Source organism: Rosa rugosa, chromosome 2 (genome assembly GCF_958449725.1).
Source record: "Rosa rugosa chromosome 2, drRosRugo1.1, whole genome shotgun sequence".
Classification (NCBI taxonomy): Eukaryota; Viridiplantae; Streptophyta; class Magnoliopsida; order Rosales; family Rosaceae; genus Rosa; species Rosa rugosa.
In genome coordinates this window covers 47,923,878-47,993,821 of record NC_084821.1, presented here as the reverse complement: position 1 = coordinate 47,993,821, position 69,944 = coordinate 47,923,878, and the positions used below count along the sequence as shown (strand labels likewise).

Here is a 69,944-nt window from a genome sequence, read left to right as displayed (position 1 = left end):
GGCTTGATAACGCTGGAGAGTTTACATCAAAAGCATTTGATGAATATTGCATGTCTATTGGGATCGATGTAGAGCATCTTGTACCCCATGTGCATACACAAAATGGTCTCGCAGAAGCCACCATCAAAAGGCTACAGATGGTGGCAAGGGCATTGGTTATTCGCACCAACCTGCCTATATCTGCATGGGGTTATGCAATATTGCACGCAGCTTTACTTACTCGTTTCAGACCCACTGCTAGCCAACCATTTTCTACGTACCAGTTGGTAACTGGATATGAGCCTGACATTTAATACTTACGCATATTTGGTTACGCAGTATATGTGCCTATTGCGCTCCCACAGCGCACCAAAATGGGTCCTCAGAGACGATTAAGTATTTATGTTGGATACGAATCCCCAACAATTATCCGCTATTTGGGAACCCTTGAGAGGCGATCTCTTTACCGCTAGATTTGCGGATTGTCACTTTGATGAGACAGTCTTCCCGTCGTTAGGGGGAGACAGGAAAAAGGATTTTCCAAGGGAACGACAGGAATTGTCGTGGTTTGTCCCCACTCTGTCTCATTTTGATCCCCGCACTTCACAAAGTGAAAGTGAAGTGAAAAGAATAATCGATCTTCAGAACGTAGCAGATTCGATGCCTGATGCGTTTACTGATATCGTAAAAGTGACGAGATCACATATACCAGCTGCAAATGTGCCTGCAAGGTTAGAAGTCCCCAACAAGGGGCACGGTGCCGCAGATAGAGGCACTGCAACCACACTTAGTGGAGGTGTGGTTGAGGCCGTGGCTCCCCAAGGAAGAGGGGGAGGCCACTTGGTTCGATTGACACTCACCCAAGGAAAAAGAGGGCGAGTAAGGCACAAACCAATCATCAATGTATAGAATCCCTCTCATGAGATTGTCTCTGATTATAGTTATGTCCATGAATCAATACTGGAGGACGCTCCGATGTTTAAAATGATTCCAGAGAACAAATAAATCTCAAAGGATTATGAAAGTGCGTATGAGTTGATAGAAAGATCTTCCATACACATTGATGATATATACTGTCGCTCAAGGAATCATAGAGAACAATGATATCGAACCACGCTCTGTTGCAAAATGTCAACAAAGAGCAGATTGGCCTAAATGGAAAAATGCAATCCAGGCAGAATTAGATTCTCTGATAAAGAGACAGGTATTTGGTCCGGTAGTGCTAACCCCACCAAGTGTAAAGCCTGTAGGACATAAATGGGTCTTTTTCAGAAAGCGTAATGAGAAGAATGAAGTCCTGTGGTACAAGGCTCGCCTTGTGGCGCAAGGTTTCTCACAACGCCCTGGAATGGACTACGAGGAGACATACTCTCCCGTAATGGATGTGATAACGTTCCGCTACTTAGTTAGCTTAGTAATTTCCTAAGGACTGGAAATGTAGCTCATGGATGTGGTTACTACATATCTCTATGGGGATCTAGATTCAGAGATATATATGAAAGTGCCTGATGGCCTTACATTACCCAAGTCAAGTGACTCTAAACCACGGAGTGCGTTTGCAATTAAGTTGAAACGTTCACTTTACGGAATGAAACAATCCGGGCGGATGTGGTATACCCGTCTAAGTGACTACTTGATTGGGAAGGGATATAAGAACGATGAAGTACGCCCCTGCGTATTCATAAAGAAAACAAGTTCCGGATTTGCAATTGTAGCTATATATGTCGATGATATGAACATAATAGGTACTCTTGATGAAATAAGAGAAACCGCGAGCCACTTGAAATCCGAATTTGAGATGAAGGATCTTGGGAAAACTCGATTCTATCTAGGCCTTGAACTAGAACACCGAGTTTGTGGAATACTAATCCACCGGTCTGCGTATGTCCAAAAGTCAGGCGATATAACATGGACAAAGCGCATCCTGCTAGCACACCCATGATCGGTCGAAGCTTGGATGCAAGGAAAGATCCATTTCGTCCAAAGGAAGATGACGAAGAGGTGTTGGGAGCTGAAATTCCCTATCTAAGTGCAATAGGCGCATTATTGTACTTAGCCCAATATACTCGACCAGACATTACATTCTCAGTGAACTTGTTAGCTAGATTTAGCTCAGCGCCAACGCAGCGTCACTGGAATGGTATCAAGAACATTTTTCGATACCTAAAAGAAACCATTGACTTGGGACTGTTCTTTCCCTACAGATAGACAAGAGGGACCGCAGATGGAACTGCAATCCCTAAAGGAAATGTTGATGGCGAAAGCACCACTCCCTACACCGAAACGCCAAATGACGTTTTGGTTGGTTTTGCTGATACTGGGTATCTCTCTGACCCACGTAAAGGTCGTTCCCAAACTGGTTATGTATTTACCAGTGGGAACACGACGATATCTTGGAGATCAACCAAGCAAACCCTTGTGGATACCTCCTCGAACCACTCAGAGATCATCACTCTACATGAGGCGGTTCGTGAGTGTGTACGGTTAAGAGCTATCATCACACATATTCGAGGGACTAGTGGTTTGAGTTCTACCACTGAAGAGCCTACTTGCATTAATAAAGATAATGCAGCTTGCATTGAACAAATGAAGCTAGGGAATATCAAGGGTGATAATACAAAACACATATCACCAAAGTTTTTCTACAATCAACAACAACAGGCCCTCCTCAAGATTCAAGTGAATCAAGTAAGATCTGAGGAGAATATGGTAGATTTGTTCACCAAATCATTGCCTAAGGCCATATTTGAGAAACATGTGAAAAGCATAGGAATGCGAAGACTTTCCAAGCTCCCCTGATTAATGTAAGTATCAGGGGGAGGTGTAGACGTCAGGGGGAGTCTAACACACACATGTCATCCTCAAATGTAAAAGGTGCGTTGTGCTCTTTTCCTTCGACCAAGGCGTATTTTTTGTCCCACAGGATTTTTATTGTTACTTGGCAAGGTTTTTAGTGAGGCAACAACTCATGCACCATTTTGCTTTGACTTGGCACAAGGGGGAGTGTTAAAGGAAAAACATATTGTGTGCCTTCATCAAAGCAACTGACGGAGAGGGAATCAAGGAATCAGTGATTACCATCAATCAGCACAATTACGGATCAATCAACATTTAGTATCATTAATGTAATCGATATTTCCGTTGTAATTCTATCCCTATATAAATGGACTATGAAATGAAATGAGTAGACCAATTCCAATTGTCATTTCACTTTAACATATGTATGGCTCTAGTATTTTATTTTTTGGCAATAAGTATTTGGGAGGGGGGGGAGGCAGGTCCCCGACCCAGGAACTTTATGATCTACCATTTACCCCGATTACCAGAGGTAGGCCTTGGCAGGAGCCTAACAAAAAAAGAAATAAGACAAAATAGCCAAACTACCCTCCGACTTTTCTATTTTTGTCAAACTAACCCCTAACTTGTTAATTTCATATATTGCATCCTATCTTTTTCAATTTTTATCAATTTAACCCCTCCCTGTCAATTTCAATTTTCAAATAATTCGATCCAAATTTTTTTGTCATGTTTACGTTATGTGCCTAGCACGTGGGTGCATTTTTATAGTTAACACCTCCATACTTACACACATGTCCAAATAACTAAATTAGGGTGAAAAGAACGAAATTGGGGTAAATTGATAAAGATCTAGTATATGAGTTGAGTTTAGCAACAAATTTGGATAAAATTACCCAAATTGATAACAGGGGTAAATCGACAGAAATTTAAAAAGTTATGTTGCAATTCATTGAAATTTAAAAATTAGAGAGTATATTACCAAACATACAAAAAGTTAGGGGCGGCCTCATGTGGCTCTTTTGCTAAAAAGAAAATGTTACATCCGCTATAGGATTAATTTCTCTTTTTATTCGATGGAACAAAAATAATTATATAGAAAAACCCTCAGTACAGCCACAGGTCAACTAGTCTAGATGAAAAGCATTTGAAGCAAAAGAGGATTTTTCCAAATGAACTCATCTACTAGTCAATTTTTCCAACATTTTTTTTTAATCACTTTTCCTTTTACTTGTGTAAGTCAGTTGTCAAATGTGAAAAATTTGTTGCATGAAGTGAAGGATGATTTCTCACCAGTTTATTGTGTGTGTTTATATCAAGAATTTTAAAAGCGTTTGGGAGGTTCACGTCAGATAAAAATTTAGGCAAGGCAGTCAGATTTTACCATGAAGAAAGGCGACTTACACTCAGTACATGGACAATCGGTTTATGAGTTTTGATTATATTTTATTTTTTAATTCGCTTATAATAATAACATAATAAAATGAAATTATTTTAGTAATAACTTTTCTAGTTGCACCCTTAAAGTGTGTGTCATTGTAATTTTACTCATTTTATTTACAATAAAATTGATGTTTCTGACGAAGAAAATTATAAAACTTCTGCTTTAAAGTTTATACATATGCCTCAATGCCTCGGGGAATAATCTTCATGGGTCTAGCAGTACTTAAAACGCCTCTATCACCTTAGGCTCACCTTTGTGAAATTTGGTTCAGATCCAGACCCTATAATCATTTGTCAAGATTAATGAAATAATGATGGTAAAAATCTCCATCAAGGCGAGTCTCCATTGGATCCCTGATCCTAATGGGGTAGGAATTTGGGAATAATTGGGGAATGGGCCCGATCCTCATTTTTTTTTTTTTTTTTTTTTTGAAATCGGGGATGATATTGTGATCCTCATCCCCTAACCCTCCCCAACAATAATTTCTTTTCTTTCTATTTTAATTAAAGAATATATATTTTTGTGCCTATATTTTCTTTAGTGGTTTAATTTTATATTAAAACATATAATTTGTAAGATTGAGATCCATTTTAGTATGTATTAAACCCTAAGCGCCGTCAGCAACTCTCTATAGGACGCCTCAAAGCTGTGAGTTTTTCGGCAACAAATATTCTTCATCATACTGCAGGGCCACGTCTTTGTGTGGAATTGCAGAGGTATAGTTGATATTGAAACCCAGAGGGCTTTCATCGACTTGGTGCAAGGATGAAGGCCAAGTCTTATTTTCCTTACTGAAACCCTAGCAAAGAAAAATCTCATTGACTCGCTTCGAGGCAGATTGGGATTTAAGAGCAGTATTTGTGTTAAGCATGAGGATGGCTCTCAAGGATTGGCTTTGCTATGGAATGAGGACACCCATATTGACCTGTGTACCTATTCTCCACACCATATAGATGCCACAATTGGAAAACCAAGTTTTGATCTATGGCGTGTTACAGGAATATAAGGGGTAATTTCCAGAGAAGGTAGGAATAGAACCTGGGCTTTAATAAAAACCTTAGCTGCACAACCATGCTCCCTCCTATGGCTAACGGCGGGTGATTTTAACGAAGTGATGAATCAGGCAGATAAGTCGAGAGGACCCCCTAGAGCTGCTGTTGCAATGGCTAGGTTTCAAAGGACTATGTCAGTATGTGGTTTTATTGACATGGAATTCGTAGGTAGCCGGTTTACTTGGTCTAATCGATATACCAAAGAACGACTAGACCAGGGCTTTCAGAACACACAATGGAGAAGTAAATTCCCTTTCAGCCGGGTTATCACTCTGAGCCCTAATGAATCGGACCATTGCCCGCCCTTGATCGAAGTAAGCGGGGCGAATGCAGTAGAAGATGTAAACGTTTTCGTTTTGAGGAAATCTAGCATGGTTAGGAGGAGTGCACAAACATCATCCAACAAGAATGGTCTCATCCTATAACTGGTAATGTGTTGAGGCAGTTAGGGCATAAGATTAAATGTGCTGGAAACAGGCTCATGACTTGGCACCTTACTGAGTTTGATAAACAGAAAGTGGAGATGAGAATCATACAAGAGAAGATCAACGACATCATGAAACAACCCTTCTCTCCTCAACAGTATGAAGAGCAACTAACACTGCATGTCAGCCAATTGCTTACACAACAAGAGAAATATTGGAGGCAGCGTTCTCAGACATTATGGCTTCGTGATGGGGACAGGAATTCTGCATTCTTTCATCGAAGTTCAAACAATAGGAAAAGTCGAAACACTATAAAAGGACTAAGAGATGAAGATGGTGAATGGCAAGCGGCACCAACTGAAATCCAGCATCTCCTTATGAATTACTTCAAGGATGTTTTTTCCACTAATAACATTGACTTTGAGGCCGTTAGACTTGTTCTTGAAGCTACACCAAGAAAAGTGATATAGCTAATGAATAATGAACTCATGAAGTCATATACAGATGAAGAAATGAAGGCTGCACTCTTCCAAATGCATCCGTCTAAAAGCCCTGGCCCTAATGGTATGTCTCCTTTTTTCTTCCAAAAGTATTGGAGTGTTGTAAGTAATGATGTATTTTTGGCAGTACGCAATTTACTTGAGAAGGGAGAAATTTGGCCGGAGTCAAACTTTACTCATCTCTGCTTAATACCAAAAATCAAGGACCCCAAAGATGCAAGTCATTTCAGACCTTTTGCTTTATGCAATGTCATTTGCAGAATCAGTTCCAAAGTGGTTGCCAACAGATTAAAAATGTGGCTCCCAGATATCATATCCCCCTTGCAAAGTGCTTATGTCCCAAGTAGGTTAATATTAGATAACATTATAGTAGCAACAGAAACAGCACACTTCATGCACCAATTGAGGCAGCAGGAAACGGGTTTCTTTTCCTTGAAATTGAATATTAGTAAGGCTTATGATAAATTAGAATGGTGCTTTCTGCATGCTATGTTATCCAAGCTTGGTTTTGCCCCTCCCTGGATCCAAATGATTATGACTTGTGTGAAGTTTGTAAGATACTCTATTTTGATTTATGGAGAGCCTACTTCCCAAATTGTCCCTACAAGAGGCATCAGACAATGTGACCTTTATCACCTTATCTTTTTATATTGTGTGCTGAAGGCCTATCTGCTTTGATCAATAAAGCTGTTGATGACAATGTTATAGCGGGTTTAAAGATGAGCCCTCAAGCTCCCACTCTTCATCACTTATTCTTTGCGGCTGATAGTTTTTTGTTTGGAAATGCTAATGTGGAAGAATATTATCAGTACAGAATGTTACTTGATGTTTATGAGCATGCATCAGGGCAAAAAGTGAATTTTCAAAAGAGTAGTGTGGTATTTAGCAACAATGTACCACAAGATGTGCAGCTGCACCTTGCATCCATTTTGGAAGTCAAGTGTGTTAAGGAGAATGATACGTATTTAGGGCTGCCCTAGTAGGAAATTAAAAAAATGGCTATTTTTGCTTATATAAAAGAGAAGCTCTCCGAGAAGTTGATCAATTGGAAGTCCAAATTTCTCAGCTCGGCAGGTAAAAATTTTTAATGAAGGCTGTTACGCAAACTATGCCCTTATAGGCTATGAATTGCTACCTCTTACCAAAAGGATTGTGTGATGACATTCATCAATTATGTCCATCTTTCTTATGGGGAGATACAACGGAAAGGAAAAAAATCCATTGGCGAAGTTGGGAAAGACTATGCCTTACTAAACATGAGGGTGTCATGGGTTTTAAAAACATCTATGCTTACAATTTAGCAATGCTTGCCAAGTAAGGTTGGAGACTTGTTACAAATTCAGATTCACTCATTGCTAAAATCTACAAAGCTAGATATCACCCTCATTACTCCTTTTGGGAAGCTAAACTTGGAGACTCACCATTCTGCTCTTGGAGAAGCATATTACAAGGCAAGCATGTTTTGAAAGCTGGAGTACAATGGTGTGTTGGTAATGGCAAGAAAGTGGAACACATGGCATGACATGTGGATTCTGGATTGCCAGCAGATTCTGATTCACAAGCCTTCAAATTGTGAGCTAGAACTTGTAGAGGAACTCATTGATAAACGACATAGAGAGTGGAAAGCTTTTGTAATCCATGACATCTTTCCTCTAGAAGTGGCTCAAAAAATTTTGAGCTTGCCTCTTAGCAGAAGACCAATAGAAGATATACTCTCTTGGATTTTAGAGAAAAAAGGTTTTCACTCGATGAAATCGGCATATTGGATTTCTCGAGCAAGTGTGCTTGGCAATACACTTGCGTCTACATCTAATGGAGATCTTTTCCAAGACTTGTGGAAGAAATTGTGGAAAGCAAAGGACCCTGGGAAGGTGCAGATCTCCCTATGGAGAGCAAGCAATGATTTGTTGCCTACTAAAATGAAGCTACTAACCAAAGGTTTTCAAGGAGACATATTATGCTCTCATCGTTTTGAAGATCCTACACATGTTCTTTGTAAGTGTCCTGTTAATGCCTCTATTCTATCATCTCCTCCTTTTAATCTCAATAGAAGTTTGTTACCTAATATTCATTTCAAAGAGTAGATGCTTGATCATGCTATGCATCTCAAACAAGAGATTTTTGACCAACTCTTAATGGTGTTGTGGGCACTTTGGAAGAATACAAATAACTTGTTGTGGAATGGCACTAGTCAAACTGCCAATGACGTCGTCTTAAGCTTGTTAGCATTGCTCGATGAGTTTAGACAAGCTAAGCAAGTAAACAAGCTACGTACTGTGCATGAAAAGCAAAGATGGAAACCGGCCTCTGATGGTAAATGTAAGTTGAATACTGACGGAAGTTTCTTACCAAACTAGATGAATGTGGACTGGGTGGTGTACTTAGAGATGCCTCAGGCCAGTTCCATGTAACTTTTGCCGTCCTTGCATGCAACGGCGCTTCTGCCAAAGAAGGACTAAAAAATTTCCATTCAATGCTGGTTAGTAATGCTGTAATTGAGACAGACTGCCTTGAAGCCACATATGACTTAGCCAATGTCAATCATGAACTTGTTGATGCTGGAGGATTGATAGATGATATTAAGGTAGCTATGCATACTTTACAGAATGTTACATGTTGTTATGCTCCAAGAACATGTAATGGAGTGACACATAAACTAGCTTGTATGGCCTTTGAGGCCACTGATAGTTGCTCTTGGCTTGCTAATACCCCTGATTGCATCAGTGATGTGATGCAATTCGATTGTAATCACTTTGCTTGAGAGCTATTGTTAACAATGAAAAAAAAAAGTGGAAATTATATACATATATCTATATATGTTTTTGTGTGTGTGTGTACGGAGAGGATCAGAAGCAGACGTCCGCAATTGATGCAAAAGTGCGAAAGCAGCTCAGGGAGGCTCGAGGCAGCATGGATGGTGGCTCTGGTTCTGTCCTCGTAGACCGAGGATATCTCGTACGGCGTCACCATCAAGGTGAAGACCAACATGATAGAAGTCGAAGGTTTGCACCGGAAGTTCAACAGAAAATCCAAGCAAACCAATCTCGACTTCGAACTAGTCACTGAGGAGTCCACCGGCAAGAAGAATTTCAAGATGGAGGCCTGGTTTAGCACTGGCAAGGCCAGCGCCACCATCCGCGCTGCCCCGAGCCGTTCTGAGCAGCATCGGCACTTTTGCATCTTTGCTGACGTCCGCCTCTACACACACACACACAGATATATATATATATATATATATATATATATATATATATATATATATATATATATATAGGGAGCATCAAGAGAGGACTTCCTTAAACTCTTAAAGTAAGGATGTTCTTATTTTTAGGATATATTTTAATAATCACAACCACTCATTCTTTAGTTACCTACACACATATAAATCCTACAAAAAATTAGCCAAATCGGAAAACGTTTAACCATTGGATTAGCACAATGTTTGTTTTAATTTTACCTAACTGATTACAATTGTTTACACAATTTTGAATGACCAAATAATTATGGATTTGGTTGCTTTTTTGTAGAAATTATTCTTGCATAGGAATCTAAAGGACCAACGGTTGAGATCAATGATTTAGGTCACATACTTGTGTAAAATAACAAAAATCCTCAAATTCTTAAAGTAAGGACGTCCTCTCTAGAACGGGCCTATATATATATATATATATATATATTGTGTGTGTGTGTGTGTGTGTGTGTGTGTGTGTGTGTGTGTGTGTGTGGACCCGCTTAATGAAATGATGGGATAAGACCCAACTAGTGTGGTGAGAAGAAGAATTATGAGTGAACAACTTCAAGTGGTCTTCTTTTAGGAAAGTTCTGTCATGCCTTAAGATATCAGTACCTTAAAATTCATAATTGCATCTGAGACGTCCATTTTACACGGGAAAATTCAACGGTTGTAAAAAGACCAAAGCAATAGATTGGCTACCTGCTATGTAGGTAATATTACTGTTAATAACTAATGTAAGTATATTGGACTATCCCTATTCAACACATGACTTTCCCAAAGCCACAAGGTATCTCTCCTACTTGTTCGTGGCTTAAAGAAAATTAAAGAAGTCTGCAAGATCGGATCATCAAGAGGAATCAAGGAGGATCACTCTCACTGATCTTGAGTATAAGTGGTATTCATTTCATATCATGCTAGATGATTTAAATTGATATGCATGTCGGTTAAATTGATTTGGCATACATATTTGCATTAAAGATTTTTGACATGCATGGTAGATAAATAGGAAGTGTTGATTTCAGTTTTAACATCTTTCCATATTTATCTTATTTGATAATTAAGAAAAGATTTGATTGAGGGGGAGTTTTCCTCCCTTATAAAAGGTTTCGAAACTGAAGTTAGATGTAGGGTTTTTTTATGCATTTTGTTCAAATCAGTTTCTGAAAACTCTCTACTTGTTTCATGTATTCTACTGCATAATCTCTCCCTTTCATAATTCACTCTCATGATCAGTGGGACGTTGAGATCAAGGAAGATTGGTTGATTGGCTCTTATTGATAGAGTGATGATTAAGTAAAAAGTTAGATCAGTTATAAATCAAGTTAGCATTTGTTGCTAAGTGAATGTGTTTGTTATGAACAACACTACTTGTATACTGTAAACGTACTCATTTGATTCATATTGGATTGATTTCTCGTGTTGGCTACGTTAAAAGCCACGCAGTGAAGTTTCCATAGTGGAGAGGTTTACACTGCGTCAGCAAAAGCTTGTGTTCTTTTTTCTTGAGGTGTTTGATTATCAAGTCTTGTTATTTATTCAAGTCATTGAGTTATTGTTCCATCTGGTGTTTTCAATTGGCATCAGAGCGGGTTCTAGAACTTTCTAGTGATCTCAGGAAAGATGGAACATTCACGTGATAGGGCTGCTGGTGGATCTATAAATTGTCCTCCATGGTTCGATGGTGGATGTGAAAAATATACTCAGTGGAAGATATACATGAAATCATATCTCTATGCTCAAGATGAACATGTGTGGAATATTGTAGAAAATGGCTGGACTGTACCTATGGTAAAAGCAAAAGGAGAAAGCTCTTCCACTGCCAATCCCAAACCAAGGAAGGACTGGACTGAGGAAGAAGTTCGTGATCTGCAAGCAGACTTCAAGGCTAAGAATAGCATTTTCACAGCTCTATCTGAACAGGAAAAACTGAGGATCAGTCATTGTGATATTGCCAAGCAGGCATGGGACCTTCTACAGACTACATATGAAGGAAATAAAAAGGTACGTGCACAGGAAAGATGGAACATTCACGTGATAGGGCTGCTGGTGGATCTATAAATAGTCCTCCATGGTTCGATGGTCGATGTGAAAAATATACTCAGTGGAAGATATACATGAAATCATATCTCTATGCTCAAGATGAACATGTGTGGAATATTGTAGAAAATGGCTGGACTGTACCTATGGTAAAAACAAAAGGAGAGAGCTCTTCCACTGCCAATCCCAAACCAAGGAAGGACTGGACTGAGGAAGAAGTTCGTGATCTGCAAGCAGACTTCAAGGCTAAGAATAGCATTTTCACAGCTCTATCTGAACGGGAAAAACTGAGGATCAGTCATTGTGATATTGCCAAGCAGGCATGGGACCTTCTACAGACTACATATGAAGGAAATAAAAAGGTACGTGCACAGAAATTAAAAGCACTGATCTTTGAGTTCGAAACTATGACTATGGGAGATGATGAAACCGTTGATAACTTCCATGGTAGAATTCTTAAAATTTCCGGTCAGTGTCGTAGTCTGGGAGCACCTTTTGATGAAGATAAGATTGTCAAAAAAATTCTCAGGGCCTTGCCAGAAAAGTTTCATTCAAAAGTCACTAGTATAGAGGACTCATTTGATATTGATAAGTATCCACTCCATGAGCTCATCGGCAATCTCAAAACTTATGAGATGAGGTTAAAACCTGAGAAGAAAAATAAGGGTGTAGCCTTCAAGGCAGTGAAAGGAGTAGTAGAAGAAGAAGAAGAAGAAGAAACACTAGATCTTGCTCTACTGACAAAGGAATTCAAAAGATTTATCAAAAGCAAGAACTCCTCTAGAAATCCCAATGCTCCTAGGAAAAACACTTATGGAAGAAGCAGTAGCAGCAGTGACTACAACAGCAAAAGTGGAAAAGGAAGCTTCAAGGGAACCCACTCAGGAAAACCTAAATGTTATGAGTGTGGTGGCTATGGTCATATCTCTACTGACTGTGGAAATAGGAAGCATGGAAACAGCAACAACAAGTCTCATCTTTCAACTTGGAGTGATGATGAGTCTCAAGAAGTTGAAAATCTGGCTCTTGTATCATCACTTCTACCTGATTCAGATAGTGACGAGGCCTTCTCTGATGATGAAACAAATGTCCGCTGCAGACAACTCTACAAAGCTTCAAAGGCAACTCTGCTTAGAAACTTGAATTTGGAAAAAGAAGTAGAATTTCTGAGAACTGAAAAAGAAAAAGTGGAGCATCTATTGGAATCCTCACAATCTGCATGGAAACCAGAGAAAAGCAAACATGTGAGTGATCTACAAGATGACCAAGAGTTATTGACATGGAAGACTGAAAAAGATGAGTATCTCAACAGGATCAAATTGCTGGAACTGGATGTTAAAGGACAACAAGCATTGAACTTGGAATTGTTGGCTAAAAATGAGTCTCTGCAAGATGAGTTAAAATTGACTCAAGAAAGATTCACCAAGTTTGATGTCAGCTCTAGCTCCATGTCAAAATTGCTCGGATCAGGAAAAGCTCCTCATGACACTTGTGGGTTAGGATACACTGGAGAGAATTCCAAAAGTACTAAATTCGTAAGAGCATCAAGACCATCTGGAGAAATGGAAGAAGTCTCCACTGATGATCATGTCAAGATTGTGAAGGAAGGCCAACCAAACCCAAACCTTCAGGTAAAAATTGACCAAAAGTTCCACACTGGTCAAAACAAGTACGCAAACTCTAGAACCTTTATTCCTACTTGTCATCACTGTGGTAAGATAGGCCATATCAGACCTAGGTGTAATGAAAGGCTTTCAAACTCACAGTTTTCTCAAGAAAAATGTACGGTTGAATCCCTACAGTTTGAGCTTAAAGAACAAAAAGAACTCATTAACAGACTAGCTGAAATTGTATCTAAGAAGAACCTTCAAACTGAAAGAAGAAAAGAGGTCTAGACCAAGAAAAATGAAAGTAAATGTCTTCAGTCTTATGAAACTAATGATACATGTCTTTTCGCATGTGCAAGCAAAGCTCAACAAAGCTCTCACATTGAGGCAACTTGTTTGGTAGCCTTGACTGCATTAGCAGACAAGCGACGAGATTTCTGGTATGTTGACAGTGGTTGCTCTAGACATATGACTGGAGACAAAACCTGGTTTACGTCCTTTAAGGATGAAAACACAACTGGATCAGTCACGTTTGGAGATAGAAGGAATGCAAATATTCTGGCTCGAGGCACTGTAAACACTCCAGGTATACCTGATCTTAAAAATGTTTTATTCGTTGAAGACTTAACTGCAAATCTGATTAGCGTCAGTCATTTGGCTGATGACTATGAAGACGTGTGGTTTAACAAACAGAGATGTTTGGTCTTAAATCAGAAAGGAGAAGGTATCATGGGAGGTAAGAGATCTGTTGATAACTGTTATCATATTCAAGCTAATGAATCTTCCAGCATGCAGTCTTGTTTGTCTGTAAAATCCACAGAGGAGACCTTTGAACTTTGGCACAGGAAGATGGGACATGTAAACTATCAGGACTTGCTGAAATTATCTTCCAAGCAATGTGTCAGAGGCTTGCCCAATTTAAAGGGCAAAACTGACAAGATATGAGGGAACTGCAAAATTGGAAAGCAAACAAAGGCACCTCACAGGGTGATGAATTATGCAACAACCACAAAGGTATTGGAGCTATTGCACATGGATCTCATGGGACCAGCTCAATCTGAAAGTATTGGAGGTAAGAGCTATATGCTAGTAGTGGTAGATGATTTCTCAAGATACACTTGGGTAAATTTCTTAAAAGACAAGACTGAAACGTTTGAGTCTTTTAAAAACTTGAGTCAAAAATTGATCATTGAGAAGCAGTCATCTAATACCAGCATAGTAAGAGTAAGGTCAGATAATGGTACTGAATTTAAAAATGCCACTTTTTCTAACTATTTTCATGAGCTTGGTGTGTCACATGAATTCTCAGCTCCAATCACTCCACAGCAAAATGGCATTGTGGAAAGGAAAAATAGGGTATTGCTGGACATGGCTCGAGTGATGTTACATGCTGCATGTCTAAGCACAAACTTTTGGGCTGAGGCTATCAGCACTGCGTGCTATACAATAAATAGAGTCTTTTTTAGACCAGGTACTGATCAAACAGCTTATGAGCTGTGGAAAGGTAAGAAGCCAAATGTGGGATACTTTCATGTTTTTGGAAGTCCTTGCTACATTTTACGAGATAGAGAGCATCTTGGTAAATTTGATGCTAGAAGTGATGATGGTGTGTTCTTGGGATATGCTCTGAACAGTAGAGCTTATAGGGTTTACAATAAAAGAACTCGAATTGTTATGGAATCCATTAATGTCTCTATTGATGATCAATGTGTAAAACAGGAAGAACCATTTGCAGATCCATCTCCCTCCTCTGTCACACAACCACTGAACACAGAAGCTCCAACTGAGGAAGAGGAAGAGGAAATCCCTGACAGCATTTTTGAACCGGCTCCCACTCAGAGGAGGAGGTTCAAACAAGTTCAAAAAGACCACTCCAATCAAGATATCATCAGAAAGATAACAGATGGACCGACAACAAGGAGAAATGTTGCAGCATAGGTAAGTCCCTCTGAGGTAAGTCAAGAGAATGTGTTACTGTGTTTTGTTACCAAAAATCTGCTAAGCATGAATGTTATATCCCATTTTGGTTTTGTGTCCATCGTTGAACCAAAAAATATTAAGGAAGCCTTGTTGGATGATAACTGGATTAGTGCTATGCAGGATGAGCTGAATCAGTTTACTAGGAATGATGTGTGGTACTTGGTACCTCGACCTAGTAAGTGCAATGTTATAGGAACCAAGTGGATTTTCAGAAACAAAAGTGATGAAAAAGGGAATGTGATTAGAAATAAAGCTAGACTAGTTGCTCAGGGATATTCTCATGTTGAAGGTCTTGACTTTGACGAGACATTTGCTCCTATAGCTAGATTAGAATCAGTTAGGTTACTCCTTTCTGTAGCATGTCATCTCAGGTTCAAATTATTTCAAATGGACGTCAAAACTGCCTTTCTGAATGGGATTCTTCAAGAAGAAGTTTATGTGGAACAGCCTCCAGGTTTCAAAGATCCACATAACTTAGATCATGTCTACCTGCTCAAGAAAGCCATGTATGGACTAAAGCAGGCTCCTCGAGCCTGGTATGAGAGGCTTTCTACTCTTCTTGTGGGAAAAGGGTATACTAGAGGGTCCATTGATAAAACATTGTTTGTCAAACGAACTAAAAATGAAATTATCATTGCCCAAGTGTATGTTGACGATATTGTTTTTGGTTCCACATCCAAATATCTTGTCAAAGAGTTTCAATCCGTCATGGAAAGTGAATTTGAAATGAGCATGTGTGGTGAACTAACTTTTTTTTCTTGGATTGCAAGTAAGGCAGATGGATACAGGTTTGTTTCTCTCTCAAACCAAATACGCTGAGAATCTGATCAAGAAATTTGGTCTTGAATCCAAGAAGACAGTGAACAATCCCATGAGTACCACTACTAAGCTGAGCGAAGACCAGGATGGGAAATCAGTTGATCCCACACTCTTTTGTAGTATGATCGGCAGCTTGCTCTATTTCACGGCTAGTAGACCTGACATTTCCTACAATGTGGGAGTGTGTGCTCGATTTCAATCAAATCCCAAAGAATCACACTTGGAAGCTGTCAAAAGAATCATCCGATATATTTTAGGTACAGTTCACTGTGGTATTTTCTATACCTTTGACACTATATGGAAATTGCAGGATATTCTGATGCTGACTGGGGCGGAAATTTAAAGGACAGAAAGAGTACCTCTGAGGGATGCTTCTTCATTGGCAACAATCTGGTTGCTTGGCACAGCAAGAAACAAAACTGCATCTCTCTATCTACTGCAGAAGCTGAATATGTTGCAGCTGGAAGTTGCTGCACACAAATGCTTTGGATGAAGAAAATGCTTCATGATTATGGCATCTCTCAAGGTAAGTTGTCTATCTTCTGTGGCAATACTAGTGCCATCAACATCACAAAAAATCCAGTTCAACATTCTCGAACAAAGCACATTGACCTTCAATATCACTTTATTAGGGATTTGGTTGAGCAAAATATACTTGAGTTAAGCTTTGTGCCCACTGAAAGTCAACTTGCTGATTTGTTCACTAAGCCACTTGACACTGCTAGGTTTGAGATGTTGAGAAATTCTCTAGGGATATGTTCTAAGCATTGAGGCACAAGAATGTCTGTCCACTATTGATTGAGAAAATTGTGATCTTAGTATCCTCTGACCACTGTCACTAGTGAAATGCCCATATCTTCAACTATGTATCCTTTATTGCCATGCCTTATTCTGGACAAATAATTGTGTACTCATGTTTAGTCACTGAATCACGTAACTTTGCTATACACTTCACTTATAGCATTATGTGGTGGCATGTTTCGTGTTCCTTGTCAAGGGAGAATAGGTGAAGTAGGCGGAATGCCTAATATGCTCAGATGGTTCATTCCCTCTTCTCAAAGTAATCAGGTCCTTGTTGTGGTGAACTTTCAAGGATTTGTAAGAAGCGAGTTGGTAGGTGATTTTTCTACGTAAATTGTGAAAATTCAAACAACAACTCGAGACTCTCTTCTTGGAGCATCCTTGTTATGCTTAGTACCCTAAGATCGTCTGGTCTGGGAGTTACTGAGACGGGTCATGTTACATGAGTTAGTGTTTCCAAAATAAACTAAGTATCTGGAACAATGTTTCCTACTCCTCCTAGAAGATCTCCTGAGCTCAGTCTATGTGTGAAGTTCTTCCACTTCACTTCTTCTCTCTTTCACTGAACATGTTTCTAAGCCCCATGTACTGCTCATACTCACTTTCTTCACCGGTTTAATCCTTCTTGTCTAAATATGAGTACCAATTCTATTTGTTGATGGAATACATCATGGTTGATACCTTGACATATGTTCCTTTTATTAATTGATTAATGCTATTTGGGTTTCAACTATGCTTTATTTTCTCTTTTCGATATGACAACTGCATTCATTACCTTGATTCTTAACAAAGGAAACGATTGTGTGATATAATTGCTGATTATGGACATTGGTTTGTCTCTTCGTTTCCTTCCTTTATTGCCATCTGGTTGCACTTACTTTCCTTACTGATTAAGCCTAAGTTGAGGGGGAGACGTTACTTGCATGCGTGTATCTCGGTAACCTACATTGTCATAATTGCTCTTCTTGGAAACAATCTCTCCAACCGATATGTCTCTTGATTCTCTCTAACCCTACTAGTTTGCTATATATAACCTATGATCTCTCTTTCGAATTTCACTCTGGTTTGTCTAAGTTACTAGGGTTGTTCACATACTAGTTCTCTCACCATGGTTCGCACAAAACAAACTACTCGTCTTGGTGGACATCGACGCCTTCCTCCTCCAGAGGAGGGCCATCAGGCCACTACCAGAGCCGGTATTCTCCATCCCGGCATGCACCATCACTGAAGTCGGAGTCCTCCTGTTCGCCTATCTTCTTCTGGTGTCCCTTCTGATGTTCCTCCTCCTCCTGTGTCTCTGGATAGTCTCCGTGACCAGATCCTGGTGGCTCACTGGCGGATTGCATTCCTCACTACCGACATGGACGACATGCACTCTCTTCTGGTTCGTACTCATCATGGCCTGACCAACCTCACCAAAGAGATCCGGAATATGTAGCGCCTCCCTCCCGGGTTTGACGCTTCTAGTCCATCAACTGAAGTCAAGGACGAAGCCCCACCGGAGGACAGCACGGATTCCATGGACGAAGAGGAGTTTCTGGACAATGTCACCAAGCTTATGGAGGAGTTCGACGTGCCTTCCCATTCAAAGGGGGAGAAGTAAAGATTTTTTTTAAAGTTATTTCTGTTTCTGCATTGTTAAGTCTGTTGAATAATATTTTTTCTTTTGAGGTTGTAAGTGCATAAGCACAAACTATTTGGGATGCTTATTATTACTATATCATGTGAAATTTATTTTTGGCAACTTGGACTGGAAAAGGATGGAAACTGATTCCTGATCCAAGAAGCAAACCTTTGCTATCTGTTGTTATCTGTAAAATCTAACATGCAGGGGTTCAAACGTGAAAAAGTCAAGTGTTAAATGGGAATGCCCAAAGGGGGAGATTGTAAGTATATTGGACTATCCCTAGCCTATTCAACACATGACTTTCCCAAAGCCACAAGGTATCTCTCCTACTTGTTCGTGGCTTAAAGAAAATTAAAGAAGTCTGCAAGATCGGATCATCAAGAGGAAATCAAGGAGGATCACTCTCACTGATCTTGAGTATAAGTGGTATTCATTTCATATCATGCTAGATGATTTAAATTGATATGCATGTCGATTAAATTGATTTGGCATACACATTTGCATTAAAGATTTTTGACATGCATGGTAGATAAATAGGAAGTGTTGATTTTAGTTTTAACATCTTTCCATATTTATCTTATTTGATAATTAAGAAAAGATTTGATTGAGGGGGAGTTTTCCTCCCTTATAAAAGGTTTCAAAACTGAAGTTAGATGTAGGGTTTTTTATGCATTTTGTTCAAATCAGTTTCTGAAAACTCTCTACTTGTTTCATGTATTCTACTGCATAATCTCTCCCTTTCATAATTCACTCTCAAGATCAGTGGGACGTTGAGATCAAGGAAGATTGGTTGATTGGCTCTTATTGATAGAGTGATGATTAAGTAAAAAGTTAGATCAGTTATAAATCAAGTTAGCATTTGTTGCTAAGTGAATGTGTTTGTTATGAACAACACTACTTGTATACTGTAAACGTACTCATTTGATTCATATTGGATTGATTTCTCGTGTTGGCTACGTTAAAAGTCACGCAGTGAAGTTTCCTCAGTGGAGAGGTTTACACTGCGTCAGCAAAAGCTTGTGTTCTTTTTTCTTGAGGTGTTTGATTATCAAGTCTTGTTATTTATTCAAGTCATTGAGTTATTGTTCCATCTAGTGTTTTCAACTAACAAGCGTATTTAGAAGATGGAGCAAGCACGACATCTAGTGCGTTTTCAATCGTATTTCGCTGGTGTTTCTGGGTTCTTTTGAATTTTGTGTCTTGATTCTTGAATGTGGGAGTGGGTGATGAGTGTTTGGGAAATTTGAATGGGTTTTGTGAGAGATTTCGAGGGGTTTTTGAGAATGTGGATGATGCATTTGTTAGTAAAAAAAATTAATCGAGTTGGGTTTATCTTACAGCGGTGTGTTGTCGAATTGTGATGCTTTGAGGTCAAATTTGGTTGTTATGTTTTCGCAGGTGTTTCTGGGTTCTTTTGAATTTTTTGTCTGGGTTCTTGAATATAGGAGTGGATGATGAGTGTTTGGGAAATTTGATTGGGTTTTATGAGAGATTTTGAGGGGTTTTCAAGAATGTGGATGATGCATTTGTTAGTAGAGCAAATCAATCGAGTTGGGTTTATGTTAGCAGTGCGTTTTCGAATTGTGATGCTTTGAGGTCAAATTTGGTTGTTATGTTTTCGCATGTTCTGGGTTCTTTTGAATTTTGTGTCTTGGTTCTTGAATATGGGAGTGGGTGATGAGTGTTTGGGAAATTTGAATGGGTTTTGTGAGAGATTTCGAGGTGTTTTCAAGAATGTGGATGATGCATCTGTTAGTAGAGAAAATTAATTGAGTTGGGTTTATGTTAGGTATGAATTGGAATGTGGTGAGAATGAGGTTTGGAGTGAGACAGTTTTTTGAGATGAGTTTGTTAAATTATCTAAGTACTGTTTTTCTTTTTTACTCTGCAGATTTCGGGAACATGGTGCTGTCATATTGTCTAAGTAGGGGTAGCACTCCTTGCAATATTAGCTGTAAGCACTCTTTTCACTCTCCTCTTCATATCTTTGCAGTCTCACTATCCTCTCTTTCTTCCACACTTCTATTAGCATCTCCCTCTTTCAAACTCAGAAAGATGAATGGTGATGGTTCAATTGAGTCCCCATTCTTGCAGTCACACCGAGAAGTGAAGGAATTAGAATTGGCTAGTGCCAAAGCCATGCGTTAAATTACTTTGATCTTCTTCGTTATCTAATTTACATTTATACTGTGCATTCTTGCTCAAATTCAAAGAAATTCAAAAAAAATTCAATATGTGGCTTTGGGGCTTTGTGGCCAAAAGCAATACATATCAGTAAATGATTTACATGCCAATAGTGGCTTTACATAATGAATAAATGTAATCTCTTGATCTAAGGTCTTCATATGGACTCAGGATTCAATCTTGATTGCTTGGCGTCCGAGATGTTAGAGGCAAATGGTAGAGACCGAGAGGTTAAAAGAGCCCCAAAAGTACCTCACGCCCAGAGTGGCCCATTGAAAAAATATGAGGAAGAAATGGAAGTTATAGAACTTTCTAACAACTCGGAAAGCATCCTTAAGGAATTCAAGCATGGCCACCAGCCATATACCAAGTCTTTCAAGTCCAGCAACATTTTCAAAATTTAGTGGGGAAACAAGATGGCGACTATTTCTTCCGTGGAATCTAAGCATATGTTTGGTGGGTTGTGCTTACATTGTTCATTCAAGTAAAGAGTAGTCCATCGAAGGGACAAGGCCCCTGATTTCCCTGGTACCTCAGTGTCTCCGACTCCAAGCGGCCACCAATTTTCCTTCTCCCTAGAGAAGCCCAATTGGAGTTTTGGGAACACGAGAGAGAAGGTCTAGAGAAGGGAGCCCCTGCTGGGATTGCTCATACTTCCCTGGATACAAGGATCAGGCAACTTCCCAAGATGACTAGACACCAAGAGAGAACTGCCTACACCGTGCGACTCATGCTTTATAGCAGCAAAAGATGCATTGGAACATTTATTCCAACATTCTTTACTCTAGAAAGTAGAGTCTGCCTGAAATTAAGCTATATAGCCTAGTATTTATAGGATGAAGGCTATTTCAAATGGGGGAGATTTTAGAAGAGGGATAAGGATCAACAAAGATAAGGAAGCCATTGTTGCTATTATTGTTGGTTCCGATTCTCTTTGACTAGCACCAGACTAGATATTACATTTGGTGTTGGACTTATTAGCAGATTCATGGAGGCCCCTCAGCAAGGAAGTTGAGGAGGTTGAAGTTCACTTTTGTCGATCCAAGGAACAAGCTGTTGGAGAACTTTTCTTATGTAGTCTTTTAGTATTCTGTGTAAGCCTGAGATATCAATTAAGGAGGTTGAAGTGGAATGGTGTTTTTCATTGAGATATGAATTAACTTCTCTTCCTCATACTTCCTATTTTCTCTCTCGGTTAGTTAGTGTTTGGTCTGAGTCATTTATTGCGTTTCCATCTACTGCGGTGAACATATTCCCCGCAGTTACTTGCTGCTGTTATACCTGGAATTATACAATTTAAAGGCATACCAATGATTGACCGTGTTCTGCTAGTCTACTGAGGCTGAGAAACAATCAAGTGGGGGATGATTTCAACTCAAAGAATTCTAGCACTTTGATTGACAGTCACCTCAAAGATTTGGGGCACCATGCAGCTGTCGTCTACACATACAGCATGTATAATTGGAGGCCAGCTTTATTGTTTCCCAGGTTGACAATGGTCTAATAAACTCGCATGAGTGCACTCTCAACAAGTATAAATACCCTCTTTCACTGTGGACTGTGGTGAACAATCATGATGCTTGTCACACACGACTCAAAAGGAAGAGCCGTAGCACACTACATATAGTGTTCACTGGTTTTGGTTTGGATCGGGCTGGGTGGATCCTTTTGGTTCTGGGCTCTGTCTTCCCTTTGGGCCATTGTAGGCTCTTTGTTGAGCTAGGTTTCTCCTTGTTACTTTTTTTTCTTATCCTTTTGTACTTTGGGTTTAGTGTTTATGGACTTGGTGTTTTTTGTCTTGAGTTTTGGGCTTCTGGCCTCTAACTCGGACTGTGGCTGCTCTCATGTCATTCTCTTCCATGATCTTAGCATTTATATTCTCGATGGCTTGAGGCAAACTTCAACTGAAACCCACAATCAAATCTGACTATTTCTCATCAAAGAACATAAATTTACAACTAAACCATGAAAAGAACCCAATTGGCCAATTCCTATGAAAAGAACATCCACCTCATGTCAAAATGGTAACATGTCCTCTACCAACGCCACAGTAGCCAATTGATCTCCAACTGCTGCAGCTAGAATTACGTAATGTATGAGGGTAAGTACATCTCTTAAATCGAATGAATAAATTCGAATGAATAAAGCCTAGATTTTAAGAAGCAATATAATCCATTCCATTTTCCTCTCTGTATGTATCAATCACCTTTTGGCCTACAACTTTTATTTTATCGTGTTGATATGTATTGCCTTTGGCTGCAAAGCCACATATTGATCATATCCCCGTTTATACTATTGAGGCACAGAATCAAACTTTAACTATTCACACATCATCAACTGAAGCACATCGCATATCGTCAATCCACACTATTGGGGCACTGAATCAAACTTCAACTGAAACCCACAATCAAATTTGACTATTTCTCATCAAAGAACATAAATTTACAACTGAACCATCGCAAAAACCCCAGGTTGGAATGATTTCAAGCTCGGAATTGATTTCAAGGTCATTGGCGGCAAGGCAGCCAAGGAACAGTATTTGCAGATGCACGTCCGTCCAATTTAGTTGTGTAAAATGGACGGCCCGGATGCAATTACGCAATTTAAGATACTGATACCTTAAGGCACTCAAGGGGAACCCCTTCTTTTGATCATAATCAAGAGTTCAACTTCTAGTAGGTCTCATTTCAAAAAGAAAAAACTTCGGCCAGCTTTGAGATAAATAAGGAGGAGTCAAACCCCGTTGAAATTTTAAGGATATTATGAAACTTTGGGTCACTTACAAATCTTGCATTTTAAAGTAAGCCTGATCATCCAAATATTTCAAATACAATTTGGCTTATCCACCGAATGAGACTGGCTCCACCACCTCTTGGTTTTCAAGATAAGAATTAACGTGGCAACTCATAAATTAGCCACGTTGAAAAGAAAGAAGTCAGCAAGCTCAATTTTCATGCAAAGATATAGAAAGTGTTTCTCAAGTTTCAAAATTGAAATTATAGTTTCAATTCAAATTCAAAAGTTGAGATATCCTTATAGCTTATCTCGAGCTGACCGCAAGTTGCCTCTGCAACAAACACAAAGGAAGAAGCACACCAAAAAGCTTTAAAATAGAGAGAAAAGTGAAGGAGAGAGGCAAAAGACACAGAGCAAAATCCAACCTGAGCCGAAGCGCTGCAGTCCTTCCTTATAAGCTTTCTAAGAGAAGCTATTCATGGCGAACAAACATTGCATGAGCAAAAGCTTCAAACAAATCACAGGTACATGATCTTGGTTATCACCTGAAATTACTGATCTTTTATTTCATGGTGCAAACAAAAGAAAAGAGACGTTGCTTTTATGTTCAGCTCTCATTAGCAATCAAGCCATTTGCTACTCTCATCCTCTAAGTCTCTGCCATGACCATTGGCTTCCTGATGTGCTCATATTATCCTATATTTCTATGCCTCGTAATCTTGATTTTTATGTTTATTTCTCTTTATTTATGATTCATTTACATCTTTTAATGTTTTTGTAGGTTTGTTTCATAGAAAGAAGAAAAGAAGCTAAAATGAGCTAACTAGGATTGAAAATGCAATGTGCAATCTGAGACTGGGAATCTGCCTGTACAGAACATCCAACTTCGCTGAATTACTGGGAGTTACCTAGATCTAATCAGACAATGATCCCTATATCATTGGAAAGCTACGGATGTCTACTTTCTGTAGAATTTTACGGATCTTGATTTCGATACTTTTAGAGAAAGTTATGATTGTTTGAGTGAAGATAGATCAGACAGGAAACCTGCTCGGGAATTTACAAACATTCGTGGAGAACTCAAGTTCAAGATGGTCAATCCTAATGTTTCAAGGAAGTTAATTCATATGAGGATTCAATGAGGAACTTATTCCTACTTCTACAAGAGATATTTCAAGGTTTTCCCATTCCAAATGAAGAAAGGAATCTAAACCCAAGTTTTACAAGGAAACATGAAGCCAAAGATGAGCAGAAATCTTCCCTATATAAGGGAGCACGAATTTTACATGAAAAGAGGGTCTCGGGAGCACATTGAAGACGCCTAAGGAGCGGAGACGACTCACCCATCTTCCCCTTCTTTTCCCTTTTCCATTCTTTTCATGTTTTTCCTATGTTTTATTTAGTTTTATTTTTCTAAACCTCTTTTCTAGGGCTAGGATGAGGCCCTAGCATGATTGTTTACATGTTTTGATATTCAATTGATGGATTATTAGTTTCTTTTCAGATGAATTCTTAATCTCTGCTTGAATGGTTGCTTATGTTAAAGTTTTATTGATTCACGACCTTTAGGGCTTTGCATCTAGTTATCAGAAGATGAATTTGAGGCATAGCTGCAATATAATTCAAATTAGCTTCATGTGATTAAGAATTGTAAATTACATTATTACTTGAGAAAGAATAATGATTTGCTTGATTCCCTTGTTTTCTAAAGCATAATGAGTCCTGCATGTTAAATTTATACCTGAGAAAGATAACTGCATAGTTAGGATATACGACCTTTACCCGAGAGGGAGAGAATCATGCACTTAAGGAAAACTATGGTCTACAGTACCTGAGAAGGACTTAGATACTGGAATTATCATCTGGAGAAACGAAAGAATCCATTGGTTGGTTCAAAACGTAGATAAGATTGCTTGTGGTTGATTCCGACACCCTAGGCTCATCATATTCTTACTTTCAATCATTATAGACTCTTTTCAATTTCAGTTTATTTAGATTCACTTTTTAAGTTTATGTTTTTAAGAAATTTTCTCATTATCAACAACTCTTTTCAAAACCGTGAAAATCATAGTCTTAGTTTGAGTCATTGTGTGTGTCTTAATCGATTTGTGTTTCTTGTTTTGTGTGTTTTTGGTTTTAATTAATTTAGGTTTTTATATTGTGAATTGACTTAATATCCTCGTGGGAACGACAACCCCTTCTCTTCCATTACTATACTACATCCACCCTGTGTACTTGCAGGAATTCCATCACTTCCGGGCAAGATACAAAGTCGACATCAGTCCCTCATTCATAGCCGCAGTGTCATTCCATGCTCACTTTGTTTTTCGATGTCTATATGGCGGTGCATCCTGTGCATAGGCGGCGAAAGCAAAGTGAGCTAAACCTAGCATGGCGGTGCCTCTCCCTCGAAGCACATGAAGCCCATGAGTAGCATGATCACTAACGAAAGCCAAGCATAGTTAGTGATCAACAAAGTCGCTAAAGAACGCAGCAATGAGTTGTCGTCAATGAGTGTGACTCGGCTCGCCTTCGGTCACTACATGGCAGCCACAAAAATGGGTATCTGCACAAGATGGCTACAGAGGAGTTCGGGGGATACAACATGGTGGAACAGCCCATCTTAATTGTATGAATGATTGAACATGTCTATTCAATCCCAGAAAAATTACATGTCAGACCACCTCTTGTGAGGCAACGGCTCCTACGATGTCTGCATAAAGAGCAAAAGCAAAGACAAACCATTATATATAAATTCATGCACGTACTGGAGCTTTAGTTTACAAGTTAAGTTGAATACATACATAGGCCCGTTCTGAGACGGACGTCCACACTGCCCAAAAGTGTGGATGTCGATGCTTCTGCTCCGTTCAGGAGCAGACAGCGGCGCGGGTCTTGCAGGATGGAGGCCAGGGGCATCCCAGACCGCTTCACCATGGAGATCAAGGTCGAAGGTTCTGGGCAGCGACCTCACCTGAAACTTCAAGGTTCTAGGCAGCAACTGCAAACTGGTAGCCGGCGAGTCCACCAGCAAGAAGAAAGTCAAGATCAACCCCTGGCCTCCATCAGGCAAGACCCGCGCCCCGTCGGCGCCTGAACGGAGCAGAAGCATCGACGTCCGCACTTTTGGGGAAGTGCGGACGTCCGCCTCTAATCCTCTCTCGAATAAATATAATCACCTTATGGGCATCTCGTTGTAAGCAAAGAATAAAAGAAAAAAAAATGATAAAAGCATTTGCTTGCCAACACTTAGAAGCCATCACGTCTAGCATGCATCAAGGATTGAAAAAGTATAATCAATCCTTAAAAAAGATGTGAGACTACCTCCTAAAAATCTATATGGGTCGACACTTCTCCAAATTGTACCTACATTTATCCATCTTGCTAGAGTGAACAAACCTTGAAATGCAAACAAGATGCATAAAATAATCAACAGCAGATGACGGTGTTAAGCTCTCCCATGTGTACAGAGATGAAAGCCCAAGAGTTTGGAAGGTGTCCAAATCAACTCTACACCTACTTCAAAGTTCCGGGCTTAATCAAATTACTCGTCAACAAGTCTCAGAGCAAAAATCAAGCAGTGCAAGGCCCACTTCAAGTCTGAGAGCCCAGTTGCAAAGCTCGGCACGACAAGTGCCCAAATCAAATCAATGGACACTCTACCAAATTGGGTGTCCACCTAAAGAAAAAAGTTTATTTGATGGATTCAAATTATATATACATCCGTTGAACCTAAAGTCGGTATAAAACTGAAAATTTAAATATATGAACTACAATAGTTTAATCCCTTCACAGGGTATGTAGGCAGTCTAGCAACTCACTAGATGCAACCGCAAGTCCAAACAGAATCCCTGACTTTACCAGTCAAATTCGGCCAATCCCAAATTAAATCACTGACTCCAGTCAAATTCTATGAACACCAGAGAATCAAATCATTCCCAAATCACACAAAATTCAAGGGCTCTAAACCCTTTCAATTTTCCCAAACATAAGTTCTAAGTAAATGGGTAATCTACTCATTCAAATCCCAAATGCAGGGACTACATGTGGTTTGATCCCGCAAAGGGTATGTAGGCAATCTAGAACCAAATTTATCTAGAAGCAACCACATCCTAAACACAAAGTTGAATCTGTGGTCCAATTCAATCAAATTCGATCCAAAAACTATTCTCATTCCAAAATCAAAACCCTCTACGTAGGCAACTCATTCAAATATCTGGGTGAAGCCGCAAAAACAAACAAACAAACATCCCATCAATTGGTTTATTCATAAATGGAATCAAATGGTGTTTTCCTGTAACAATGGATTGTAATTAAGAGATATATTATGTCTTAAATAGGTCGACCTGAAATAATTAAAACTCTATTCACTAAATGAATACGAGTGAAATTATTTTGGATGACATTTTCGCTCCTCGTGTGCAATTTTTACTCAACAGCTATCAATAAAGTTATTTCTTCGATTCAAAAAATAAAAATAAAAATTTAGTATGTATTTAAATTAGAAATTTATGTTACTTTGATTTTAATTTTTTCAAGGAATAAGAAAAAAAATGTTTGATTAATTAAATTTTTATTGGAGATCGGAGCGGGTATGGAAGCCTTGTCCCCCAATAGGATGGGGAACCCTTGATAGTTTTTACTGGGAACTGGGGAGGGGATGGGGCGAAAAATAACTTGAGGATGCCAACCTGCCTCATTTCCATCTCTAATCAAGATCATAATGAAGAGAAGAAAATGAGTTTCAATTCACGATGTTCTGTTTTAACCAACCTATTGACATCCCTAATCAAGATCAGAATGAAGAGAAGAAAGTGAATTTCAAATCACGATGTTCTGTTTTACCCGCTTCATTGCCATCCCTAATCAAGATCAGAATGAAAAGAAGAAAAGAATTAAGAAAATGAATTTCAAATCACGATGTTCTGTTTTACAAAGAGAATTAAACATAAGATTCCATGAAAAACACATTCAAACTGTGAATTATATTGCTGGATTTTAGACATTTCGTTTCTTGTGAATTGTGATCATTGTGCAGCAATTGTGTTGTGTTTCCATCCAGGGGCGTAACTACGTAGGAGGCTGGTTGGGCTATAGCCCAACCCATAATTCTTTCAATATTTGATCGATTATAAGTGCTAACATTTCTCATATTCATATAAACTCTACTCCTAAAAAAACAAGATCTCTCTAACCTCGGGAGAGAAACCCTAAAACCTCCAAAGTCCGGTTTTTTTTTTCACTTCAATATTCGATCTCGTCCGGCGGCTCCCCGACCGATGCTGGCCTCCGGGCCTTGCCATCGTCTTGGGGTTGCTGCCGGACGGGCTTTCGATCCGATTTAGCCCTAGAATCATCCATGGGTGGTGCGCTTCGGGTTACAGACGGCTCGGGGTTGGGGTTTTCTGGCCATATCTCAATCGGCAGCGGGGTGTGCTGATCAAGACCAGCGGGTTTTCGGAAGGCATGAGGCTCGACATGAGCTGTGGTGGCGTGAGGCGCGGGGGTTTGGGCCGAAGTGATGAGTAGTCGCGGCAGCGTAGATCGGCGTGGCATGGATCGTGGCAGAGCGGGTCGGGCAGTGCTGCTGGGTTTGTGACATACGGCATGTCGTCAGGAAGCTGGGATTGTGGCAAACGACATGTCGTCGAGGACGGATGGGCTGGGGCCAGACCAGCTTGATGGGCTCTGGAGTTGGACTTTTCCTTTGGATGCTCTTGGGCCTGCTATTTTGGGCTAGGGTTGTTGCCCTAGGCCTTTACTATGTTTTAGCTTGTCTTTTACAATAAATTCCTTGTATTTAGGAACCAATGCACTACTGTGCACCCAATGTCTCTTTAGCGTCTCTGAAGTAGTACCGAAGGAGGATATCCGCTATCTCTACGTATTTGACTGTACAATGAGTAGGACTATATGTACGTACCACTTGTGGGTACTACCACTAGCTTCTTGTCTGTCTATAAATGACAGCGAAAGGGTATGTAACGGCCTATTCTGGCTTGTGATGAATATACTATTTCGCTCCTGTGGCATTACTCAAAAAAAACATTTCTCATATTCATGTTTGGTTCAGTTGGCAAAGTGGTTGGTTATTTTCCTAGTGACCTTAGTTCGAATCTTGTTGACAGCAATTAATGCTTGTTTTCTTGGTTGTTTTATCATTTTCCTCCCCCATTTTCTTCTTGGGTGCGGCTATTGTCACCCTACCATTTTCTTTGTTCACCCTACTTGCTCATTACACCCTACATTTTAATTTCAATTATTAAATTTATTTATTTAATTCATTTCTCCTTCCAAGAATATCCTTATATGACATATCCAATTAGAAAATAAATATTTTTAACGAAAATCTCTCATTTAATTTATACTCATAAAAAAATTAAAATTTCCTAATAAAATCATAATCTGATTTACTCCCATTTTTTTAATTTTTTCTTTCAATTTCAATGTTCTTTTTTTTTTTTTTTTGATCAAGAATTTCAATGTTCTCTATGTCAATCTATGTAAAAAGATCAGTAAATTTACAACTATGATCAATGAAGAAGAGATTGATTTTTTTTCTTCGTGTTTTAAATTTTTACTTTCGGTGTTCACAAAGAATATTGCAAAGATTTTGATGAAGTTAAAGGTAATGGTTTTGTAAATTGAATAACGAATTAACGATGAGGATCGGAGGCAACAAAAAGATAAAAAAAATAGGTAAGAAATTCCAATTTGGGTTGAGAAGATAAAGATTAATGTTATGCAATGAGAAATTAAATTTAATTAATTACTTATATATTTATTTTTTCTTACATATTTGGATTTTATAAAATTAGTGTACTTATTAGTCATTTTGCACTTGGATAATATAGTCTTTTAATAATTCAAATGTTTGAAGGGTGAACTAAGAAAATGATAGGGTGGCAATAGCCGCACCCTTTCTTCTTTTGTTCCTTTGTTATTTTTTTTTTGTCTTTCCCCATGAAGGGCTCCCTTCTTCTTTCCTGCTAAAATTTTCTTGCCTATTTTTTTTTTTCTCTTTTTCCTGATTTTCTTACAACAATTTCTATTAACATTTCTTTACAATTTAGTCTCAAAATTTTTACAAGCATTATTGATGGGGGAAAAAAATCTTGATAGCGAGCCTTAGATTAGCCAACTCCAAGTTTACATCCTCGCCACTGTTTCCATCTCAATAGTCTCTCATTCCTTTGGTCAAATTTCTCAATACCCAAAACAGAACCTATTTTAGTAACATTTAAACCCTCATAAGAAGTTCTCTTTCAATTTGGCAAAATTTTTGAATTGAACGTCAATAATTTTCTTGTTTTTCAAGAAAAATCTTCGATATTCCACCCGTTATTATCACCCTGTACCACATTGATGGGTTATAAAAATAGAAGAAGAAAAAAGAGCACTATTATGGCAATATCCCTTGAATAAAAAAATTTATTCAAAAAAATCCCCAAGGTAATGAGAATCCGGTTTCCTTAGGCTGAAGTTAATTCTTCCCAGAGCAACCACTGCAAATGGCTAGTGGTTCTTGCCTAGTTGGGTGTGCGTCAAAGTGATCAGGCACTATGCTGCAATGCACAGTTGGAGCATTTCACATGCGCCGAAGAAATTTATCTTGTGCATAAGAAACCTTTGGGTTCCCCTTAACAAAGTAAAAAAAAAAATTTCTTCCCAGAGCTTCCAAAATGAAAACTTTTGCACTAAGCAAAAATTCTTGATTACAAACTGGGTAGAGAAAAATAACTAATAATTTAGAATTGAAATAACCCGTGTGGATTCATGGATCAAAGAAAGGGGGATCGGGGGGATGAAATTTACTATATTACTCTAATAATCTAAAATCTAACAGTATTAGGACCCCAGCAGTTCAATTCCATGACTTTTCTGAGCTTCTCCTCTTTTGACCTCTTGATCTGATTAGAAATGGCTGCAGAAGAAGTGGCAGAGAGTTTCACGGCCTGAGAATATGATCTGATGTTGGTCTTGGCATGTTGATGCAGTGACCTCAGAAGCCCATTCCATCTGCAAACTCCTTGGTCTTTCAGAGCCTCAACTGCTCCAATACTTGTTGCCACAATCCAAGCCCTGCAAGCTGCTCCAGCACTCATCTTTTTTTATATTTTTTTCCTTTGATTTTTCTATGAATGAAAAAGAGAAAGAGAAAGCCCTAGTGGGTGAAAAATAAGGGTCTGGTTTTTCTTTTCGGTTTTATTGATTGGGAAATGGACAGAGCGGTCTATATATACTGGAGGAAGTGAGGAAACCAGGGCAGTACACCAGCTGTTTTGTAACCTTGTTTGAAAAAAGTCGGTGCAGTCCAATCCAGGTGTTTCGTTTGCCTGTTTTGGTGAGAATCTGTGGTAATTGCTAACCAAAACCATGTGCCACCTCCTCTTTTTGAGGTTATTTCTCACGCGCCCTTTTCTTTCTTATTCAATTCAATCACCCGAAAAAGAGGAGATTTTTTTCCTTTTTTGTCCTCAGCTTGTTGAGTGCAACCCTTTCTTCTGTGCATCTTCGGCCTAACATGTAACAATAAATGTGGTCCTAATTACTTGCCGTATGTGGTAATCCCCCTTCCCTCTTGACTTGGAGGTTTTCTTATTGAAGAAAGGATTTAGATAGGGGGAAAGAAAACCTTCGAGTAATACTTTGGTTTTTGGCCAAACTCCAGTCTCGTTTTTTGTAACGAAATTAGTCTTGGGAAAAGAAATTATTTTTTATGTTTTCAACTCTCAAGGAGAGTCGGTGAGCTGTGACCTGTTGGTTAGCCAGCCTAACTAACACTGTGGAGGTCACGGGTTCAAATCTCACTGACATCAGGAATGGGGTGGGGTGGCGTCCAGACTCCAGAGTCAACAAAAAAAAAAAAAACTCTCAAGGAGATTCATTTTTTCTTCTTCTCTCTTTGCATCTATCACTCAATTTTCATTATTTTATTGTATTAATAACAAGGCTAATAAGGATGTGCAGAGATAAATATAAAAGGAGGAAAACTCGAGGGGGCGCCATAGAATTCAATCACGCCGGTGGTGGTACTACCAGTAAGAAGAGTATAGGTGCTGTGAGTGATCGTTGTGATAGCGATGATGACCTTCAATGCTGTCGGCTTTGTGGTCCGATGGTTAATCACACCAAAGAAAGCTGCCCGTACACAAAGTATGTGCCACACAATGTCTCTTCCTGAAGGCCTTGTAAGACTTTCCAAGTGAAGGATGGCCACCCTCGCAGGAAGTGGAAAGCCTATGCTGCAATTCAGAACCTCCTTTCTCAATATTGCCTGCTTTCTAGGCATTTCTCTTTTCCTTGTAGTGTTTCCACCATAACATTTTGCTATTACATCCTTTGTTATCGGATTTTGAATCTCTTTATCTGATAATGGAGATTAAGCCATCTTTGAGAGGACACAATGTAATGCATGCATAACTCCTGACCTCAGTGATGCAGTTATAGACTAATACATGCCCCCATTATCTGGCTGAGCTTAGTAGGAAGTAAGAACTAAAAAGATGAAGCTATTAATCCCAAACTGAGCAATACAGCTCTCTTTCTATTGCTAATAACTACCAGAGAGTTTTGCTGAACAGGCAAGGAGAGAATATCTACATTGCAGAAAACAAAAGAATCGAGTAAGGCCAACATAGATTTTGCGCATCTGCAATCACAAAATAAGAAATCTTTCTACTCAATGACAAGAAAATCTACTTTGTACAGACTGTCCGGACGGTGATATATCAAACTGAGGCCTATTCACAGAGAGCATGTGATTAGTTACAGGCTCAACTGAAACGAGCAATGTCAATCCCGTCCGGGATTTTAAATGTGTCAGATGCACCAAACTTCTTTCTCTCTCCACTGTCTTCTGTATATTCTTCCTCATTACTACTATCATCATCGTCATCATGGGAACTAGCTGGTGACGCAGGGTCAGATATACTTTTGGATCGCTTCGATGGCGTGGCAAGCATGCTTACTTGGCCAAAGTGAGAAATTTCTACAACCACCGTGTCATCGTCAACTGGAAGAGGTTGTTTCCATGGTTCCCCATCAATTCTCATGAATGTATGGTCGACTGCGCCCTTGCAAAACTCAAAACGTATTCTGTGTGCCTGCAATGAATTGTGATATGTTTCGTCAGAGAGACAGCCCAACAACAGAGGAAAAAAAAACTTCTTAGAGAGAGATGAATGGGGTCAGCCAACTACCATGAAACTGATATATTTATATATACTCTCATATTGGAAGCTAGTATGTGTTCATATTTGTATGACAGAAATAGATGAGCAAAAGTTTTTAATTTATCATACTTGTGCAAGACGAGTCCCATGTCCCTTAGGAGCAAGTAACGCAAGCCCATGCCAGGCATCTCTAAAACCAACAATCTCAAGAAGGCCATCATCCACATATGGAGGAGTTAAATCCCGCTGTAAAGCACAAATCATTTGGAAAAGACATTAAATTTTGTTGGTAAGACACACTGATACTTTTAAATTGAAACTTAATAAAGAGCTGATATATCTGAAACAGATGGGAGAACAATCAAAACTCACATATCGCAGTTTCTTTCTATTTGGCTTCCCCCATGGATCAAGACCACCAGAAAAACTGGGTAAATTGAGGCAAACAATAGACCTAATGCTGTAAATCAAAGATAAAAACGTGAGTCATGGAAATGCCGTTTATATATTTTAATTTTTTTTATGTGCTTGAAAATGGAGTGCAAGTGTGAAGTATGTTAAAATTGGAGAGTAAAAATCCTTCCCAATATAAAATCCTATAATAAGGCGACAAATGATATAAGGCACAAATGAATGGAAACATGAGGATGAAAACAATGTAAGCTTCTAATTAGTTAATTCAACTGCTAAATAATGAATAATATTATCATATCCATGTCAACCTCTTGAAAACATGTTCCAGGGACACTGTAAGACTTCTTTAGTTTAAGAATGCAAAATGCAACGCTGCAATTTGTTTTCTGGAAGTACCAAAAAAAAAAGCTTTGTAGGAATAGTTGGTTCGGAGATTAGAGAAGCATAACAGTAGAAGGAAAGTTAAAAGATATATTGTCTCACCTGGGAGATATGTGAAGCTCCTCCCAATGACCTTGTCTTTTCATGATCTTAATCTTTGTCAGATGTGCTATATTCCTGCGATGAAGTTAAGGCATCTCAGTTCTCAGTAAAGACAACCGAAACAAAGTCTAACTAAGTTCGACCAATCTAACCAAAAAGAAGAACCGTTGACACCATAGGTCCAGAACTGTATAATGCACTCATCCATTTCCCAATTTAAGAGTATTGCAGAAACAAAGTGAACAAGAAAGTGACCGTGTTATTATAATGCTGCAATATATCTTTCTTTCTTCTTTTTTTTTGTTTGATCATCTCTTTGCAAAAGTCTATTTTTCAAAAGTCACCCAAAAGTTTAGGTCCTGTGTGGTAGCTGTGGTCAGTGGTATCAATGACAAGCTGAGGAGTGCATAGTCAGTCCAGTGGGAGCAAAGAAATTTTAAATGTTGAGGGGAGAAGTGGTGATGCCATGAAGACAGTCAATACATTGAGAATTTAAGATTCTTATTTTTGTCTATTTCTTTCTCAGAAGACATTATACAGTTTCACCAAAACTAAAAAAATAAAAAATAAAAAAATCGTACAGCTGAGCCAAAGAAAATATGCAAAAGGAAAAACTAACCTTGAAGAAGGATGCATTAGAGAAGCAAAGAACCATCCTTGAGTACATCCAAGCTTGAAGTAAGTACTCTGATCCAATTAAAAAAAAAAAAAAAACAATGATAAGAAGCAAGTTCAAAAAGGACGTAACAGGAAAATGACAATGGATTGATGGCAGCTACAAAACTCTGTTGTATAATATGTACATATATACATATTACATAGTTTATAGACACGTGTTATAATACTAATTTTGACCATGATGTTAAAGATGCAGAAAATAGTTTAGTACTTGATTAATTAACTGGTTGTTAAACTTTTCAGCGTGCAACTTTCTCTGAGCATGAAAATCATATGATATTTGAGCATCCATTCCTGTATAAAACAAAATACATTTGTCAGAAAACTTCACAACGGCATTCTAGCCTACTAGTTACTGGACCAGACAAGTATCTACATCCAAACAGTTAACACTATGCAGTTCTTTTCTGATACAAAATTAGAAAATCGACACAACAACTCCATTGAGTGATTAGTATCTTTCATCTTTAAATAATTAGCACGACTATCATCACTCTCCCCCATATCATGTCATAATACACTTGGCTGCTTGATTTTAATGTAGCTGACTGACTTATGCAGGAAGGCATTTCTCTCAATATACACCAAAGGGCGAGATTTATATATAGGAGGCATGCATATTACAGTGGAATAACTGTACAAAATATATGAGCTTCTAAAGATGATATAGGATACTTTGCTCAAATACAGACATTATGAGGTTCTACTCCACTTTGTAGGAGAAACATTTATATTACAGAGTGATGCAATAATGTACATAAGATATGAGCTTCTATAGATGATATAGGAAACTTTCCTATCACACATATTGACATTCAATGCAGAAATCTCTTGTAAGATACGAGATGCTTGCAATGAGTACAATACCGTGCTTAAATTTCCAGTTTTCCTTGGTAGGATCTTTGTTTATAAAACTTGAAAAGTAGATTAAATTTTATGCTCATTTCCATTCCTCACAACTGCAAATCGAAAACTGCAAGCCTCAAGATTATATCCAAAATTCATAGGCACACACAAACATAATAGTGGAACTCTTGATTTAAAAGACATTTTATTATTCTTGAATTCTTACCCATGCTAAAGTAGTTCCAAAATCCCCCACGAAATGTCTGGAAGCCCTCCTGAGAACAGCCAGCAGTTACTGTATATTAATACCAAGTATGCTAAACCAATCCATACTGCGATGAAACCAAAACCAAGATAACCAAGAGACACAAAACAAACCAGATTGAGTGTATCAGTTTTGGAGACCTGATGAAATGCATGCAAAGAATGCGGTAGGTCCAGAGGTGCAATAGGATCACATGAACCTTCCTTTGGAGTCCTCATTCTCATAATGATGTGCCAGCTGAGATATACAGAAAAGGTGAAAGAAAAGACTATGTTCAACTCTTCATTGATGAGTGATTCACTGAGCAGGAATTAAGCTGTAAGGGCCTATTACATAGGTATTGATGTGTGAAAAAAGCACGAAAAAGTCAATTTGTGAAAAATAATGGTTTTTACCTGTCAATTTGCATTTCCTTTGCTGTCTTCACTTGGTTCAAGAAATACTGCACAGATTGTCGGTCTGTCCCAGGATTTTTCTTTCCCTATAAAGTTAAGAACAGATTAGTTCCCAAGTCTACTACTGAACTGAGTCAATGCACCAACAGTCACTATGAAGATATAGATTTCACGATCTAGTCCACATACAGACACCCAAACATATGCATGTAGAAATGTACTTTTAAATATACTAAATGTAAATGTAACCAACTGACATTACTGGTAAACAAATGAAACTATAAATGCAGTTGTAACTTATTAGCTATTACAAAACAATAGCAAATAGCAGATAGATTACAGAATACAGACACGAGACTATACACTTGATAGTTCACACTTATTAGATGCAGAGACATATTTTCCTATACTGCCGAAACTACAATAGGAAATATGCAGGAAATTGCCCCATTTCCACATTAAATACTTGACGACTTCAGAGTGCTCTGACTAGATGATCAAGGCAAGTGGGATTAACATCAAGTAATTAACATATGTTGAAATACACAAGGTTAGCAAACAACATATTACCCATCCAAATGCGAAATGGACATTATTTCCAGTTCCCAATGGCATCGTGGCAATTGGAGGCGGGTTAGGTAGTTTAAGATCAGAAACTACACTGAGGAGCCAGCCAGCTGTACCATCTCCACCTGCAGCCTATCAATGCAACTGCCTATCAATTCGAAGATAACAGAACAAATTCATATGCTACTTAGGACACGCGCACACCTCTCCACATACACAAGCTTACACAAACAACGGAAACTCACAATTATTCTTAACCTCTTCTGGATATCAGCAGCCAAAACATCTCCGCCGCTGCCCTTGAGTGTTTCCAAAGCAACATAGAGCTTGTGAAGCACCTTGTCAGGAGCCGTTTGTCCCAAGTCAAATACCTGAAAAAGATCATTTAAAACAAATCTTCACACATACAATTCCATGAAGTAAAAATGACTAGTGTCCACAGCCGAAAACCAAACCTGGTGCTCATTGAGAAGGGCTCTATATGTAAGAAGAAGTTCACCTCCAAGCTGACCACCACTTCTAGTATTAACAAACACTATCACCGGACACGCAGGCGCAAATTTGATCTTCGGCACCGCCCCGCCCACAAGTATGTAATTCGGAATGTAAAAATCCTTCAACTTGCCTCTATCGCCCACCATTGCCTCCCAACTACAAAAAGTTTTCAATCAATTCACATAATTCCATTTCATCACCTAACAAACAAAGCACCAATTCTCCTATCAATAACAAACATTTTGCATTCCAACCTCCTCGAAACGAGACCGTGTATAGAGTCTCGCAAGCGGCAACCGGAAATTCGATTCCGGAACTCCATTACCGTTATGTGTGTGTTAACTTTTCCGGTAGCACAAGGCAGTAGAGTAGTTATATATAAACCAAGCGATAATGAGGTTTGTGCTTTACCTGGAACAAAGAAGCTTCGTTGAGATAGAGATTCAGAATCGGAACAAAAGCCACTGTTCTATCCAAAATTAAAGCAAAGCTGCGATTCGATTCGATTCGGACAAGGACGAATCAGAGAGGAAAGGAATTAGAATCTTCGCTGGTTTTGGTTTTTCCTTTCGATTTTGATTTTGGATTTTGGAAATTCTAGGGGTTTGGTTAGTTGAACACGAAAGAGGGTCCGTTTTATAGGCGGACAAAAAAGAGGCAAAAAAAAGATTTGAACTCATCACCAAAGGTGCTTTGTTTGGGCTCTTCGGGTGCTTATCGTCTGCGGAGAGGTCTATGGGGCCTTGTGACGACGCGGCGAGTTGGAATTTGTCACATGTGTACGTGTCTGCGTTGGTTTTGGTGTAAAAATAGGAGATGATCTTCGTAAAGTGGGAAGGGTTCAACGCGGCGTCACCTTTTCTGGCAATTGCACAGAAGTTCAGGCCAGGAATACAGGCTGGCCTCTGCGGTGGGCTGGATCCGCATGATATGGGCCTACAGGTTTTTTGCTAACCCTAAACCGACTGCTTGACTAACTCATCGTATCGGATCACTCCTGGCATGTTAATAAGTTAGAATTCCAACATTGTAAATGTCATGGGTTCGATTCTCACTGACATATGTAATGATGAGGTGGATTAAGGGTTTTTTATTAAAAAAAAGAAAGAAAGAAAAAAAAGTATCGAACTAGATCAGATCAATGACGAATCGATGTCCAACGTGAACCGTTCATGTTCATAATGATAAATCACGATTATGAACACCTTAATGATAATCAATTTGATCGAAAATTTGCAAAACTGATCTGCTCATGAAGACCTAAAAACTAAGCGGTCAAGATGGCGATATATAATCGAAATTTGGGTCTCACAAGAGATTTCTTAAAATGGCCAAAAAAATAGATCCTTTAGTGGAATGACCCTGTGTAGTTCTCGATATAAAAAAGGATTGGTTCGTATGGTACTTGAACTATTGCTCATTATAAATTTAAAATTTCGGTCCCTCACGTTTTGAAAATATCATAATGATACCTGAGATTCTTACCCCAACCGAAGATAGGTACCTAGAGCTGTTAGCTCCGTTACAGAGATTGCTAGCCGTCAATTTTTTAAGGGTATTTTCGTCCCTTCCGTTACAAAGGCTCATTTTTTGTAGTGTAGGGAAGCAAAAGTCAAAGCTTTAAATAATTTTTCATTTCCAACTCTAACAGATTCTCTAGTTTACAGCTATCTCTAAAATTCTATAAAAAATGAGCATAGAGAATATCATAACGACGATATCGTGTAGAATGGTATCAGTAGTAGGTGCACAATACGTCTGTTGTTACTTGTTACTTGTTCGATTACAGTTTTTATTATTATTTTTTTTCCATCATGCAACAACTGATAGATGATCACAAGAGTCAAACTCATAACCTCTCACATAAGAATAAGAAATTTATGTCACTGTATTACAACTCAAAAAATGAGATACTTAATTTGAATGACTAAAGGATTTCTATTTTAAACAATTTTTTGAAACTATTTTAAAGAATGGCATCATGATTACAGCAGGAAACATAAATCAGGTTCCAAATCGATTGGGATGCTTTTCCCCTGTATGTTTTTTGGTAGCCGCAAAAACAAGTACAAGGAGCCAAAGGAGCCGATGTCAGATCATATCACGCATAGATGATAGATAGATAGATATCCACCTTCCCGACAATTTACCCCCAAAACAGAGAAAACCCTTCCGACCCGCCAGACCCCGCCACGTGTATCAACCACCACCTCCACCTTCGTGCGCCACCATCACCGTCCCTGGTGGCTGAGGAATGAGAATGAGCCTCTATGCGCCGGCAGAGAACTCCGTGACTCTTCTTCAGTTGGACGATTTCCGTTGATTAAATCCAATCACCATGTCCAGGTTAGTTCCATTTCAATGTTTATTCAAGTATTCGGATGTCCGTGATGTCGGCACATTAGAGGGTCTGTGGGAACTTGTTAAGAGTATAACTTTGCTGTTGAAACTTGTTTCATGTAGTTATACTTTTAGTTCGAAAGTAATCTGCATAGTTTGCATGGTGGAAATGTGTCTTTGTTTAGATTTCATGTGTGTGTTTTGATTCTTGAGTTTAGTAGATTAGGTGGACTGTGTTATGGTATGGTGAAGAGATTTGGTGATATGCAGATTTTTGGCATATGGAAATGTAAGGAGGGTTGCGCGACAAGTTACGAGTAACAGGGCAGATCACACAGTTGAAGCTCCTTACATGCTCTGCCGGTTATTTTTGAGAAATAAACATTCTATAAGAGGGCAATCCCCATTTCTGCTACATAGAGCAAAAGATAAGTTTTTGAATAGTAGTGGTTATAGGAACTTATATACCATATCAGCAAGGAGTGCAGCTTCTCAACATGCCCAGTTTGCTTGGAGAAAGCTTTCTCACTTGTATTTCTATCGGCAAACAACCTTCCCCCCAATAGGTCGAATTGCCCGTGCTTTGAGCTTGGCTTTGACCCGCTCAAATTTAGTAGCTCCTGGTGTTTTTTCCTTTGTAGTTGGAGAGTTTGTTCGGGCGCAGCGTACATGTGCAGAAGCAGAAGGCCTCCCAACAAAGGACACTTTATATATTCATGCCCAAGATGGACATATTTATTTGGCCTTATTTTTGGTTTCACTTCTGGAGTGTATTATCTTGTTTGTCAGAGCAATTTATCTAGCAGTTTTATTCTCACCGTGTATAGCCATGTCACTTTTTAAGGATTCCCTCGGCCCCCGGTTTAGGAAAAAATGGCTTCATGTTGTTCATCATACACTGGAAAAAGCAGGCCCAGCATTTATAAAATGGGGTCAATGGGCTGCTGCAAGGCCAGATCTCTTCCCAAGAGATTTGTGTGCTGAACTTGAGAAACTCCACACTAAAGCTCCAGCACATAGCTTTGACTTTACCAAAAATAGTATTGAAAAGGCATTTGGTCGCAAGCTGCCTGAAATATTTGAAAAATTTGATGAGGAACCTGTGGCGTCGGGAAGTGTTGCTCAAGTTCATCAAGCTATACTCAAGTACAGATACCCGGGTCAGAAGATCAAGCCCATTTTAGTTGCTGTTAAGGTTAGACATCCAGGTGTTGGTGAAACAATTAGGAGGGATTTTGTGATAATCAATTCTGTAGCCAAAATTTCAAGGTTCATCCCTTCTTTGAAATTGTGGAGATTGGATGAAAGCCTACAGCAATTTGCCGTTTATATGATGTCACAAGTTGATCTGTCAAGGGAAGCTGCACATTTGAGTCGTTTTAGCTATAATTTTCGAAGATCGAAAGATGTCTCATTTCCAAGGCCTCTATACCCCTTGGTGCACCCATCTGTTTTAGTCGAAACGTACGAGCAGGGTGAAAGTGTTCAGCACTACGTCGATGAACTTGAGGGCAATGAACCGATAAAAAATGCCCTTGCTCAGATCGGAACCAATGCACTACTGAAGATGCTTCTGGTATAATTTATAGTGATCTCATTTACTATTGCTTTCCTTTCTTTTCATCTTATAATTTTTTTAGTTTGTATTGGGTCTTCCTTTTCATTTACTGGTGTCCTCTATTTGACATAATGTTGTAGCCCACCCCACCCTCTTTTTTTTTTTTTTTTTTTTTTTGAGAAGTAGATTTATGTTGTACCCTTACCAGTCATGAAAATGTATTTGTTCAACAGCATTGTGTCAGCCTGGATCATAGAATGATAGGACTCCGATCTAGTTGAATGTTTGTGCAAGTGCAATATAAAACTTATACATTTGACCACTGCATGTCAGGAATAACATTCATAACGTTGTCACTAATGCATAAATTCATCTCTTTCCGTCTGTTTAAGTGGTGGCCAGTAAAAACAATTTCTATTGTTAGTTAAAACTTAAAACTCAAAAGTGAAGTTAAAAGTAAAATGCCCTGCCTGTAGTAGTTGTAATTATCTGATGTGATTTTAAAGCAGCTTGAATTTGATAGTTCTCTTCTTTGGTGTTGTTTGCTAAGATGATTTTTTTTTTCCCAGGTAGATAATTTTATTCATGCAGACATGCATCCTGGAAATATTCTTGTCCGAGTAACCCGTAGTAAGGTTCCAAGTAAAGAACTCTTTAGATTGAGGCCTCATGTTGTTTTCCTTGATGTGGGCTTGACTGCCGAACTTTCTAAGAGGGATCGACTGAATTTAGTGGAGTTCTTTAAGGCTGTGGCCCTTCGTGACGGTCAAAGTGTTGCGGAGTGCACACTTAGATTATCTGGACAACAAAACTGCCCAAATCCAAGTGCTTTTATTGAGGTAAATTGTTTGTTCTTGATATGAAAATTGAAGGTGTTCACACGTCAGGTTTTCCTTTTCTGTAAAAAATTTCAAACTTCTTAACCCAAGACAAGAAAGATTATGGCATTATGCATACATTGTCTAATACTTTAATCTGCGATTCTTCGTCACAGTTTGATTATCATCCATACTGTTTTGTTTCCGACCAATAATAAGATCAGTATTCATAAGTTCAAGACATAGACCAGCCAAGGATAGAATCTCAAAACTAACCCTTCACTCCTCTTTCCAAGGGAGAGGAGATGTTACTGGGGAAGCCATTGGCCGTCTGTTGACTGTTGACACTTTCAAGCTGCTCTATCTATGTTATTTTGCAGCAATAACTACCACAAGATAATTCTAATATGTAGCTTTTTCTGGGTAACATCTTCATTTAATCAAATGCTGTTTGTGCAATTGAGCTTTTCAGCATAAGTATGTTTTCAGTGCACCAGTACAACACTGTTATATATTAAGAGATGAAGATGTAATGAAGTTCTTGATCATATGAGACATAAATTCTGAATCGAAGTGGGGAGATTATTCCTTTCCTGTTCTGTTGGCCTTGCAGTAATTGCCAGAATTGGAATTACTGATTATGATTCAGTAGCATTTATGTTGTTGTACGGTGTCGCCATTTAATATCAGATTCTGAATCCTTAAATGACTGACTATGGCCTTAAGTCTTCTTCTCTAATATATGCTTGAACATGTCCCTGGCAACTTGATTCTTCAAGTCCACCAATCTTTTCCTGCCAAAATTGGAAATATGCTGTGCAAATCTATTGCTCTAATTTTATTGTTTCTATTGTGAGTAGGGTAAGATACATCACTGTCACATATACTTGTCTCGTGAGTTTAACTTTAGGACGAAATTTCTTCAACAGGAAGTGGATAAATCTTTCAAATTATGGGACTCCCCAGAAGGTGATGCCATGCATCCTGGTGACTGCATGCAGCAATTGCTTGAGCAAGTCAGGCGGCACAAAGTCAAACTGGATGGCAATGTGTGCACAGTTATTGTAACCACTTTGGTTCTTGAGGTACCGCCTTGCTTTCTTCCAACATCTATGTTTAAGTCAAACACCTTGACAATATCACACATGATTAAACCCAATACTTGACCTGATTCAACTCAGATTTCACTAGTTATTGAAACAGACTTGGAGAAACGAGAGCCATGCATGATATACTTAGTAAGCTATAACAGGTTTAACATATATAATACTTATGTTTTAAAAAAGGATAATAAATTTCTGTTCATTGTCGTCTCTTCTGCTATTTGTCCTTTTCATGTATTGTTGGAGCTGTGTTGTGCTTCATATCAATATCATTAAAGAGCTGTAAATTTAACAATTCTACTTCATTTATAAGTGGTTTTCCAGAATTTGCTTTCGCAAGTCGAGGCTCTTTTGTCGTCATATGTTGAATCCCATTGATTTTTATTCAGCATCTCCATTGTTTTGAAGTAGATGGTTTGAAGGAAACTTACTATACCTCCTATTGATTTGTCTCGTTGGCTTTTCTCATTTGCCTCGCAAGTAAATCCCTCCTAGTAATGCATTTTCTGCTGGACATAACCTAGCAGAAAAGTTTATTAGGCTGTCTTGCATATGAACTGGAAGGATAGTGTTTGCAGTTCTATTTCTTCTTTTAATTTCCTGCAGGTTCTTTTTTAATTTTTTTTGTTAATGGAAGGCATGTGATATCTATGCTGATCAGTTTTGATGATACCTGAAATTTTGTTGGTGTTTTGGAAATTATGATACATGAACTTTGCTGTTACTTTCTGTAGGGATGGCAGCGGAAACTTGATCCAGACTATGACATGATGCATACTTTACGGACCTTGCTTTTTAAGGCGGACTGGGCAGAGTCCCTTTTTTACACCATTGAAGGACTCATTGCCCCATGAATACAATTTTTATTTCTTCACTTTTTCTTTCTTTTTTTTACAAAAATATAGATGAGATTCACCAAAATACGAAAAAGAAACCCATAAGGAAGCTGCTGCTTTTTTTATTTACTTTCCTCACAAAGTTTTGACACAGAAACAGAAGGATACATGTTGTACTCATAGAGAAATAAATTTCATTGCTGTGTTCTATGTCTGGGGTTTAGAGAAATATAGGATTTCATTTCCTTTCCTCACAATTGTGTTTTTTTTTTTTTTTGGACAATATCCAAATGTTTTCAAAAAGTATAGACTGGTGCTTTTGTTTTTCTATTTTCATTCCTTTTTGGCATTTTTTTTCTTCTTCTAATTATCAGTTTTATACCGAGAGGGCGAGAGGCGAACAACCTTAATATATGCACCATCACCATTTTACGGTAACCATAGCTACCATCACTACTTTACACTTTTACAGTAACAATAGCTACACCTAGGAATAGTTTGCGAAAATTAGTGAACAAAATCCTCCATGATTCAGTTCCCATATCAAGCGATCAAAAGACAACAAGAAAAAAAAAATTGTTTTCTGTACATCCAAATTTGTGCACTTTCAAAACGACTATTTAAAATACAGATTTCACTAAACTCTTGAATTCTCAGTTTCATATAACTTGCATTCAAACTCTCTTGGGCTCTTGGCCAATACAGATTTCAAAAGTCAATTTTCAATTTAAAAGGACGACTGCCTACCTTGGCTAAATTATGCATAACTACCACGGATACCTTGTCTAATTTTCTTTTGATAAAATTACCCAAAAGTCATTTGTCTTCTTAATAGACCGATGGTAAAAGTAAAAATAAGAGAATAACTTGTAGGAAAAAAAATTGTACTTGTCTTATGGACCCTTTTTCTTTTTCTTTTTTTCTTCTGTTCCATCTTTGCTATACCTAATAACGATTTCAACGTTCATCAGTTTTTCAATTAGAGGTGACAATAGCAAATAAAAAAAAAGGTGCGGCTATTGCTACCCTACTATTTTTTTTGTTCACACTACTTGCTCATTACACCCTACATTTTAATTTCAATTATTAAAATTACTTATCTAACCCATTTCTCTTTCCAAGAGTATCCTTATATGACATATCTAATTAAAAAATATTTTTTTTAAGGAAAATCTCTTATTTAATTTATACCAATAAAAACACTAAAATATATTCAAGTTTTCTAATTTTTTTTTTTTGTTTTGATGTTCGTCTATTTTAATCCATGTCAAAAAATTAGTAAGTTAACAACTATGAGCAATGAAAAAAAGATTGATTTTTTTTCGTGTTTTAAATTTTACTTTCGCTGTTCACAAATGGTATTGCAAAGATTTTGACGAAGTTAAAATTAATAGTTTTGTGAATTGAATAACGAATTAACGATGAGGATGCAACAAAAGAACAAAAAAAAAATAGTAATAAATTCAAATTTGGGTGGAGCATATGAAGATTATTGTTATCCAATGAGGAATTAAGTAGTTTTTGTATCTAATTAATTGGTTATCTATTTATTTTTCTTACAGATTTGGATTTTAGAAAATTCAAATGTTTGGGTAATATAGTCTTTCTATAATTCAAATGTTTGTAGGATGAATTAAGAAAATAATAGGGTGGCAATAGCCGCCCCCAAAAAAAATTAAAATAACCAGACGAAAAAGAAGGGTGCAGGAGTAACGATAAGTACGATTATGAGTACAGAACTTTTCTTGTCATTAGAAACAGGAAGTTCTGCGTATCTGTTTGGACTTTTTTTTCTTCTGTAACATGATGACTTCAATCTTTAAAGCGGGAAAATTGAGTGAAGGTCAGCTAATCTGAATGATGGAAACCTCATCTAATCATGCAGCAAGTTGATAAAAGTTCACTACTTTTCTTTTCCACTTCCGATTATCTCCAAACTAATCTTCCATTGTTGAAATACTGGTGTCCCTCAACTGTTTAGTCTCTCAAAGAAATAAAGATATCCCATGTCCTTCGGGGGATTGACAGAAGCCCCAACCTTCGCATCATTGAAAATAACCCATCTACCATCTTTAAAGATGTGTGCGACATAGTGACCACATAGTGTAGACGTTCCAATATGGCTTACTATTCCAATAAGTCTATATCCTGCATAAAGCCAAAAGCATAAAAATATATACATTAGGATATGTTCTCTCTTTCAGTCGATACACAAACACACACATTCATATCATATGTTGCTGCAGTTAAGGAAAAGGTATAAGATACTAACTCCCTCCTCCATCAGGAAGTCCAGCTTCAGCAGCAGTAGGTATAGTTTCTGATGATGTTGCATCCATATCAGTTGAAAAAGAAGCACAAGGATTGTTGAATATCCAATCTGTGGCTTTCTCAATGTCACCACCCTGTAAATGTAAAATAATAGTTTAAGAATAAGAAAAGGCTGCCAACTCTTCAGTAGTTGCAATCTACAACTCATGCAGAAACAAAAACAATAGCTACCGATTCTTAAAATATAAAAGAAAAGGACAAAAGAAATGAAACGGAAAAGAAAGATATGCATCAAAATCTTACCGCTGCTTTTAATGCAGCCCGAGCGAAATCTTCCTGAAAACCAAATGATATCAACACATCAACTTTTGATTGGTCAACCGCAATTTGTCTGCCTTGAGAGATGGGTGCGTCTATATCTGGAAAGGAAAAGTGGATCAGTATTATTTAGTGCCCTAGAGCATAACAAATTACGATCACAGACACAGCTGACTAGCTAAATCTTGCTAGCAAGATACTGCTTTCCAGGATGAAAAAAATTCTAGTCAAGAAAGTAATTACCTGGATCATCCATGTGAGAAAGTAGCCAATTCATTGCCTCTTCCACTCCGACATTTGAGGTATTAATGGCAGCTTTCTGACAGTGAAGATGATTAAATCCCATTGAAACAAGTTGGGTAACAATATTCTCATCGGCCACAGGCTTAGTTGGTTCCTCCTCTTCTCCAGGAACTGAGTAGCATAGTACAGACATTATTCAAGAGAACCAGAATCTATCATCTTCAACTAATACAAGGCTAACTAGGACAATACCATAGAAGACCAAAAGTAGAAAAGGAATGTAATGTAGACTATGCAGTTAGATGTGCAAATATCTTTTTAACCTTACATTTATATGCGAGTTCATAACTTGAAATAAGAATACATAACTTAGATTGAAATCACACTGCTTTACAAATGCTAACACAAGGAATAATAAGGCAGGATGTACTATAGATTTAGGTAAAGATTATACAAAAGGTACAAGGGGATAGGCAAGAACAGGCACACATATACAGGCACATTTGAGAACTTTACAATTTCTGTGAATATAATCAAGTAAGATATTAGGAAAAGCAAAATCATAATACATACCACTCTCTGGTAGCAACTCTTCTCCATGTTGAAGTCCCTTACTGCGCATGTGACTAATATCTATGATATCAGGAACATCTACATAGACATCTGCAAACAGATACACAAACATTGAGAATCATGCAAAATCCCAATATAACTGTAGAGGAACCTTAGGAAGCCAAGAGAAATACCAAGCTTTTTTGGCACCCAGCCTGCCTCCATTACAAATTTTCGCATGTGCAACACCAAATAGTCAGGGAATGAAGTTAGACCTGCACTCCTGCAGGGTATAAAATGGGAGAGAGTAAAAAGTATGTTTTATCAAGAGGAATCAACTTTTATCCAAAACATGCTTGTTATATGTTCAGAAATGACACCCCAGCTCCATAGTACATTAGAAATGACCAATTCCCCAGAAAAGAAAGTTAAAATATAGAATGTAAGATTCTGGCTTACTGTTGAAAATATCTCAAGACAAATGGCCTAGGTAGCAAAAACCTGACCAGCATATGGCTAGTTTGTAATGACAAGAACGGCTTGTGGGATATTCAGTCAATTTCTAACCTAAACCAAATTCCAAAACGTGGGAGACAGCAACACAATTCTTTTTGCAACTCACTTTAAGTCAATCAAAGAACCCTTCTACAACGATCAGCCTCATCCAATACCAAATCTCAGTAATTCATTGTCATTATAATATGCTGACATATCTTTTGCACAAAGCATAGAAAGAGAAATCAACACCAGCAAATAACCAGAAAGCTTACTTCACGGCTGTTGTCTTGGCCTTCAAGGCAGTGCTGTAAAAATCCTGTATCTCTTCTGGTGATGAAAAGCTTGCAAGGCAAGCTTCTAGAGGAACCCTTGGACGTACAATTTCATCATTGGATCTGGTAGAAATTGACATGGTTAGCAAATACTTGCGATGTTGATCACAACAGAAAACAAAATAATAAAACCAAATGAACTTACACTTCCTTGCCTTCCGAAATCTTTTCAGCTTTCAGTTTCTGAAATGCTGCAAGCTCTTCTGCATTTTCCAACAAAAATGCACATTAGACAATCAATAATTAGACCAATTGTTTACAATGATAATTGAGAAACTCGCCTTTATTAGTAGCTTCATGCAGCGGGATGTTTAAGGAAAGAATGTAGTCCAGTCTCCTATTGTAAGCAACTTTTCCAGATGAACAAAGAATACGATCTTCAATACCAAACTTGAAACTCCTTGCAGGATCAATTTCAGGACTTCCACCATGAGCCCGTTCAACTTGGTCAAGAAAGTGCAGGAAGAACTCCAAGGCATCCTAAATAAAAGTTGGTTTTCAAGCATTCAGATTAATGATCAACAATAATACTGAATTAATAGAGGAGCTTTAAAAAAAATGGCTTTCTGGTAGCACAGAAGTGTTGCATATGCTAGACAAAAAGGGCCAGGGAGGTCCTTTCAACTATTTTCTACAGTATATAAGAGAACCTATAAATTAGACAAAAGAATTGAAATCTTGCACTAGATCTCAAGAGATGGTGAATGTACCTGTTGTCTCATGGAAGAAAATTCAGGATGACTGGCAGCAATAACCGCCTTGAACATACGAGGAGGTATTCCATCCTGTTTCTAATATTAGTGGAAGGCGGCCAAAACAAAAGAATATCAGAACAAGAAAAAGAATGATCAACGTGACATCTGTATATCCTAAGAAGGGAAGAATTTTTTCTTTTTTACTTTTTCTGTTCTTTTGATTAATAAATAAACAAATAAAATGGGGAAAGATATAGAGGAACAATTAAATAGATGATTATTATTAAAATGCATACACTAGTCTTATGAATGTATGATATACAGCAAAGAATATGAATGTTTATCCAGAAAGCTTACTGAATTTGTGGTAGGGGTGATAGAATTTGTCTGATCTTTTTCCTGGATGACACGTAAAAAATGTAAGCCAACCAGTAAACAGGAGCAGAAGCTGTCAAAAGTAAGAAACCATTGCGCTATAACAGACATACCTCTGATACAGGAACAGAGTATTTACCAGCTAGCAAACCATGTCCCAGCTTTGTTCTGCCATACAACATGAAAGCTTTTAAAACACTCATAGTGACTATTCCTCCTTAAACCTGCCTTATATGAATAACCTAATCATGTAATGACTGAGAAGGAAGGGCAAAAGAAAAAAGGAGAAAAGCTTGCAGACGTAAGATAACTTAAATACATAAGTACTACTTGCAATTTAAGCAACTCATATAATAAAAGGAGATTTCATTCATAGACAGCAATCTAATGGTCACAAGAGGCACAATTAACAAGGCATACGACTTAGCATTTTGTCAAAAATAGCAACATCAATTCCTATAAACAATAAATTAATTATATTAGTTGACAGACATGCACATAAAGAATCAACACTAAGAATCACTTATCTACTTACAGCTGCATGTTAAGATCTACAGTAGGGTCAGCTGGAGCCTTCTCAAATGCTGTTTTCAAACTTTGATTCTTGTAGTACCTGAGGAAATATAATAGTGATTAATGAGCATAATTTCCACGGACATTATATTTTACTTAAGTCATATGATATATACTAACCTGGAATAGAAAGAATGTGTTGAGAACACTACTTGCATGGTTGCTGCCATGTAGCAGCTGCAAGAAAACAAAATAAGATATTAATATAAATGTATAAAAGTACTATGTCTTCACCAGCACTAGACAGGAATAGAAGCTACCTGTTTCCAAGATTGACGAGGCCAGTGTAACCAGGTCCAAATATCGGTTCGACTTCCTGTCCACTTTCTTGAATTCGGTTCCAGTCAAAATTGGTATTCTGGTCAAGCTCTCTTTCAGCAGTAGTCATCTCTGTCTGAAAACAAGAATGGTATTGTTATATTAACATTAGCATAATAACACAATTAAAAGTTTATAAACCTCATTGCACTTATTTCCAGGTCATTGGAATTTTAACATAATTCTATCATAGAAAAATACTGACCTTCCCAAAACTAAAAACAAAAAATAAAATCTATAGTCAGAGCTCAATGGTTTTTCATTCTAAACCTTAATGTTGACCACATGCTTCAACCAAATAGCCAAGGGCATACCTCCTAATGGAATAGGTCATGTAGAACAGGTAGTCAATAATAAGAGTATAAGACACATCCTTTGTGGAAAAAAATGATATTAACCAAAAGAAAGAACTCCAAGACTAGTTTAAATAGAAAAGCTCCAGAAACTATCGAATTTTGACTTTTGCCCTACAAAAAATCATTAATGTATTCTAATCATATTACTCACATGCAATAGAATTTTTTATCTAAGAGATGAGATACAGATATTTCATGCCTCCATATTATAAAAGTAATGTTTTTCACATATCATATCGACTAGAACAATACATATTAAAATATCCCTCATACTTTCTTCTTTAGTCATGATTCATAAAAGACATCTCTACTACACAACAATGAGAATTTTCTTAAATGAGAAAGAAAGTGATTTATTATGTTAAAAAAATTGAAAACACATGGTATTCTATTTTCTGCACGTTTTATTCTAATCATAGAAGGGAAAAGCAACTAGTAGTCCATTTAGCAACTCTTAAATAGTACAAAATCAGAACCCAATTCAACTGTTTAGAGAGAAATAATTAAATAATTTGTAGTGAGAACTAACCTTCTGTAATGAGGAGAAATCAATGCCAAAAAATGCCAGATGTTGTGCTAAAAGTGGATCTAAAACACTATCATCCTCCGGATAAGAGAAAACATCTGAGCTGCCACGATATGTTACTCATGATTAGTAATCCATACATGTAACAAAAACTCATTTCTCCAAAGAATCAGCTGCATTTAGAATATTAAGCTCTTAATTCATATGCGCCAGGATTTCATAAATTGCCTAGTTTTCTTCATGGCCAAACAACACGTTTCTAGTTCATGATGTTTGGCATACAGATGTATAACTTTCATGTGCACAAAACTGACTGTAATTAGAATAAATAACTGCATAGATTGTTTACAGCACAAGACAGCATTACCTGCTGCTTCCAGATCAGCTGTAATTGTCCCCAGCTTTACAGCAAGAGGAAATCCTGTATCCTTATAGTGTTCAATGGCATGGTTATTTCCACCAGTACCATCCCAATTTTTTCTCCCACAAAGGATCGTTCCATCAGTTAGATTCATCCAAAGGTTGTCTCTTTTATCACACTTGGAACATTTCCACCCAGATGAAGGAACAACAATACCATTGTCAATTTGTTGCAAATTCATTGCATACACACTCGTTTGCTTCTTATCGGCTGTCCATGCTGCAAGTTGTTCTTTCTTCTCTGCACCCTCAGCCATTAAAATGCTGTCAACCGCCAATCTTACCTGCAATTATAAAATCGATTCATTTCTTGAGACAATAGCGATATTAGTTTGACATCAATAAACATCTAAAATAATTAAGAATGCAAACCTTCTCTGGCAGCTCAACAGAAGGAAATGGTAGAGTCACATAATCAGGCAACAAAACAATACTGTGAGTTTCTTCATATTCAGGTTCATTGTTGTCAAATCCACCATCAACACCTACAAGCCACAAAATATATATTAAACTTTACACTACCAGCCAGCTAATATCTAGTAGAGAATAATACAAACATCAAGTACTGTAAGGCAACATCAAGAACATCTCTTTCAGTAATTTCATGAATTAAGAGCAATGTGACCAATGAATATATATACTTGAACCAACCACAAAAGCAATACAGATATAAAACGGTTCATATGATTTGCATCCTGTATTGTTAGCATTTGCACAACAAAAGGTACCAGACATATTACATTGCACCCCTAACAGAAAGTAGAGACATAGAGAGCAAATTTTAAATATCAATATAACTGGTGCGTGAGCAAAGTCATTTTGTTTTATTTTATCTTTATTAAAAGTAAATGCATTACTACAAAGACTGATCAGCTTTCTTATGTCTTTGGTAGAGTAATTTATGTTCAGTGAGAACTGAGTAGCTTCAAAAATTTAAAACTTCTACAAAGACTGATGATTATACACATTATAGCCTGAGTAAACTTCTACGATTGTGGTCTAAATGCTTTGCATATTTTCATCAACTAATCACTTCCATACCCTGAGTATATATCCAACATTGATAATGGTGCATTCATATAGCACACTACCCGAACTCAGCAGCTACAGAAATATAACAGCAAGGAGCACAGAACCTCCATACGAACAACCGGAAATCATAATGATTAAAATTACCTATAGCCATGAGCGTTGGTTTCTTTAAAGGCCTATCTTCAGGAACCAACACTTTAGTTTGCTTTATATGCAGATAAACAGGATTTCCACTCTTTTCATAGTTCCATCCTACATGATCCTTCCCAAAAGCAAGAAACGTGCTCATGTCAACGAACAAGCCACCGTCTGATCTCTGAAACTCCCAACGAAAACACCATAAAAAAAACAAACAATCTCCAAGCACAATACATAAATATGCATCACACCTACTCAATCTAAATTTTCAAGAGCCAAGTCTTGAGAGAAACTGAAACCTCATTATGACTTGGAAACAAATTTCATCGCAAAAATATGAAATTAAATAAAAAGCTTGAAATGAACACAAAATGATAAAGCCACAACTATGAACTGCAGTAAAATTACAGCAACACTAAGCAGCGCAAGACTCGAATCCTAAACAGTAGCTAGAATTGATTATAGGTCGTACACTGAGATAATCGTAGTTTACAGAATCGAAGTTTCAAGAATTGAAAAATGAAAAAAGCGAGAGCAAAAAGCTTTGAAGTAGTGAAAGTAAGTGTGGGAGAGTGAACGGAAGAAATGGAGGTTACCGGAGTGTCGAAAGAAACGCAGCATTCTTGCTTGTAGATGCGGTTAGTGGGCTCCGGGATCCGAACCCGGGAGAGGTTGGATCGGAGCAGGTCCATGGGGTCTAGCATCGCTCTGCAAAATTCAAGGGGTTTTGATACAGAGCGAAATTAGGTAGAAGACGAGGGTTTTAGGATTTAGGGAGAAGAGAGAGAGAGAGAGAGAATATATATGTTCTTTGCCCTAAGCTTAGAGCAAAGTCGCGAGAAAGAGGAGAATTGCTTTGTAGTTTTTGTACACGTTTTTTGGATCCCTTGCTCTTCCTCGTCTCGTCGGTCTCGAGAAGCTTCGGAATTTTACACAGAGCTGTGAAAAAAATTTTACATTGAAAGTTTTAACCCAAAGAAGAGATGAAAAGACTTGATTAGGTTGTCATTTGGGTTAGGCCGAGTACTCGAGTAGTGAGTGTGTGAAAAATTGAGCTACGATTAGGTTAAAAGTTCGAACTCATGACCGTTTGATAATCTTTTGCGAAACAGTTTTTCGTTTTATATGTATTTATCTCTTGACACGCACTGGATATGTACTATTTTACCTTTTGTTTTCTCTTTAAAAAAAAAATGTATGATAATAAATATAGACTTATATCATTACGTCCATCTAAACCAAGCTGTACAAGAGAAACAATTGCTCTTATAGAAATTAGAGAAATTCGTGCCAAACAGTCGGACACTCTAGCAGCTGTCTAGGTCAAGTGAAAGTGTCTGGATTTCATTCTCAGTGCATGGAGAGTGGTTGCGGAGGTCGAATCTGACCTAGCGAGCATGGTTACCTTTGATCTCGATTTGGCCCTTTGAATACGTGGTAAAGCAAGCCTAAGCAAATCAGCGGCAAGTGATTTCACTTGGACTTATGGTTTTGCCGGTGATCGACATTTGCTGAAGCAAAGAAGCGTCAAAAATCACGGTGGAACAGATCGACAGGTACTTTTGCTGACTTGGGCTGGGACTTGGTGGTTTCTACTCGGTCGATGGTGGGCACACTCTTAGAGTAAGTCCACCCGTGGGTCACCATGTCACCTATTATTCACTGCTTTTTATGTGTATTTTCACTCTCTAAGTCACGGGCACAATGTATTTCGTGCCCAGGGTCACTTTCTTGGTCACCCTGGTGACCTGCAAGTTGACCTGGTGACCCAAGTCTTATTGGAAACTGTGCCAGTGACTCAGAAAGTGGAAATAAATACTAAAATACAATGAATAATAGGTGACTTGGTGACCCAACGGGTGAACTTGCTCTTAAGTTTGGCGACCGATTAGATCATGTTGTGCTAGAAGAGTAGGCTGCCGGAAGGCTTACCAGCGACGACGACCACTTGGTAAAGGCTGCAGGTTACTCGTGCTTCTGCTAGCTTTGCTTGTGTTTGGGTTTGGGCCTCTGGCTCTGAGCTCAAGCTTAGGCTATCTGGCCTTGTTTTGTGGGCTTTCAAGGAGGGTGTCTTGCCACCCTCACTTATTACTAATTAGTGATTTGGCTAGCCTGGCCTAAGAGTTAGACATTATTTGGCTTTTTGGGTCGACATATGGTGTTTAAGTGCCAAGCTATTTGGATCATAATTCTTTTCGGAGTTGGTAATTAACGATCTTGAATGTGATTGACGTATTTCAAGCGGCTTATAGATAAGAAGTCACTTCTATTTGTTTGCTAGAAAGTTGCGTTTTGTTAATACCACAATTGCATGCAGCCTACTAGGAGGTTTGTCAATGATTTTGCCCTAGAAGACACAGAATTGTTTCTTTATTTATAAGCTCAATCGCTATTTTAGCAAGCTCAAAATAGTTTTGTTTCAGGATTTTCTTGTCGGTTATCAACTTATCATATTCAAGTACATGTCTAGCCAATGTCTAGCCAACGGTTATTGATTTCGAATTTAAACACGTACTTAAAATTCATTCTTAATCTCTTCATTCATCGTTAAACTCTAACGATTTCTTTCTAAGCATTCATCATCTTCAATCGTTCTCATATTATGATGTTACCAAAAAAGGAATTCGAGACGCGGAGAAAGTCAATAGAAAAAGAATTCGAGTTAAACCCTAGTACCCTACATTGGAAAATGGTACTTTGGGTATTGTAAATGGGTGAACTAAAATATATGTAGAGTGAAGAAAAAGTAGTTAATAGGGTGCTAATAGCCGCACCCTTGTTTAAATTATATTGGTCCCACTTGATGTAAATAAGAGATTCTGACAGTTTTGAGCATCTACCAATTTTGGCAGATGAAAACTCATATGCCTTTTACACCTCAGTTTTGCCGATTCCATTGGAGGAGATTTTCTGTCAAATATAGATAGTGGAGCCCTCCATGTAGGATTTGCATAATCCACTAGAGATGCTCTAAGTTAAGCGTGTGAAACCAGATGTATTTCTCTAAGAAGCTACTCTACATTTGAGTTGTCATTAAGTAGTACCTTACTCCACATTGAATGAACATTCATGTCGATGTCTCTCAATTAGTTGAATGATAGGCTATGATACCACTTCCTATGCTTAAAGCTTCTATGTCTTTATTTGTTATATAGAGATTATCTTTATGTCCTACTAAAATTACTTCTAGAATTGATAGAGAAAGTACATCCTTTTTCTGGAACTCTTCTTCTCCCCTTATAGCTTGGGATCAAGTTTGCTTACCTAAAACAAAAGGAGGTCTTGGTATTAGACCAGCTGCTTGGTTAAATAAGGCAGCTCTTACTAAGCTTGCTTGGAAGATTCTTACTGAACCTTATAACTGGTGGGTTCAACTTGTTTCTTCTAAATACCTTAGAAATAATCACTTTATGAGAGTTTTTTTTTTTTTATCAGCTAAACAACTCAAATGCTACAATTTTCGTGACTCGAACTCATAACCTCCCACTTACGAAGGGGAGACTATGCCACTAGACCAAACAGTACTGTGCCACTTTATGAGAGTCAAGGACAAATCTTCTAAATTCCCTGGCTTGAAAATGAATCCTTGATGCCAGAGATTTGCTTATTGAAGGTATTAGATGGATAGTTGGTAATGGAGAAAGTGTAAACTTCTGGACTTTTAATTGGGTTGTATCATTTCCTCTTTATTAATTTATTCCTGATAAGGATAGGAATACTCTGAATTGATCTACAGCTGTTGCAGATTCTTCTTGGAAGACTAATGATCTTCTAAATTTGTTACATGGTGATATTGTTCAGAAAATTGTAGCTATTCTCATTCCTTTAAATCATATGCCAGATGAATTTGTTTGGGGGCCTTCAAATTCAGGTAAGTTTTCAATTAAGAGTGCTACTTGGTTACAAGCTCAAGATTGTTCTTCTCATTCTAGAGCTTCTTTATTAAATCGTATCTGGAAACGTAAAATTTCTCCTTAAGTTAAAAAATTGTTGGTTTTTGTTGAGAGATAGATTAAGAACTAGAGACAAGCTTTGAGTTATTAATCCTAATATTCCCTTTGTTTGTCCTTTTTGTTGTTCACAGATGGAAACCATTAATCATGTTTTTATGCAGTGCATCTTTAATTACTAGACAAGTTTGGAATCTTTATAAGTCTTCTGTTAGTCCTATTAATTTGCAAGGCTCTTTTACTGACTGGATTAATTCATACCCTAATCAATAATTATGAGATAGCCTCTGAAATTGTAGATCACGTTTTAGTAATTTCTTGGTCAATTTGGAATCCTAGGAACATATTGGTCTTTCAGTAGGTAGTAGGTAGTTCCTTCCCTTACTCAAACTTTGGGGCATCTTCTCACAAAAAAAAAAAAAAAAAACTTTGGGGCTGATAGTTATGAAACTAGTTACGTTTAGCTAATCGTTTGGTTCCTAAGCAGAAAGTTTCTAAGTCCTTTCATATCAAGTGGAATCCTCTTGATTATTAGCAAGTTAAGCTACACTTTGATGGTACTGTGAAGAATTGTATTGCTTTAATTGGTTTTTGCATAAGAGATTCCAATGGTAAATCCCTCGTATGCTGCTAAAAATCTTGGCAATACTAGAGTCTTGATTGCTGAAGCTATTGCATTAAGAGATGGTTTAAGTTCAACTGTTCTCAATAATCATCTTTTCATTTGGGTTGAAGGTGGCTCAAAAATTCTCATTCACTGTCTCCAAAACAAAATTTCTACCCCTTGGAGAATTTAACTTTTGGTGGAAGATATCAGGCGTTTATCTCAGCAATTTCGGTTTGTTCGACACATATTCCTTGAGGTCAATTTCATAGCAGCCAAGTTAGCTAATATTTTTTTGAAATAAGGGCCGGTGCGGCCGCCCTCAAGCCTTCATTAATGAAACAATGGAATACATGGGGGGGACATGAGACCTAAACCCCAAATAACAAATTACATCAAGAGAACTTCCTGAGATAATATCAGGAGCCTCAACTAGAAACATGTATCCAAAAATGCACCAACTAGCAATGAGCGCACTACTGGCGACTCTAATTGCTTTGACATAACGGTGACATGACGGAAAAATAACTCGGTCTGTAAGACGACGATTACAGCTTAGCATAATTTCCATACGAACAGCTTTCCTATCATGTTGCCGCTGGAAAAAGCATCCAGCGACACTAAGTTTCATCCTGCCACTAGGAGGCAGCGACCATTTGACAAAGCAAGGAACTCGCCACCCACCTAGAGCAGACCAGGCATACGAGATGCACATACCGGCACAGAGGCCACTCCAAACTACCCTCACTCGAAAGAGAAGGGACTTATTTGAGGTCAGAAAGACCCACAAACTGCAGAAAAGTAAACAACTGAAGCAAACAAACTCAACAAACAAAACAAACTCAACAAACAAACAAGCATAAAATAAAAAACAGCAGCAAAGCCAAACAGCCGAAACCTGGCACATCCACCGTCTCTCCCATAGGCCCAAAGCAGAAGCCCACCAAGCAAGCATCGATCTGCCGGCACCAGACCTCCCCCAAGTAGCACGACGCCGCCGCGCAGCAACCCTGCACCGCCGCATCACCACGACACTGTGCAGGCCCTTCTTCAACCCGATTGGTGGCCGAAACCCGATCCAGATCAGACCAGATCGAGATCTCAGCGACCGTCCCCCAGCCCCCAGTTGCCGCAGAGCCTCCACTGTACGCCGCCGGCCATCCGTGTCCCAGACCACTCCAACTGCCCCAGAAACACACATGCAGACCGTCCAACCCCAAACCCAGAGCGAACCCAGCTCCACCCGAACCCAGATCGAAACAGCCTCCAACATCCTCTCCCACCCTGGACCGCCCTTCAGCTCCTTAGCCCCACTGAACTCCGAAACCAACATCCTCTCCCGGACCGGAAACGCAGCGGCAAAAGCACCGCCGGCGTTCGGCCGGGAGAGATCGAGCTCACACTTTACTTTCCTCTTCTTTCTCGCGCGTGAGGCGCGTTCTTTTTTCTTTTCGTCCCTTACCCTAACGCCAAGTTAGCTAATATTGGTCATGAGAGATCTTCTCTTTCTGTTTGGTTTAATTGCCTCCGGTTTATGTGTTGCCAGCATTCCACTTGAATCAGCTAGACGAGGATTGTGTTCATATATGGTTTCTTTTTTCTTTTTTAGTTCTTTCTTTCTTGTATCAAACAAAAAAAAACTACCTAAATTAAGAAGTAATAGTTATGAGCTTTATTCTAAAAAGCTAATGCAAATTTTCCAAGTTACCGCTACCCCATGATAAACACTTTTTTCTTTTCTTTTTTTTTGATGGAATTAGGTCAGCCATTTCATTATAATTCAGTAGGCAGTACAAAAACGAAACACCTCTATGGGGTCGTCAGAAAGAATCGTTCATTAGAACCTATTCTAGAAGAATAAAATCCCAAAAAATCCCGAGTACACCCACCTTTTGGTAAATTCAAGCACTTTTATTCTAACAAAAACCTAGAAACCTCGAAGCAAACATAAAAGGATTCAACTAAGGCACTGGTTTTTGCGACCCCAAACTGAATTAAACAACAAAGTTGGAAGAATGTGAGCCATCACATTCCACCACTCCCTCCACATCAGTAGACTCCAACACTTGAACAGTCTCATGCGCCCCCTCCATCACAGCCACCTGTGAATCAGCCTTTTCAGGGACAGACTAGTCAAGGTTTTGATCAAAACTCAAAGCTTTTCCCCGACGTTTATACTTACGTATAATTTTCTCATCCTGTTCCTCAGTGGATTTCACTCTATTCTTGCTCCCCTTAGGACGCCCTATCTTCTTCTTCTTTGGAGAAACCAACATCCTACCATTCTTGTGTTGCAGAATCAGCGAGACATTATCTTCAACCTTAAGTGTAGAAGCAGGAAAAGCCAAAGTATTTTTTTCCAAAACGATCCAACTTGGTACCAGCCTTTCTTTTTCTCCCAGCTGGTCCCATTTGCAGTGAGGAAAATTTCACATGGCCAGCCTCAGTCCGAGGCACTACAGAAGCCGGAACCACAGCCAACGATGCCTCATGAGACTCACCCCTGAAACCGGGCAACTACACAGATCCCACAGCTTTGATCTCAGTCAAAACATTATCCAAAACAATGGGATTTCCCATCATCTTGGAACCAAAAGGTCCAAAAGATCGCAGGGACGCAGGACCTCCCGACCCAGCATTAGTAGCCTCAGCAAAGATGCCACCAGAGCCCGACCCTTGCTCCATAACAATCAGAGCGGCATTGCTTCGTTGAATCCAGCTTTCATCCTCTAAAGCTCGACCATGCGGTGATGATGAGCGAATGAACAGCCTCTGACCGAGGTAACTGACAAACTTGCCATAGCAGACACCGGTGGAATAGCCTTGACCTCCTCCTTCTCTTTGATCAACTGCCTATCACACCCTAGGGCATCATGAATAAACAGCCCACAGTCGCGGCAAAAACCTTTAACCTTCTCATAGATCAAGGAAAGCTCTGGTTTCACCACAGGAGAGAACTCGATCACCTTCCATGTGCGGATACGACGTCGGACGTCGAACAAAACCTTGATTCTCTGTTCCTCTTCCTTCCTCTTCACGGCATTTTGATCCACTCGAACCATTGTCCCAATGGACGCCCCAACCAACTCGAGCGCAGTCTTGTTTCTCAAACCAAAAGGGAGGCCCTTCACCGCAACCCAAATTTCCATCATATTCAGCGGCACCTCCTCCAGTGGGCTGAGCCCATCATACTCTCCTACCACCAACATAGTGTTGCGGTAAACCCAAGGACCCCCATGTAGGATGCGATTACGCATCGCTTCACTGTTAAATTGGAAGACAAACCTCTCACCTGCATCTTGGATAGTGAGCCCCAATTTGATACGCCAAATAGTAGCAATCGTTCCTTTGAATCCCGGGAACTTGGCTTTCGGGGCCAACAGTCTGCCAGCCATGTACCAAAACCCATCCTGGAACGCTGCAGTCCCCGCCTCCCCCAACAAAACCAAAGTTGAGTCCGAGTTGATGAGCGGTGAGTGACCCCCGTTCATGCCTTCTGCCATCAAGAAAGAAGAAAAGAACCGATGCAAGATCGACTAGGTTTTGGCGATTTATCGATGTTGAGAACACCGAGAAACCCTAGTAGAGACGGCTAGGTCAAAAGTTGATATTCCCCTATTTTTTCTTTTCTTTTTCTTATACAAATGATCGTATTTGATCCACAACATAACCCTCCGATTGAAGCCTTGTTAATTAATACTTGGAGTTTCATTAAAAACTTCGAAGCATAATCAAGTCTTGCTCAGAAATAGGGATTAGTAAACAAAACTTGTATTACTAAACTATCATCAATTTTTATCCAAAAAAAAAAACTATCTTCAATTTGATTTTTAAAGAGTGAGTTAGAAAATTATCCGTTCAGATTATGAAAGTGGAATGTCAGAATTTGAAAGATATCACAAAGTGAGTAAGTGCACGATTAACGTAAGAATTGTCTAATAAATTTTGGGGAGTAAAATTCACAATCCCCATATTACAATTCACACTCTATATTTCCTTTTCTAGTAACTTAAAATTTTTGTCTTTAGTAACTTAGTTTTTTCTTTTTATACAAATTTCAATCAAAAAGGAAAAGAGAGTGTGTGAATTGTAAAATACGGAGTGTGGATTTCACTCCCCTAAATTTTTTGAATTCTTAGAGAAAAATCATAGGAATTGGTTTTCTCAAAATCTCTGCTCCTCGTATTGATTTGTTAAGTCGTTTGCCCAGAAAGTGCAAAAAGGACAGCAAGTTTCTAATTGCAACGTCTACATGCAAGGTCACTCTCGATCTTATTTTACATAATTTTAGGAAATAAGTGAAAGATGAAGTTTGGGAACTCAATCCAAGAACAAAAAAATACGATGGATCACTCTATTATTGTTTTTGGATAATTTTGGACGAGGAAACTAGACCTAAAAACAGAAAATCACCTAATCCATATAGGTTCAAAAATAGTCTCTTCAGTTTCAATCCAAAATTAAGCACTTGCGTTGTGTTGGCAATTCCATACTCCTTTTTTATTTTTGTACACTCATTTATAATTTCATTTCAAATTGACGGAGCCAAAGAAGTAGCGCGACATGTCCATCCAATGAAAATCTTTTGCAAGTTACAAATCCACCGACTTCATCAAAAATCAAAACTATTTGGGAGGAGAAGAAGAACAAATTAAAATCTCTCTCAACCTTTCTATCTCAGATTCTCAAACCCCAACTTTCTCGGATAACGAATACTAATCCTCTGACTCCATGCAAACTTCGCCATGGATTTCGAAAAGGACACCGCCACCCTTCCTCTTGCGTGCACTGCCCATGGATGTCCTGCAAAGGCCCAAGTGAGGCAGAAGAAGAAGAAGACGAGCGCTGTCAAGTTCTTCCTATGCTTTCAAAGAGACGATGTAGTGTTTCCGTGTGTGGTGCCGATGCCCGTGCCGGTGGTTTCGTCATCTATGGTGACATCGGATAGTGATTTGGATGTAGGAAAATGCAACAATCAACAAAGGAAGCCAGAACGGCATGGATTCTTTCATGTTTTGAAAGCAATTTTGTTCAAGATGTTATTGGTAAGTTTTTTCTTCTTCTTCTTCATTATCATTTCACATTTTTAAATCTTTACTCGCTTCCCGACATGTCATGCTCCATTGAAACCGATAGAAGTAGTCAAAACCATGGCAGATTTTTTTAGAATTTTCGTAAAATTCTTCTTCTTCTTGAATCTCCATCTTCGTCTTTTTGTAATGCATGCATGTCTGTTCTGTAATTTTTTATTATAATAATTTCAAATATAAAACAAATTAAAAATCAAAATAGAATCTCATTTTACGGGTCAAGCTTGTTTCAATGGGTCTTAATTTTTTTCTTTTTCTTTTTTGAAATTAATGTGGTCAATATCATGGCAGTACCGATTCTTCCTTTCTATTAATAGCATGCATGTCCTATTTATTACCAGGTCAAAAAGATTCAACAAAAGAAATCAGGTAGCAGTTTTGCAAATATTCCAACAAAGGAGAGTTCAATTACTTCAGGGCACACTCAAGAATGGTCAGATCACGAAGATGTCCCAAAAATGATCACCAAAACAACTTCAGGGGGTAAGACCGTTTTCACTTACGTCAAAGAGAAGGAAGAGGTTGTCTTTCCGACGATGCCTGCTTCATCGTGGCTTAAAAATGAAGAAACATGTCAAGATCAATGGATCAACAAAGGACGACGTAGATTATCTCGCATTTTAAAGGCCGTCTTGTTCGAGACATCACTGGTTAGTGTTTCTTTTTTGCCAAAATATATAGAAGTGTAGATTTTCATCTCTGGGTCAATGCATGGAATTGTTATCGAACAATAATCACTATAATGCTAACGGCAGGCTAGGAAGATTCAAGCAAGAAAGTTGGGGAAAAAATACGAATCAAATACGAGTTTAAGGTCTAGCACCGGAGAATCGTGCGAGGAAGATAATCATGACCTGGGAAAGTCTGCATCTTCGTTAACTAACTCTTCTGTCTTCACTTCATCTTTATTGAACTCTACATCAAGTTCATCAACAGTGTCACGCTCCACGTCACACTCGAGGTCTTTATCCGAGCGAATCAAATCTTTCCGATCAATCTCATCAAGCAATCTAAAAGCCAATTTGAGGAACTTGTCCGACAAAATTCGATCAAACTCCAACCATTTGAAGTCCAATTCGAGAAACAAGATGTCGTTGGAATCCATTAATTCGAGTGGCTTGAAAGAAGAGCAACATGCACATTTTAATGATGATGTGACTGACATTGGAAAGAACAATAAGAAGGGAGGGTGTTATCGTTCAGCTTCGGGTCTTAGCTTCTTGCTAATGAGTCTAGTGGGGTTGATTTTTTATGGTAAGCTTTGTGCCATATTGTGCACTTCAATGTGGCTTGTTTGTGTACCTCTTTGGAGTTTCGGATATCATAACTCATCAACAAACAAGGTGGTTGATAATAAGAAAGTCACCATGGGTGGAGGAATGCTAGGGGGGACTGCTCGAACTCGAACTCGAATTTTTCAGAGTCAGTAACTAATTAATTAAGTTTACTTTGTTTTGGTCGTTAAATTTGTTTTTGTTTGTGTAATTGGTTTGTTAATTACTCTATGTGGTTTTTGCTGTGATTAAACCCGAGTGACAATTATTTTGGTTAATTGTAAGGGGACTTTTCTTCAAATTTGTTTATATATATGTAGGATTCGATTGGACTCATTCGAGACAAGTTAGCTAGTCTCTCAGTGTTGTAACTTGTAAGTTTCTTATATAATAATATGAAGAGTGATCTCTCTGTATGTATATTGTTTGACTAAGAATAATTTCCATTAATTTTGTTCTAAAGTTTTATTTTCTTTCTCATTTACAAAATTAGAACTGGAGAATTAAACTACAAATAAAAATCCTAATGAAGAACATGTGGATTCCAAGAAGATGGAGAAGAATCGCAATTTAATTTATACATGTGACTTGTAAAGTACGTTGTAATTGAAAATATACAGCTTCCTAGTACAAAACTAGAAAGCTCACTACTAAATCTATCATCGTTTTCATACATAAGCCTCCCAGTGAAATGGTTGTGTACAAGGGCAAGTAATATCATTGATTGATCGAGATGGCAGCAAGCTGATTCTTACGTACACACGTATATATGCAGCTCTTTCTTTTGCAGCAGGTCATAATATATATATATATATATATATATATATATATATATATATATATACACGGAGCTGTTCGAGAGCGGACGTCCGCAACCCAGAAAAAATGCGGACGTCGCTGCTCCGGCCTCGATCGAGCAGCGACAGCGCGGCGCGGCTTGCCGGAGGGAGGCCAGGGGTCGTGCGGAGGGGTCTGCGGTCGGGTGGAGTCGCCGGCGACGGGTTTTGTGGTGTTGCACAGAACCTGCAGTTGCAGGTGAGGTGGCTGCCCAGAAACCGGCAAGCCCGACCTCCTCCGACCTCGAACGGTGCCCAGAACGGTCCGGGACGCCTTCGGCCTCCCTCCTGCAAGCCCCGCGCCGCCGTCACCGCCTGGAAGCCGCCTGCTGCGTCGACGTCCGCATTTTAGCGACAGTGCGGACGTCTGCCCTTGATCGGGCCTGATATATATATATATATATATATATATATATATATATATATATATATATATATATATATATTTTCGTGGATAACCTCAAAGATCACATTGTCGATCCGCTCGTCCTCTTATTTTACGACGCTCTCCTGAAAGCGGCTCTAGGTAGAAACCATTATACCCATCTGCAGTTGCAGTGGCTGGTGAACTAGGGCAATTTCAGTTGGTGCCGACACCTTCTTGTAGTAGACCTTTGCTTCATTTTAAAAAAAAAAAAAATTATTAAAAAACTATAATGATGAGATTTGAATATGAGATCTTTTTATTTAAAATCTCATGACAATTCCACCGATGCTTTCTTTTATATTGTCAAAATAATGAAACAAAACATTATATCTTTGTTTTGAAATAAGTATATTTTCTAAATATTAAATATATGTTTATTAATAAAAACTAATTGTCACGCCCCGAATTTTGAATAATAAATTCAAATCCGAAACCTGAATAATTACAATTACAAAAAACCAAATCTCGAAACTTCGAGTTCATTATTACAATTCACTCTCACAATATATTATAAAGCTCAAATGAGCATAACACACCTCACAACTTACAATTGTTGTAAAACTCTAACAATTGCTCTAACCGCACGATCACCGTCCTGGTTCTCCTGTCCTGTAGGATTACCCGCTACACAATTTGAATAGTGTACCGGGAGTTGCAACAACACAAAACCCGGTAAGCTTTTTACAGCCAGTATGAGTAAACAAGAAAGAACTGTTGATTTATTAGATTTCAAGACTACCACAAACCCACGTTACTTTCTCACTCTCATATATATATATAGACACTTATGAGTTACTCTCAATTTAGCTCATAAGATCACTCACTCTCATATATATATATAGACACTTATGAGTTACTCTCAATTTAGCTCATAAGATCACTCACTCTCATATATATATATAGACACTTATGAGTTACTCTCAAATTCGCTCATAAGATTTCCCAACATTTGGTAGACAGACTCATATATATATATAGACCCTTATGAGTTACTCTCAATTTCCCTCATAAGGTTACCATATATATATTGACACTTATGAGTTACTCTCAATTTCACTCATAAGGTCACTCCACATTTGGCAGACAGACTAGAGCTCTAACTGAACGTAACCACTCGTCCGGCCACAGACGTGATTACGATTTAATACTATTAATAACCACCAGCCCGGTACGAGAGCGTGATTCACTAATAGATGCCATGGTCACCTCGTGACCTAGTGATCTCCACAGATCACAACAATTTATTGTTCCTCAACAATAAAACTCAACACCTCTCACAATATATTGTTTCTCAACAATAAACTCAATACCTCTCACAATATATTGTTTCTCAACAATAAACTCAACACAACTCCAACAATACATATTATTTCACGTAATAATATATATACAGACATTCACACAGGAATGTCTAATACACCAACAATAGTTCATATGATTGCAAAATAAAGCAATTAAATATATTGGGTTCGTAATATGAACCACGTGAGGTTTACTCACCTCGATAATCCCGCTGCGTCTTCAATTCAGCTCAAAATACGATCCACAATCGTCCACCAACTCAAACCGTCAATCACCTAGTCCAATAATGATCTTGACTTAGCCAACAACTCAAATATGTAATTAAACGACGATCCAACGCTCAGATTCAAATTAAACGATGATCCAACGGTCGGATCTGAATTTAATGATGATCCAACGGTCGGATCCTCACGGATCGCCTTTAGGATCATCCTCCAAAATTATCACGAAGATCCAACGGTCAGATCTTCCTGAATCGCCTTTACTAACATCTCCACAAAATTATATGAAAATCCGACGGTCAGATTCTCACGAATCGCCTTCCGAATCACTATTTCTCAATTATACGAAGATCCAACGGTCGGATCTTCGCCCGTGACCTCACAAGGTCACCGGGACAGTCATACGATCAACATATCCAAAATTGAAGCAAAACCGATGGTCAGATCTTCACAGATCGTAACCCGAAGATAAACGTAAAAACGTTAAATAGTAACGTCAAAACGTAAATCCACTATTTATCAACTTTTTCTAACATGACCATGTTATATATCAAAACGCTCGTATGGATGCATAGATCATCGCCTAGATAATGAAAACTCGAAATATGGTCTGATGCGCCGCCACAAACGGTGGTCAGTGGGCGGTCAACGCGGCGGTCAACGCCGGTCAACCACCTCAGATGGCAAAGTGACCAACTACAAACTGGTTCAAAATGAAAGGGTGGTCGACTTTCATACCTGGAGCTAAGCCTGGTTCGGCCTAGATCGTCCTAGATCAAGCGTTGAAGTTGGATTAATCTCGTGCGTCTGATCAGATTCCAGATTGAATCAGGGACGTCGAAATCTTCAACTCGTGATCTTTCACTCCACACTCCAAATCGTCAAGCAAGGAGGATATGAGGATGATCAGGGGAAGGAGGAGATCACGAAAATGGGGAGGATCGGCCCGTGCAACGCCGGCGTCGATGAGATCCGGTCGGGTCGGTTACTTCGCCTGGGGTCGCTTCGATCCAGGTTTGGGGGCAACGGCGGTGCAAGAAAGTGACACCAGGCGACTGGGCGGCTTGCGGCGATCACAAGGAGGGCCGGGTCATGGCCGGAGGACGCCGGAGGCCGGAGGCCGGAGATGGGTCCGGGTCGGGTCAGTCGAATAGTTCCGGGTCTGAGGGTTTTCGATCGAGAGAGAGAGAGAACCGGAGGGACTATTTAGCAAAAAGGGAAAAGTTTCGTCCTTAATGAAAGAATTTGGAAAATTTCTCTATTTATAGAAAAAACCCAATTTTAAAATATTCATAACTTAATCATACGAACTCCGAATATTGCGTTCCACATGTCCACGAACTCGTATCGACGAGCTCTACAACTTTCATGAAGGAAGTTTTCCCAAATTTTGAACGTATAAAAAGTCAACTTTGTTGACCCCCTAAAAACGTTCGTTTTCGAAAATAAAATCGTTCGAACTAATTCCACGACTTCTCCAAGCTTCGTACTCGCTCCTACTATCGTGAAATCATTACTAAAAATCCACGGAATTTAATTTGGATTTTTTCGGGTATTACAATCTACCCTCCTTAAAGAAATTTCGTCCCGAAATTTGAGCGTAAGTCAATTCCTCTCGATTAAGGTTGACCTAACCATAGAATCTCCATCTTTTCCAAATCTGTAGTAATCTACAGAGCCTCAACCCTTTGTATAAAAATACATTCCTATGGCCACTAAATCCTTTCATCACAAACGTAAACGCACAACACAACTGTTCAACATCAATCCACATCAATTACACAAAATCATCACATGGATCATCTCATAGATCCTCACATAGATCTTCACATAGATCATCACATAGATCTTCACATAGATCATCACTCTGTGCTGGCATACAAGCACAGTAAACACTCTCACAAAGTGTTTCGCTACTCAATTAGCATCACGGTAAATCTCCATAGTAAAACTTAAGCATGCACCACTCTTCACAACCATAGAGATGCATCACTCAAAACAAATCATCCCCAAAAGCACGCCAATTAATTATGTCACCCAATGATGATGACTTGGGCTTGCTCAATCCTTGGGCTAAGCACTAGGGCTGGCCAATTGGGCCTGAAGAAATCGGACCATCCACATTTCGAACCGGCCCAAACCACTTTGGGTTTAACATTTGGGCCTACTATTCGGGCCGAACAATTGGGCTTACTATTTGGACCTACCAATCGGCCCACCAACTTCCAGCTCGGCTACGGTATGAAATTGTACATACCGTATATACGTATACATACCGTACAGATCGTGTATACGTATGCATACCGTACAACTGTATATACGTATGCATACTGTACAGACCGTATATACGTATGTATACCGTACATACCGTATATACATCCGTATATCAAGCATATACGAGACCCAAAAATATTTGTAAGAGGTAGGGTTCGAACTCCCGACCTCAAACACGAAGGTTTTGCTCCCAACCACTGAAGCAAGAGCTGCCTTCATTAATATATGCTCACGTGTTATATTTATTATGTCATAAGTGACATAAATAAAATAACGGGGAAGGCAAGGTTCGAAACCTCAACCTGCCGCACGAAACCTTTGTCCCCCAACCACTGGAGCACAAGCTGTGCTTAATATAATGTGTACAAATTTTATACTTATTATGTCATAAACGAACATAATAAAAATAAACGAGAGGCGAGGTTCGAACCTCAGACCTCTTGTACACGAACTGTACACTCAACCACTCGAGCACGGCTGCTCACGTTATTATCCATACCAATCCTTTTATTTAAACCAACTGTTTCAACAATTCGGCCCAACTCATCCAAAACTGTTTCAGAAACTCGGCCCATCATGTCCAAAACTGTTTCTGAAACTCGGCCCATCAGGCCTCCACCCACAGCTACAGTGATGCCTTGATCCGAGACAGGCCCAAGTACGGCCCACTTGTGTCACGGCTTATCCCTTCCGTGATTTACGGCAGTCAAATCTGCTTTCGGCTAAAGCTGTCTGCCACAGCATCTCGAGGTTCGGCCTGTCCCCTTACACGCTCTCCACGCGCCAACAACTTTTCCGGGTTTTCGGATGACTTTAATCCAACGCGTGGATTCAAATTCTGAGATCGTTCATCCAACGGTGGAGATCTGCTCACCTTGTTCTATAAATAGGTGCATTCTGGGGAAAAACTGTTCACTCCAAAAGAAAAGAAATTTTCTTCCGAGCTCAAGCCTTTCTCTCTCAACTCTTCAGCCTTTCTCTTCTCAAATCCTTTCTTCATCAATTTCAATCCTTCTCTTCTGATCTTCTCTCCCATCTAGTTGATTCAATCCCATCTTTCCTCTGAACTTTCAGATCTTCAATCTTTTCCTCCAAATCTTCAATCCTTCTTTCTCAGATCTTTT

The 69,944-nt window shown here is 38.6% G+C and overlaps 8 protein-coding genes across 11 annotated transcripts; 4 read left to right on the top strand and 4 right to left on the bottom strand.

The window, feature by feature from the left end:
* The first annotated feature begins 5,333 nt into the window (after nucleotides 1–5,333).
* On the top strand, nucleotides 5,334–6,166 carry LOC133730889 (uncharacterized). Its single transcript, XM_062158396.1, has 2 exons — nucleotides 5,334–5,612; nucleotides 5,717–6,166. Exons 1-2 carry the CDS (start codon nucleotides 5,334–5,336, stop codon nucleotides 6,164–6,166), a joined length of 729 nt encoding a protein of 242 aa, XP_062014380.1.
* A 4,885-nt stretch (nucleotides 6,167–11,051) lies between these two features.
* LOC133730888 (uncharacterized) lies at nucleotides 11,052–14,020 on the top strand. The gene is made up of 3 exons (XM_062158395.1): nucleotides 11,052–11,432; nucleotides 11,534–13,137; nucleotides 13,435–14,020. Exons 1-3 carry the CDS (start codon nucleotides 11,052–11,054, stop codon nucleotides 14,018–14,020), a joined length of 2,571 nt encoding a protein of 856 aa, XP_062014379.1.
* Nucleotides 14,021–30,897: 16,877 nt separating this feature from the next.
* LOC133734829 (uncharacterized) lies at nucleotides 30,898–31,445 on the bottom strand. Its single transcript, XM_062162438.1, has one exon. The coding sequence runs from the start codon at nucleotides 31,325–31,327 to the stop codon at nucleotides 31,055–31,057; it is 273 nt and encodes a 90-aa protein (XP_062018422.1). The 5' UTR covers nucleotides 31,328–31,445; the 3' UTR covers nucleotides 30,898–31,054.
* Nucleotides 31,446–32,710: 1,265 nt separating this feature from the next.
* Nucleotides 32,711–38,329, bottom strand: LOC133734828 (diacylglycerol kinase 1-like). 3 transcript variants are annotated; one of them, XM_062162437.1, is made up of 13 exons: nucleotides 37,952–38,329; nucleotides 37,501–37,696; nucleotides 37,291–37,416; nucleotides 37,049–37,177; nucleotides 36,479–36,564; nucleotides 36,197–36,320; nucleotides 36,045–36,093; nucleotides 35,184–35,266; nucleotides 34,914–34,981; nucleotides 34,295–34,369; nucleotides 33,770–33,857; nucleotides 33,527–33,643; nucleotides 32,711–33,328 (listed from the first exon to the last, which is right to left on the bottom strand). In XM_062162437.1, exons 2-13 carry the CDS (start codon nucleotides 37,684–37,686, stop codon nucleotides 32,999–33,001), a joined length of 1,461 nt encoding a protein of 486 aa, XP_062018421.1. In that variant the 5' UTR covers nucleotides 37,687–37,696; nucleotides 37,952–38,329; the 3' UTR covers nucleotides 32,711–32,998. The 3 variants fall into 3 exon arrangements, with proteins under 3 accessions (XP_062018421.1, XP_062018419.1, XP_062018420.1); XM_062162435.1 differs by lacking the exon at nucleotides 37,952–38,329 and adding an exon at nucleotides 37,795–37,945; XM_062162436.1 differs by lacking the exon at nucleotides 37,952–38,329 and adding an exon at nucleotides 37,795–37,945 and having other exon boundaries at nucleotides 36,224–36,320.
* A 1,193-nt stretch (nucleotides 38,330–39,522) lies between these two features.
* On the top strand, nucleotides 39,523–44,424 carry LOC133734827 (uncharacterized). Of its 2 annotated transcripts, none has more exons than XM_062162433.1 (5): nucleotides 39,523–39,886; nucleotides 40,151–41,456; nucleotides 42,008–42,277; nucleotides 43,186–43,341; nucleotides 44,094–44,424. In XM_062162433.1, exons 1-5 carry the CDS (start codon nucleotides 39,879–39,881, stop codon nucleotides 44,211–44,213), a joined length of 1,860 nt encoding a protein of 619 aa, XP_062018417.1. In that variant the 5' UTR covers nucleotides 39,523–39,878; the 3' UTR covers nucleotides 44,214–44,424. The 2 variants fall into 2 exon arrangements, with proteins under 2 accessions (XP_062018417.1, XP_062018418.1); XM_062162434.1 differs by having other exon boundaries at nucleotides 40,107–41,456.
* A 1,404-nt stretch (nucleotides 44,425–45,828) lies between these two features.
* Nucleotides 45,829–53,693, bottom strand: LOC133734826 (ubiquitin carboxyl-terminal hydrolase 14). The gene is made up of 20 exons (XM_062162431.1): nucleotides 53,439–53,693; nucleotides 52,849–53,020; nucleotides 52,045–52,157; nucleotides 51,620–51,956; nucleotides 51,256–51,350; nucleotides 50,313–50,446; nucleotides 50,173–50,229; nucleotides 50,015–50,092; nucleotides 49,593–49,647; nucleotides 49,462–49,503; nucleotides 49,120–49,200; nucleotides 48,691–48,889; nucleotides 48,555–48,612; nucleotides 48,350–48,472; nucleotides 47,774–47,862; nucleotides 47,601–47,690; nucleotides 47,028–47,198; nucleotides 46,770–46,885; nucleotides 46,468–46,600; nucleotides 45,829–46,343 (listed from the first exon to the last, which is right to left on the bottom strand). The coding sequence occupies exons 1-20, from the start codon at nucleotides 53,544–53,546 to the stop codon at nucleotides 46,165–46,167; spliced, it is 2,430 nt and encodes an 809-aa protein (XP_062018415.1). The 5' UTR covers nucleotides 53,547–53,693; the 3' UTR covers nucleotides 45,829–46,164.
* A 6,432-nt stretch (nucleotides 53,694–60,125) lies between these two features.
* Nucleotides 60,126–60,899, bottom strand: LOC133730887 (uncharacterized). Its single transcript, XM_062158394.1, has one exon. It carries the CDS (start codon nucleotides 60,897–60,899, stop codon nucleotides 60,126–60,128), a length of 774 nt encoding a protein of 257 aa, XP_062014378.1.
* A 1,052-nt stretch (nucleotides 60,900–61,951) lies between these two features.
* LOC133733707 (uncharacterized) lies at nucleotides 61,952–64,105 on the top strand. The gene is made up of 3 exons (XM_062161346.1): nucleotides 61,952–62,441; nucleotides 62,828–63,136; nucleotides 63,242–64,105. Exons 1-3 carry the CDS (start codon nucleotides 62,142–62,144, stop codon nucleotides 63,914–63,916), a joined length of 1,284 nt encoding a protein of 427 aa, XP_062017330.1. The 5' UTR covers nucleotides 61,952–62,141; the 3' UTR covers nucleotides 63,917–64,105.
* The last annotated feature ends 5,839 nt before the right edge of the window (nucleotides 64,106–69,944 follow it).

Coding starts and splice junctions, on each gene's coding strand:
- LOC133730889 (XM_062158396.1), top strand. CDS start 5,334: ATGAATCAGGCAGATAAGTCGAGAGGACCCCCTAGAGCTGCTGTTGCA. Junction 5,613..5,716: donor GGGCGAATGCAGTAGAAGAT/GTAAACGTTTTC, acceptor GTGTTGAGGCAG/TTAGGGCATAAGATTAAATG.
- LOC133730888 (XM_062158395.1), top strand. CDS start 11,052: ATGGAACATTCACGTGATAGGGCTGCTGGTGGATCTATAAATTGTCCT. Junction 11,433..11,533: donor CATATGAAGGAAATAAAAAG/GTACGTGCACAG, acceptor AAATATACTCAG/TGGAAGATATACATGAAATC. Junction 13,138..13,434: donor TTCCACACTGGTCAAAACAA/GTACGCAAACTC, acceptor CGCATGTGCAAG/CAAAGCTCAACAAAGCTCTC.
- LOC133734829 (XM_062162438.1), bottom strand. CDS start 31,327: ATGAGTGCTGGAGCAGCTTGCAGGGCTTGGATTGTGGCAACAAGTATT.
- LOC133734828 (XM_062162435.1), bottom strand. CDS start 37,862: ATGGAGTTCCGGAATCGAATTTCCGGTTGCCGCTTGCGAGACTCTATA. Junction 36,321..36,478: donor AAGGAAATGCAAATTGACAG/GTAAAAACCATT, acceptor TGTATATCTCAG/CTGGCACATCATTATGAGAA. Junction 35,267..36,044: donor TTGGAACTACTTTAGCATGG/GTAAGAATTCAA, acceptor TGTTTTATACAG/GAATGGATGCTCAAATATCA.
- LOC133734827 (XM_062162433.1), top strand. Junction 42,278..43,185: donor ATCCAAGTGCTTTTATTGAG/GTAAATTGTTTG, acceptor TTTCTTCAACAG/GAAGTGGATAAATCTTTCAA. Junction 43,342..44,093: donor TAACCACTTTGGTTCTTGAG/GTACCGCCTTGC, acceptor TACTTTCTGTAG/GGATGGCAGCGGAAACTTGA.
- LOC133734826 (XM_062162431.1), bottom strand. CDS start 53,546: ATGCTAGACCCCATGGACCTGCTCCGATCCAACCTCTCCCGGGTTCGG. Junction 47,691..47,773: donor CTGGGTGCCAAAAAAGCTTG/GTATTTCTCTTG, acceptor ATCTGTTTGCAG/ATGTCTATGTAGATGTTCCT. Junction 46,601..46,769: donor GGGCTGCATTAAAAGCAGCG/GTAAGATTTTGA, acceptor TTACATTTACAG/GGTGGTGACATTGAGAAAGC.
- LOC133730887 (XM_062158394.1), bottom strand. CDS start 60,899: ATGGCAGAAGGCATGAACGGGGGTCACTCACCGCTCATCAACTCGGAC.
- LOC133733707 (XM_062161346.1), top strand. CDS start 62,142: ATGGATTTCGAAAAGGACACCGCCACCCTTCCTCTTGCGTGCACTGCC. Junction 62,442..62,827: donor TTTTGTTCAAGATGTTATTG/GTAAGTTTTTTC, acceptor ATTTATTACCAG/GTCAAAAAGATTCAACAAAA. Junction 63,137..63,241: donor TCTTGTTCGAGACATCACTG/GTTAGTGTTTCT, acceptor TGCTAACGGCAG/GCTAGGAAGATTCAAGCAAG.